This window comes from Periplaneta americana, chromosome 12 (assembly GCF_040183065.1).
Source record: "Periplaneta americana isolate PAMFEO1 chromosome 12, P.americana_PAMFEO1_priV1, whole genome shotgun sequence".
NCBI lineage: Eukaryota > Metazoa > Arthropoda > Insecta > Blattodea > Blattidae > Periplaneta > Periplaneta americana.
This window is the reverse complement of record NC_091128.1, coordinates 28,957,118-29,029,206: the sequence shown is the minus strand read 5'-3', so window position 1 is coordinate 29,029,206 and position 72,089 is coordinate 28,957,118.

Here is a 72,089-nt window from a genome sequence, read left to right as displayed (position 1 = left end):
GGGTCTTTGTGCATCATCTTGGCTTGTGCTGAAATCTGTGGGATTTTTTTTCAACTGTGTATCCATAGGAACAGAATAGTGTAACAGACCTGACTGACTTACTGGACTAGAGTAATTACGCAATCATATTTAAGGAAATATAAACTCAGACATAAACGAAGAAGTTTTGATAATACCAAATGTTTCTTTTTTTTCTCAATTACATTATTAAACAAAACTTTATCTGGACATAATCATGCTCCATTTTAAAAACTTAACTAGTATGGACACGGCATTTTAGCTGTCACTAGGAGAATTTTATTTTATACTCGTGAAATATTTCACATGAAGGAAATAATTCTTGTGACGTTTACTACATTAGCACTGAAACTACTCACTGTTAGGAATTTATAACTCTATCGTTACAAATGCAATAATGGGAAGGGTAAGAATTGATGGACATCATTTGTTACACAAATTCTGGAAATGACCCACATACATACATGCATACATACATACATGCATACATACATACATACATACATACATACATACATACATACATACATACATACTGTTCTGTTCAAGGCCAGGTCTTTCACTGCAAACCCAGCATTCTCCAATCTTCCCTAATTTCTATTTCTACCTTTCTCTTAGTCTACACGTACGACCCATGTATCTTAATGTCGTCTATCATCTGATATCTTCTTCTGTCCCGAACTTTTCTCCCATTCACCATTCCTTCCAGTGTGTCCTTCAGTAGGCAGTTTCTTCTCAGGCAGTGACTCAGTCAATTCCTTTTCCTCTTTCTGATCAGTTTCAGTTCATCATTCTTTCTTCACCCGCTCTTTCCGAAACAGCTTCATTTCTTATTCTGTCTGTCCATTTCACACGCTCCATTCTTCCCCATTTCCAAATTTCAAATGCTTCTATTCGCTTCTCTTTACTTCGTAGTAGTCCATATTTCAGCCCCACACAATGCCACACTCCACACAAAGCACTTCTCTAATGTCTTCCTTAGTTATTTTTTCAGAGGTCTGCAGAAAATGTTCCTTTTTCTATTAAAAGCTTCCTTTGCCATTGCCATCCTCCTTTTGACTTCCTGGCAGCAATTCATGTTACTACTCATAGTACACTCCAAATATCTAAAGTTGTCCAGTTGATCTACTACCTTTACCTTCTTTATTTTTCTTCCTACAATCATGGCCTCGTCTTGTGTGCATTTATCTTCATTCCGCACTGCTAAGTAGCATATCCCTTAGTATCATCTCCTCTTCTGCTAACAATGCCACATCATCAGCAAATCTGAAGCACTTTATTCTTCACCCTCCTAGTATCACTCTTCTCATGTTCTGAAAACAGTTCCTCACCAAATCCTCTAAGTAGATTTTGAACATATTAACTAATAAATTGTTGAAGGGAAACAAAATGCATATCATTTTATTTCTTTGGAAGTACTTCTGATTTTCGAAAAAAAAAAAAAAAAAAAAAGCACACACACACACCAACAATAATGGTCCATATCAAGAAAACTATGCGTATTTACTTTTGCGACGTAGGTTGATATTTTGGAACATTGTAATTGAGGACCGTTTTAACAAAACTCAACAAACGCTATTTTTTTTTTCGAATTGCGGGTTTTGACGGATTCTGGTCAATTGTAATGAGAGGAAAATGATGCAGTGCTCATAATATCACAAAACTCAACATTTTCCGTTGAAAAGAGTGCCTCAATGCAGAGAGTTTCACAAAACGCAACATCTCCAGTTCTTAAATTTTCACAAATTTCAACATATCCTCTAACTCAACATTTCACACTTATATCATGTTTTACAAGCTACAATATTTTACAAAAATATAATACATTTGCATTTTGACAACAGTGATACATTTCGAATCTCAAATATTATATAATATTTTGTTGTTTCCGGCGTTAATTCAGTATAAATCTGCCTGCGGTTGTAAGTGCATATATTCTATGAGTAATGATGATGTTTAAAACATGTTGTTTCTTTCTCTTGAGTATTATATAATATTCCAGGAAAATTTTTCATTTTCCTGCACGTATAAATACCATGTTGGATCATAAACATAGAATAAATCACATCGCGTTTTGATAAGAATATTATGAATATCCATGGGAAAATGTAATATTTTTAGATTAAAAGATTTTCTCAAACGTCGACCTGGTTGGCGAGTTGGTATAGCGCTGGCCTTCTATGCCCAAGGTCGCGGGTTCGATCCCGGGCCAGGTCGATGGCATTTAAGTGTGCTTAAATGCGGCAGCTCATGTCAGTAGATTTACTGGCATGTAAAAGAACTCCTGCGGGACAAAATTCCGGCACATCCGGCGACTCTGATATAACCTCTGCAGTTGCGAGCGTCGTTAAATAAAACATAACATTTAACATTTTTCTAAAACTCCAGTCATGGGCCTATTCAGGTATTTCGTCTTATTGGGTTCACAAGGTTCCAGCCAGAATATGTAGCATCAACACAACGCAGTGGACGTATTTCTGTGGCTGTTTGGGTATAGATTTCCAGGCTATGAGGAGGAACTCTGTGTAAAATTGAGGATAATTTGACTTCCCAGCAATATACCCACATCCTGGGAAATACAGTATGCTACCTAGCATGCGCACGTTGCAGAGTCATTTAGCGTTAGAGACAAATTCAGGGCTTACGTTTCTAGTAGAGAAGGAAGAGTTAAATTTTATCAGTAAGATATAGTACATTGTGTAGCCTACTTATGCCACTTCTGACACAGGGACGTATATTTAAATTATCAATAATTCTCCAAGAAAACTACATAAAAGGAGGCACACTTTTCTCTTTCTTATCTGGCTTCTTTATAAACACGTGGTATCAGTTTGCAGCCACAAGAAATTCAACATAAAAATCGTTTGATACCTACCTGTAAATTAGATAATGCACTGCTGTTGCCTCCCTCCGTCTGCTTGTTACAAATATAATACTCGAGAGGTCCATGAGCAATGATAAGGGAACTGACCATTTCCCTAGTACAGTTTCATCCTGTGCAGCTACAATAGTGCATTAGAATGTATAGGTAGGTATTAAATGACTCTTATACGGTTCCGTATTGAAAATATTTATGGCTACAAACTAGAACCACGTATGTATCAATATATGTAGCCAGTTAGTGAAGGAAAAGAATATTATGCCCTCTTTGTTGTAGCTTTTCTGGAAAGATACGTTTATTTTCCGAGCGAGCAAACCATGTCAACAATAGTAATATGCGTTACAAGAGCGGTATGTTGAAGTTTTCATGTTCGAGGAAAAGTTTGAAAAAGCGAAACGTAGTTGAGCTTTTTTAATTTCCGAGAATTTAAAGAAAACATACCGCTCGTGTATCGTACATTATTTTGTGCGAAGATCGTTTATTACATACCTGAAAGAGGAATTTCTAATTAGTTTGCAATGAAATCTCCATCTTGGTTTCTGTTCAATCATGGCAAATTTGCAAAACAAAAATATCTATCTTCAACATTGTTGCTTTAAAATGTTTTCTGTGTTTACTATACTCCAGCAGGCCGTGATATATGTCTGTCTTTTTTTTCCCCCAGTTTATAAATGCGAACTTAAAACAAACGGTAAGGTTATGTGGAGTTGTAGAGTTTACTTAATTTTTGCAAATATTTCAAAACAATAATTAACAGTGCAATTTAGGTGAAATTGCAGTGGTAAGTTTCCAATTTATAATTATTACTATATTGAACGTCTCTAAAAATAATATGTTAAAAGCCTAAAGGAGTAAAATCAATATGTCACTTAAGCGGTAAGAAGAGGGAAAATGTTGTGTGTGTTAGGTTGGGAATACTGAATGTGGAATTTTAGACTTTCCGCGGATTGGTTTTGTGCGGAAACCAAGCAAATACGCACGATCTCGCACAAAATAAATTACATGGTTCGTTATAAATTTTAGTTGTTTAAATATTCAAGCTATGGTCAAGCTATTCCACTTAAATTAGTGATAAGACACTTCATTTGAATTTGTAAAATAGTCTCAAGTAGGCTAATTAATTAGCCATACATTACTGTAATCGTCATTAAAGATTGAAATTTCATGGAAAAGATTCTCTTGATACCCTATTTATATGCCCCTGCTTTAAAAACACTCAGTTCAGCATTTTTATAAACACTGTTATTAAAAAAGTTCATTTGTAATATTTTTTAAAATGTACTCGCATATTAGCCTGTCTTGAAAACAAGATACTCTTCCCTATAATTTCACCAACTTCCTTCCACAACATTTCTTTTTATGGGCATCTCTATATTCTTTCCAACCCATATCATACAGGGCAGAATGACTGGAAACAAAATTAATTAAAATATCTTCATTTATTTTGAGAAGTTACTAAATACACGTTTTGAAGCCATAATGCTTTATCGTCATTCTTTTGTTTTCTAAATGAACGACGATCATCGCTCTCAGTTTGAAGCCAAATCAATCCAGAGCGATGAACACCGACGCACACGCTGCAGCCAGCGTAGTAAAGAAACCAGCTGCGTATATTATACGTAGAGCTAATCGAGCGATGTTAGCTCGGCGATGATCGCCGTAGCGGAACCATAGCTTAACACATTCAGTTTTATTTTTTCCTGAAATAATCTTAACTCAATTTTTCCCTTGTTTTGGTATTGCTAGAAGTTAAGGTCTCCGACCATTCATTATCGATTTATTAAATTTAAGATTACTTTCGAATACTGATTCATTATAAGCCATCTCTGATTTTCATATTTCCATGTTTATTTAAACTGTTAATAAGTTGCATAGTCTATTCTTACTTCGTAACTGCCGATCATGTAAGAGTATTTAAGTTAAAGTGTTATTTTACATTTATGGTAAGAAGTTACTTTGTTAGGTATCTAGCTTGTGTACTTTCATGTAACAAATGAACAAATAAAGAAACAAACAAGTAAGTAAGTAAGTAAGTAAGTAAATAAGTAAAGTATTTTAATTAGGTATACTGCACTTTCGAATGAATTCATCCACTTTCTCCGTGATTTATTCATGATTTGTCTGTTCATTCATTCATTCATTCATTCATTCATTCATTCATTCATTCATTCATTCATTCATTCATTCATTCATTCATTCATTCACATTTCGTCAGCTGTCATTCGTCCGTTTGCTTCTCGTTCATCCATTATTAATTAATTAATAATTCTTGAATTCATTAATTCGTTCCTACATTTTCACTTCCATCCGTCCGTCCGTCCGTCCGTCCGTCCCATCCATCCATCCATCCATCCATCCATCCATCCATCCATCCATCCATCCATCCATCCATCCGTCCATCCACCCTTTAATTTTTCATTCTGTCGTTTTTCTCTTTTCTGTTATTAATTAGTTAATTGTTTAATTACTTCAACCGACGTATGTGGTACCTAAAAGGTTACGTCCATTTTCGGTTTTCCCCTTCAAAATTTTCTAGAGCTCCTACAGTGGGTCAGCGTAACCCGGAGTGAGAAAAGTGGCCAACCAGGCTTGGAGCTCACATATTTAGTTTCTTGCAGCCTCGAACCTCTTGCAAGGACGCGTTTGCGTATCTTTTAAATTTGTCCTCCCAATTCTCCTCTTTCAATTCAATTGAATTCAAAACTTCAACCGTTCACCGAATAATTATATTAATGCGTTAATTTGTTGATATAGGTTTATTCACTTATTCAGATCCTCTATTCTTTTTGTGCCCCCTTTTCTGTTTTTTTTTCTCCTCTGAGATTAGTGACAGAAAGTTTTTTCAAGTAGGTACTTCCAGTTAGTTCCTCTACCGTCCGCATTCTACCTTTTCTTTGAATTCACTCTATTCCATCACGTCAGTGATTCTCGTCACGAGTTCAAGACTCCTTGACTTAGTCTAAGACTTCACTTCTAGTTTTTTTAGTTGGCTATTTAACGACGCTATATTAACAACTAGGTTACTTAGCATCGATGAGATTGGTGATAGTAAGATGATATTTGGCGAAATGAGGCCGAGGATTTTCCATAGATTACCTGGCATTCACCTTGCTGTTGGGAAAAACCTCGGAAAAAATGCAACCAGGTAATCAACCCTAACGGGGATCGAACCCGCGCCCGAGCGCAACTTCAGACCGCCAGGCATGCGCCTGGTGGCCTCTAGTTGTTTGTCTAGCAAGAATTGCAACATAGTTTACAGATGATTTCAACCAGGATGTCTGGTTAATAATTATTCAGATTTTAATAGGGGTGGTGATATTTATCAATGAATAGTATATTTTTGTGTTACAGGTATGTAGGACTAAACTCAGAGCTAATGTTTATAAAATTATCCCTATAAACAATGACGAGCCATAAGTTTTAGGAATAATACTTTTTTATAATTGGATCCATTTTAGCAGTGTCATAGTTTGATAGAATGTGATTGGTTATCTCGATATGCCCATATCGTATTTTGTCAATATTTCTACTAACCTCGTCCATTTATTTTTGTGTGGAATACATAAAACTGCTCCAGCATATCTCATACCATCGGTCAGCCAGAATTTAAATAACGTAAATATTTAATACAGTTGAAAATATTTTGAGGTGAATAGTATCGATTCTGTAGACGTCACGTTATCTGTCTGCCTATTGTGTTTGAACAGAAAATATATACATACAACAAATCCATATACAAATGTGAGACAAGTTTGAAATTTATATCCGTATACAGTTACTCACTTTAATATTCGGCTAGATCTTTTTTTCAGTTTTTTTTTGTCTTTATTATGGAGTAGAAATTGAACTAAGTCTAAAACAAAAATTGAGAACGATGTGCTGACACTTAATAGTAGACCCTAATTGTATCAAATATACAAATTTTCAGACCATTACAAAAGTGAATTGAAAATATTTTTCTACATCTTGATTACACAACTTTTAACACTGTATCACTTCGGAATATGTATGATAAGACTTTCCTGTGTTAAATTTCAACGTACCTCATTTACATGTTTCGACCTATTTATGGGTCATCTTCAGAACTGGTCGTTGTTGGTCTTGGCGCCACTTGTTCTGTTTCCTGTGAGGGTGTGTTCCTATGGTATAGTGTAGAGTCAAAAAATGTGTGTGTTTTGAAGTTGAGTTGTGTGTTGAGAATTTCGTTGGGGTGTGTTTTTGACGAACACACGAAAACAAAAACACACATAAAATTGCAACCTCATTCAAGAAATTAAATTACAACATCGCATACAGAACAAATAACACTCTACAAAAACATCTCAACACACAAACAACACAAAAAAACAAATACAACCACACAGACGTATACAAAGTCAAATGTAACACCTGCAACAACTTCTACATAGGACAGACAGGCAGATCGTTTCAAACACGTTACAAAGAACACATCACAGGCATAACAAAATTACAACACCTCCACATATGCAGAACACATCACAAATGCTAACCACACCTACAGAGACATCAACACAGACATGGAAATACTACACATCCAACCAAAAAGCCAGAAACTAAACACACTAGAACAATATGAAATATACAGACACACAAAAACACACCCCGACGAAATTCTCAACACACAACTCAACTTCAAAACACACACACACTCTTTGACTCTACACTATACCACAGGAACACACCCTCACAGGAAACAGAACAAGTGGCGCCAAGACCAACAACGACCAGTTCTGAAGATGACCCATAAATAGGTCGAAACATGTAAACAAGGTACGTTGAAATTTAACACAGGAAAGTCTTACCATACATATTCCGAAATATTTTTCTATTAACGGGCACAAGAGCGAGTCACTTTAATATTCGACCACTTCATTTGTTTATCTGAGCATGGGGTTGCTGCCTCAGTAGGCACCGTGTTTCTGTGCTTGCGGCCCTGCCTGCATGTGTTCTGAAACATCTCTCGCTACATTATAGGACGTAAAAGTAAGAATACAACATTTGAACAGATACAACTCGTAATTTTCCATCATGCAAAGGGGAAGTCTGAAAGAGAAATCAATGAAATATTAAATATACAAAGACGCATAATTGGGGAAAATAAAGAGACATAAGGAGGAAGATAGATTAGAGTCGATACCCCAAAAAGGACAACCAATAATACTGACTGATTTTGAAGAAAGAATAATAATTCGCAAAATAAAGACCAACCCGAGACTAAGTGGTCCAAAATTAACAGGTGAACTCTTTGAAAAGAGTACAATAAGTGTCCGTCCAGAAACTGTCCGAAGGATAATAAGAAAAGTTGAGTTCAATGGCAGAGTGACAAGAAAAAGCCTTTCATTAGTGAGGTGAACAGAAAAAAGAGGCTGTAGTTTGCTAGGGAATATGAAAATAAAGATGTTATTGGTGGAATGGTGTAATTTTTTCAGACGAAAGCAAGTCTAATGTTTTTAATTCAGTTGGCAAGATAAATATGAGCCGGAAGCCAAACGAAGAACTTGAAATGAAATATTTGAATACCACTGTGAAGGAGGCAGCATCATGATTTGAGGTTGCATCACTGCAGCAGGAGTTGAAAAGATGACACAAATCGAGGGGATAATAAAGAAGGAAGACTATCTTCGTATATTGAAGCAACACTTACACAGAAGTTCAGACAAATTGGGCATAAGGGACACATTTAAAGTTTACTAGAATAACGACCCTAAACACAAATCCTATCTTGTGTGGAAGTGACTACTATATAATTGTCTCAAAGTTATGACACTCCTCCCCAAAGCCCTGACCTGAACCCCATATAAAATATCTGTGCTGAGCTGAAATCACGAACACGAAAATACCTTCAAAATCAAAAGGTGATGTAGGAGAAAAAATAAAGAAGAAAATACCCACTAAAAACATTAAGAAATGTATTTCTAATATGCCACAACGCTTGAGAGAGGTTTTAAGAAGAAGATGATATGCTACAGATCACTAAATCTTATTTGTTTAGTTTCTAAAGAGTTTAGTTAAAAGTTGAAGTCGCCGAATATTAAAGTGCCTGTGGTAATTGTCAGTTTTTTGTTATGAATTTCTTTTTATGCTTTATAAAGAAGAATAAAGGTAAAGGTAAAAGGTATCCCCGTAACATGCCATGAAGGCACTTGGGGGGCATGGAGGTAGAGCACCATGCTTTCCATGACCTCGGCACTAGAATGAGGTGGTGTGGTCGGCACCACGCTCTGACCGCCTTTTACCCCCGGGAAGAACCCGGTACTCAATTTTATAGAAGGCTGAGTGAACCTCGGGGCCGTTATGAAAGTTTGGCAACGAGAAAAAATCCTGTCACCACCTGGGATCGAACCCCGGACCTTCCAGTCCGTAGCCAGCTGCTTTACCAACTGAGCTACCCGGCCGCTTATAAAGAAGAATAGACTGATCAATTTTTTTAGTAACATCTTGAAAGAGGAATTGTTGACTTCATATATTTTGTTGTTCATATTTGTCATTAAGATAATCAGAATAAACATTGATTTTGTTACAAACCTAAGTGGCCGAATATTAAAAAGAGTAACTGTATCTACACTTCCCGTTGTGCAAGTGAACATTTATCATCATCAATAGAAGCGTCGTCATCAAAGTCTTTATCATAAAGGAGAAGAGATTTAGATTTGATTTTTGTCATTGGTGATGAAATAGAAGAAACACGACGTAGCCTCTTGAAACTTCGATCTACTTGCGTCTTCAAGAAGAAGTCTCAATCTCCGAGTTTGTCACAAATTGATAAATACTTTATATTTCAGGGTAATAGTTGCTTAACCAGTTATATGGACAATCCAAGTGTAACGGATCTATCAGACAGGGACCCCTTCAGTTGTTGATCAATGTTATCCTGATAAAAATCACTAATCACTTATCTGAATCTCGTTTTTGTTATTCCTATTTGTTTTGTTTCGATTTCTACTAAATCCTAACATTCACAACATAGCATTGCCCGAATTTCTTAACATTTAAAGAAGTATTGCCTCTAAATATTTTAAAAATTATCCGATCGCTCCAAATATCAACTGAATTTTTTGTAGCTTTTATCCATATTATTTTCCATCCAGACAATATAAATGTTAATTGTGCAATATAGTTAAATTGTCTCTTCTTTTCCATTATTTTATTATTAACTTCCTTTTGCTATAAATTTTAAGCGCCCCAAAAATTACTGCCTTTGTCTTTTCGTGTAATATTCGCTAAAATTTTGGTTCAGTCTATACCATAAATCAGACTCTCATCGCATTCGAAACACAAAGAGAATGTAATTTATCTCTTCCTGAAAATCGGTACCTAGTCTGATTCCTTAGACTGAGACTAAACTGTATGCCAAGAGATAATCTGAGCTAGCAGTTTAAGTTCTCATACTAAGGAATTCAAGATCAGACGTATTCGTTTATAAAACTTGCCTGTAAGGCATCTGACTACCAGCATATAAGAAAGAAATATTGATTGTCGGATTATAGATTTTCAATACTTCGGTATTTTCCTCAACAGTCGGTAAAATCATTCAGTCGTACAGTTCTCTTTGAATCGAGTTGGTCTTGTCAATAGATCGACAGAGTATGGACAGTAAGAATTCAGGTTCAGTTCCAGGTGAAAGCGAGACTTTCCACTTCGGGATAACTTCTAAAACGTCTCATACAAAATTGAGTATCATTTTTTTCTCTGGATCAAACAGGGACGGGAGTGTGCTATTAATGACATCACTTTCTATGTCCGGAGAACACGGGAGGTCTAAATCTTTGCCACCTGTACACATTAATAACATGGAAAATAATATACCATAATCCGGTTCATATCTTTAGAATTCAGGTAGTCAGCTTTGTGTGTAGATCAGGTATGTTCATTCCCTGACTCCCGAATGTAAAGCGTGCTGTTCCTTGTTCGAAGCTCGACGGATGACTGCGGAAGGCAGTTCAAGTACTTAGTAAAGTACGAACAGTCAAAACCTTCTGTAAGCAAACTATCATTCCGTACAGTGTGGGAGGAAGACTGTTAATTGTTTTGCATTCGGTAAAGTCTTTACTATGTTGTAAAGTACTGTCAGGAATACTACTGAGCAACATAAAACGACATTATACGCTCTGCCATCCAGAACATGCCGAAGTGAAAGGGAACCTGTTTTCTGTAATATGTATTCATATACCAACGTTATTATTATTATTATTATTATTATTACTATTATTATTATTGTGGCGATTTTATTCCAACAGAAATAGCCTACATGTTATGATGAAATAAATTTTTCAGAGACACTACAATTTCAAGAATTGAAAGCACTTCATGAAAGGCCAAACATTGAAGAGAGTCGATCAATTCAGAGTCTATGTTTAGGAGCAAGTTAGGTAGTATGTTGGGAATTAGCTAAGGCGCTAAAACCCTTTACGGATGGTGAACTTGTAAAAAGAGATTATGGTGCCTGAACAAAATATAGTTAATTATATCTCTGTATACTGGAACAACTCAGATTTGAATTCACAGAATATAGATTTAGTGATTTTAGACGTATGGAAAGTGATATTAATCTTTTTGTTAATCCTTTAATAGTAAATTTAGTACAATTCGTGAGAATGCAGTTTCAGGACGAGTTAATTGAATTAAAAAGTAACGTAGAATTCAGAACTAAATGGAGAGAATATGACTTGACAAGCATAGAGGTATTAAAAAATTAACAAAACGAAATATCCCAAGATGAGCTTATTCCCTGCCACTATGTTAACTACCTTTACCTCGACATACGTGTGCGAAGAATTATTTTCGAGAATGAAGGTTGCTAAATCCAAACATAGATCCCGATTAACAGATGAGCATCTTTTGAGCCAGCTGCACATTGAGTAAATTCGTTGGTAATAGATTTCAGATTACTTGCAGAAAAGTATCCACATGTTGAATAGACCGCAATGTATGGTGCAATATGAAAATAACATTATCTGTGATATAATAATATCATAACTATATTAAATATAATAAATAATGTAATAACTGAATATTACAGTGTATATTCTTTCCTTTTTCAAATTCAGTTTATTATCCATATTTGTAAGAGTGTAAGAACTATGCTACGGGCGGTGCTGCAATGTAGTTGCGGAGCCCAGTCCGTACACAGTGTGTGTTATGCAGTGCAGCATCATCCGTGTAATCGGTGCTTTTACAATTCTGAGCATACCTGGTTTAGATAGACGCTGTTTAAAATTTATATACATTTAATTAAATCTTTATCAATAAAAATTTATGTAATTGTTTACTTATTATTCATTTATTCATGTACAGTATATCTATTTACTTATTTATTTACTAGCCATTTTTGACTTAAATCTGTTATATTTTAAAATACAGTTTTTTTATTACTTAGTGAAAAAATAGCTTATTATAAGTTGTAAGCCATCTGTTCCTAAATTATTTTCAAAATTGTAGTTCAAACTATGAGTGTAACTGTTATTATCAACCAATACTTCCTGGAATTATTCAATCAACTCCAGTTTAAGCTTGGTATTGTATTAGGCTGTCCCTCGCCGTGGCCTCGTTGTCTAAGAATGTATCCTGCTTAAGACTCGAGTTACGGAATGCGCGCTGGTTCAAGTCCTCATGGGAAAAGAAATTTCCTCACGAAATCTCGGCTAGTGTATGGGATCGGTGCCCACCCAGCATCGTGATACACTTGGGGAGTTACGAAGCTACGGTAGGTAGCGGAATGCAATTACGAAAGCCAGTTACAGATCGTTATACAGCAATTTACAAGTACAAAAGTTGTAAAATATACCAAAACTATACCAAACGTTTTATTTGGCACAAATAAGTTTATTCATCCACTTCCTTTGCATATACCGCATTCCACATAGACGCTCTGGATACGAATGCCGGTAATTTAATTGAAAAATGTATAGTCCATTTGTAGCGAACAAGGTCGCAATTGGACGTTTTCTCGGGGTTCTCCCGTTTCCCCATATTAGTCTCCTACATTAGTGTGTCCAATCCTCTTCCATCATGTCACAGCATTCTGCCTGGCGATGCTCGGAGAGGACTTGGTCTAGAGACGAGCGGGATTGCCTGCTTCGAAACCTGGATACTCTGCGAACCTTAATGTAATCAGCAATATAGAAACAGACATATACAACTAAAAACCCGAAATTAAAAACCGGAATAGTACGAAATATATAGACACATAGAAATGCACTCACAACATATCCTGAATATAGATAAACACAATATAATATTTGTTACTCAGTCAAATGACAAATCAATGTAAAATAATGACTTATTATATGGTCATTAAGTTTTATATACATGAGCTACAAATTGCAAACGTTTTCGCCCATTCAGACATCTTCAGGCACAATTATACAATATCTCAATATCAAACTATGTAGCTATTACATTGGTGGTAGATAAACTGTTTAAGATTAATGGTGTACAAAACATCTCCATAATTAAAATGTAATATTACAAGTCATAAATTAAAATAATGTTAAAAACCACGTAGTGTTGTAATTAAACTTCATAATATTCTGTGGAACTCTTGTTCAGTAGAGTCCAATGAGTGATGAATTATGTGTCGTTTGAACGTGGCAACTGTATAGATCACTATAAAACATCCTATGTTTGAAGTAGTTATGTAGACGTGAGACGACCTGCTGCTGTTGGAACTGTAGCTGCTCAACTAAAATTCAGAACACACACCCTATTTGACTCCATATTACCGATTACAAACGGACCTCCCAGCAAAACACTGAAAAACCATAAGAAGATTGCTGATACTAGATAATCTACAACTTAGTTTTTCATTTTAATACAAGAAAGTTGTCATTATAACCATACTTCTAAGTGATGTAAAATGCTAAAAGTGTGTAATGATTTATAATATAGGCTACTCGCAATTATAATACAAGCTGTTCTTCCCTCCTTTATCTTCATTTGTTTTCTGCTTTTGTACCAACTTATAAGCTAATATAGCATAACGGAAAGAATGTATTATTTATGCCACCCTAGCATTATAAACAGGTTGTTACTACAGCCAATATCGTGCGTAATAGGCTTATTATGGCACGCGTACCAATAACAGCTATGACGTATTCGCTATGACGTAATACCGGAACGCTTGGTTGGGGATGCATTGAACTGTCTGGCTATCTTGCTTACCGCTTCTACGAGCCACGTGACAAAAAATGAAATGCAGGACATAAAATAACGTATAATTTATTTCCAATCTTTAACAATTTCGTATCACTTTTGTAGGCTAATATCACATAAAACAGTTCTGTGGTTCAAAGAAACTATATTAACAAAATAAAAATACATTAATAACATACATTTTGACACCTAAGGTACAACTAGAGTTTGTAATACCTGCAAGGTCATTCATTTCTCTTTATTCTATCCCAATGCCAGGCGCAATTAATCGATACGATCAATACGATATCAACACCTATGTCAGTTATGGATGCCGAATTATTTCATAATTTATTTCCTACAATTTATATGCTAATGCTAAGATGCCATAGAATGTTTTATCCAAATCGTAAATAATCTTATTATGACACTTGTGAAAATTCACTCATGCCATAATCATCAAGATTATCCACTATTATTTATGGACCAAAACTAGAGTCACACTGCGGGCACGACGAAAGGCTATCGCAGAAAAGTTAGAAGACGAGTACAGGGACATCATTTTATTTTTACTAACATTTTTGATATTAACCTGGCTATACCTTTGAATTAATGGTTGAGACCCGGAAACTCCGTTTGCTACCCCCTCCACGACTGGAGTTCGGTGATACTGGCGTAAAATACAAACAAGTCACTTTACTAGGTTTGGGAGGGAAGAAAAGTAGTTCATCCATTTAGGCTACGTAAAGTAGGAAATATCGCAATTTTGAGTTTGATAATTTTCATTAGGTTTTATTTAATCAAAATACAGTACAGTGTTAACAATAAGTGTTTTACTCACGAACTGAGTTATCCATGCGAACGTAATCATTATGCAGTGTATATTATACCGTCTACACCACATTAGCGTACAATATAGAGAACGAAGTTAAATGGAAAAATAATCATAATATGGATATTTAAACACATTTTTGAAAATGATAGCCGTTCATTTCGATACAGGCTTCAGTTCTAATGTGCATATTAACGCACTATAGACTCTTGTTCGTAATTCCAATTACCAGGTTTGTATTTCGTATCAGTAACTCATGTTGAAATAATTCTGTACTTACTCTATGAAAGAGTACCTTACGTACTGTAAATTCAGTTTTCACTTCTGCCCGACCCGCACAGATAAAATTAGTCAGATATGCTATCTACTGTCCGTTCAAGTGGTTATGTCGCAGGGTCGTAGAAAGGGAGGAAATCACGTGACAATTAATTATTAACGAGGCCCTTTTATTTAAGTTATTTTAAACAGTTGTATAATATTACGTAGACGTACAATTAACTCCTAACAGAAATTAATGTTTTCAGAAAAAAGCTAAGAAAGCCCAGCCACTAGTCTTTACAGTGGAGCGAGCAGAAGCAGGTGGGGGAAATCGGGATGCGATGTAGGCAAACGGACAACAGTACCTGTGAGAATATATGATTCAATATTGGAAGTTTTCGTCACTGGAAAACGCGAACATATTTCTGAAACGTACTATACTCACTAACTCAGTACTGCTTACTATATGCGGCTTTGGGAATGTGTGGAGGACAGTTGAAACTTCGTTAGTAGAAGGGGTGGGAGTGAAGTACATTCGAAAACTCAGGTACAATAAAAGTTTAAGTAAAAATAAAATGATGTCCCTGTACAAGACAAGGAAAAAGATATCTTTGCCCACGCCTTGATTCGAACCACGAATTATTTGGTTGAAAACAAAATTCACTGTACACAGAACTACAGCATAATAACAAGTTACAGAGACTTTAATATTTAAATATTAATTTCAATTATAATTATGTACAAAATCATCAACTTAAATTTCCTGGTGTACTGTATACAGTACATGTCCATACCATTCGTAATAACACGGATGTCAGAAAACGCTTTCATAACAGATGGCGTCAGCAGCTATCTATAGCCTTGCGTGCCCTTAATGTGTAGCAAAGCAAATTGTACAATTGAATTGGTCACTTGAGAAACCTCCCCCCCCCCTACTATCCATTTGCACTGAAACTTGAGTTTGGTAACGACGTTACAGCTAGTGGGGACGCCTCAAATAAGTGATTCAATTACTCGCCCCTCCCCACCCAACAACTTTGGAAATACATTAACATCGGCGATGGATTCCACTCTTCGCACTGATACACTGGGCTCTGATGCCGACCACACATGCCGTGTTTACTGTGCAAATTACATCTGTAGTTTTACTGTTTGCTCGAAACACCACCAACACCACAAATCGATTCCATACATGACGTCAAATCTTCAAGTGGCTACATCGAATCCAACTATCCATCCATCCTTCCGCTTATATCGTCTGCTAATCCATCTGCTTATCTATTCATTCATTCCACCCATCCATCTACTTACAAGGTCATTAAGTCTTGCAACCTTTTAGTCATTCCATCGATCATCTACATCAGGCATGTCAATTGATGCCCACAGGAGCAAGCGCGCGCTTTAGAGCCCAGGAGAGCCTGAGCGCTTTACAGCGGAAAGGAAAGAGACAGACGAAAGAGGTGGTATATGCCGCTTGGTCGAGCTATATTCAGGGATGGCCAGCACTGATTCAATAGGAAGGGAAGAGAAATTATTAAAACCGTATCCATGTTAATTTTTAAATTTGCCTGAGAAGTATAAGTGCATTAAAGGCATGTAAGTTTTAATTTTAATGCTAATTTTTCACAAGTTTGATTTTTTTTATTCAAAAGAAATATTTTCTCAACCTTTCGTATAGAAAAGTGAAATTTTCAGATATAGGCCTATTTATTTAGTAGCCTTACAGAATGCTTTCGTAAATCTAATATACGTATATACGTATTACTGAAGATAGTGTACTGAAATTTTTGAAAATATTCGCATGGAAATTGTTTGTAAGGAAATGAATTAACAAAGCAACTACTGTTACATCATAAGCAAAAGATACGTGCCCATGTGTTGTAAAAATGTCAGCTCTATCTATAGCTTCAGCAGATTTCGAGAAAATAATTTATATTCTGTTGATAGGAAGTTGCTCACAAATATCACCTTAAAAGCATAATGCGATAAGAGTTTTGATATGTAATATTAGTTACACTTAAAACAGATACAGTACCTAGGTAACTTTGCTTTGTACTGTAATATTGTTTTGATTAGTTTATTAATTACTTTTCTAAGGCTAAAGATACCATCAATATAAATTCCAACTTATCATGTCATACTCAATCTCTTTCTTTGGAATATCACTTTCTTTATGAATGATGTGTTTCATCCACTTAATACAGTATAATATTATACTACTATAGAATTTAAATGAATATTCCTTCTTAACTCTCTATTATGTTATTAAGATTTAAAACACAAGTGCAATATTAAGAAATCAGTGTTAGTACTTTTGTTTTACAGACAATATAGATAATATTAAACAGAAAGAGCCATATAAAAATAACGACATAAAATTTCACGTTCCGTTTGAAGTTTGCGCACCACTGTTTTCTTAATCCAACAGGTTGCTTATTCATATACACAACCCTTCCTCTTTCCATTCTTAGCGCTTGATGCCCGCGCACGATGTCAAGGTCAGAAAAATGCGCTTGCTTTGACATCACTGATCTACATAGTCAGCCCCCCGCCCGCTCATTCATTCATTCATTCATTCATTCATTCATTCATTCATTCATTCATTCATTCATTCATTCATTCCACACATATATCTAACCTAACCATCTAAACTTACCTGGGACACGCATATCAAGAAAGAAAGTATTTTCCACTCTTCACTCATTAAAATGGTTGTACCACTATCCAGCTAAAATAAAGCAGACGCTTGTACAGACTCTTACTATACCTCATTTCGATTATTGTGACGCTTTATTCAGTGATCTCAGGATGGATTTATCCCAGAAACTGCAACGTGTTCATAATGCGTGTGTTCGTTTCATTTGTAATGTCCGCTACTACGATCTCATTTCGCCTTCTTTCGATAAATTATTATGGGTCAGGTTAAGGGAGAGGAGAAAGTTACATTCCCTTTCTCTCTTATACCGAATTTTGCACACCTCTACTCCCTCTTACTTATCTGTCCGATTCCACAGTCTTTCTCGGTATCACAACTTAAAAATACTCGGTCACAATATGATAGCATGCTAGAAATACCACTCCACACATCATCTCTTTATTCTTCATTTTTTCACTGTTGCTACTTCTCGTCATTGGAATTCTCTGCCGCCTGAAGTCAAGGGCTGCCGAACTTTAATTTCCTTTAAATGTAAATTAGAAAAATATCTTATGATGAGTTGCCAGACCTAACGCGTTGCAAATATTTAATGGCATGTGTTCCACTGTATTTATTTATATTTCTTTTTGTTTCTTATTTTTATTGTGTAATCATGTAAATCGTGTGTATTTATCACTTAACACCAATATGTATCCCACTGTGTTTTTTTTTTATTATTAATCTATTTTTTGTGCACATTTTATTCAATTGTCGGTTTCTGGTTTAATTATGTGAGTCCTACTTAATTGTAATCTCATAATAATATGTATACTTATGTGTTTATTTTTATTTTTACTGTGTACATTTTTTATTGAATTATCGGTTTCTGTTTTTATGTGATTCGTATTTGATTTTAACAACATTAATATATATTCCACTATGTTTATTTTTTATTTTATGAGCTAAATTTTTATGTACAGTAACTACCTCTTTTGATCTCATTATGTACCTAAATTGTATCAGTATGTAATTACTTAATTCCGATCCAGGTGTATGTTCAACTATGTAAGCAAGTTTTAATCCTGGTTGAGTGTAAGAGAAGGCCTTACGGCCTTAAATCTGCCAGGTTAAATAAAGCCATAATAATAATAATAATAATAATAATAATAATAACAATAATTATTATTATTATTATTATTATTATCTACTCACAAGGTCATTAGTCATTCCCTCTATCATCTACATAGAAAGCCTTTCGCCCGCTCATCCATACATTCATTTATACATCCACTCACCCAACTCTTCATTCATTCATTCATTCATTCATTCATTCATTCATTCATTCATTCATTCATTCATTCATTCATTCATTCATTCATTCATTCATTCACTCGTTTAACGAACAGCAGTCTAGCTCTTCATTTGTTCTTTGGTCCATCCAAACATCCATTGGTCCATTTAACCATCTATCTATCCATCCATTCATTTATTGCTCCGTCTATCCATATATCGATGCATCTATGAAATGGAATAGAATTTCGGAAGGGGACATTACGACCCAGCACTACGGACTTTAAGATCTTTCAGATGAGTTTTGTCGCGCCTATATTTTCTAAGCTACACTACCTATTCCAGTGATGTCAAAGCAAGCGCATTTTTCTGACCTTGACGTCGTGCTCGGGCATCAAGAACAAAGTATAGAAAGAGGAAGGGTTGTGTATATGAATAAGCAGCCTGTTGGATTAAGAAAACAGTAGTGCACAAACTTCAAGAGGAACGTGAAATTTTATATCGTTATTTTTATATGGCTTCTTTCTATTTGATATTATCTATATTGTCTGTAAAACCAAAGTACTAATACGAATTTCTTAATATTGCAGTTGTGTTTTAAATGTTAATAACATAATAAAGAGTTAAAAGGAATATTCACATAATTTCCAAAGTAGCACAACTATACTGTACTAAGTGAATAACACACATCATTCATAAAGAAAGTGATCCCCCCCCCCCCCCAAAAAAAAGAGATTGAATATGACATGATAAGTTTGAATTGATGTTGATGGTGCCTTTAGCCTTACAAAAGTGATCAATAAACTAATCAAAATAATATTACAGTACAAAGCAAAGTTATCTAGGTGCTTTATGTTTTAAGTGTAACTAATATTACATAACAAAACTTCTATCGCATTATGCTTTTAAGGTGATTTTGGTGAGCAACTTCCTATCATCAGAATATTAAATTATTTTCTCGAAATGTGCTGAAGCCAAAGAGCTGACTTTTTACAACACATGGCCACGTATCTTTTGTTTGTGATGTAACAGCAGTTGCTTTGTTAATTCATTTTCTTACAAACAATTTCCTTGCGAATATTTTCAAAATTTTCAATACACTATCTTCAGTAATACGTATTTAAGGTATATTAAATTTACGAAAACATTCTGTAATGTTTTTAAATAAATAGGCCTATATCTGAAAATTTCATTTTTCTGTAAAAAAAAGTTGAGAAAATAGTTCTTTTGAATAAAAAAATCAAATTTGTGAAAAATGAGCATTAAAATTAAAACTTACATTCTTATAATGCACTTATATTTCTCAGACAAATCTAAAAATTAACATGGATACTGTTTTAATAAGCGGAGTGCATAAAAATATCTTTTCCAAAGCCTCCTTAGTACTGTACCATGTTACAAAATATCCGTAGATGGAGCAACTAATGTTTGTGTCATTATGACAAGTTATCTTTAAATAACTTGAATAGTAATATGCGTTACAAGAGCGGTATGTTGACGTTTTCATGTTCGAGGAAAAGATTGAAAAAGCGAAACGTAGTTGAGCTTTTTTAATTTCCGAGAACATGAAAACAAACATACCGCTCGTGTATCGTACATTATTTTGTGCGAAGATCGTTTATTACATACCTGAAAGAGGAATTTCTAATTAGTTGCAATGAAATCTCCATCTTGTTTTCTGTTCAATGACGGCAACTTTGGAAAACAAATATATCTATCTTCAACATTGTTCCTATAAAATGTTTTATGTGTTTACTATACTGCAGCAGGCTGTGATATACATCTGTCTTTTTTCCCCCCAGTCTATGATAAGTCTGGAATCTTGTTGATTTTTTCACGGCTTCCTTAATGTTACTTGCATTACAAATGCAGTAACTTTTGTGGTGTTGTAGAGTTTACTTAATTTTTGCAAATATTTAAAAACAATAATTAACAGTGCAATTTAGGTGAAATTGCAGTGGTAAGTTTCCAATTTATAATTATTACTATATTGAACGTCTTTAAAAATAATATGTTAAAAGCCTAAAGCAGTAAAATGAATATGACGCTTAAGCGGTAAGAATAGGGAAATTGTTATGTGTGTTACGTTGGGAATATTGAATGTGGTACTTCACACTTACCGCGTATTGGTTTTGTGCGGAAAGCAAGCAAATACGCACGATCTCGCACAAAACGATTAGATATATCTCAAAACAGATTGCACCATTGTTTTTTGTTTCAGAAATTTTCACATGATTTTGAGTACCTACATGATCCCCTTTCCATTTAAAATTTCAAAGTTGCATCCAAACTGGCGGCTTTTGAGATAGCTGAGGGCTAGAATCGAATGTGTCACTGGTAGAGCATTTGGTCTTACAAATGCTGGTAACACCTTTAGTAATCGAAAATCAAGCATATGGAAGATATTGGTAAGGTTCCAGACTTTTGATTCACCTTGTATTATAGACATAATTATAATAGATAATTATAAGTATAGTATTTTAGTTAATTCTGTATTTGCAAGAATAGGAGGATGAGAAAGAGGTGGATGATGATGAAATGTTAACTTCGGTATATTAGTATTGGTATTATTTTTCATTCAAATAGCAGCTGCAGTCGATCATAATAACAGAAAACTTAATTTAACCTTTGCAGGGTATTCATGCACCTATGACACAAAGTTTCAAGAAGAGAAAATCCGCGTTCGTTGTGAGCTCTTGGTATCAATAATGCAAGTATTCGCAACTTGAATTGCACCAGTAAGCATTGTCTGTGGTGGAATTTGCTTGCACATCTCTCGCTCATATCCTCGAGGGTTCACGTTGCTCAAAGCCACTCATTCACTTCATTACACTGGAATTTCAGAAATATGAACTTTCCTAGATCCTATGTCACACTGATGCAATACCTCGGCATACTTGGGCCAAGATATACTGGCAGAATACAGCAGACAGCATGTGGAGGAAAGTACTGCTGCCTGCAGCTGGCTTTGCTTAGCTTTCAGGATTTTTCTGAGTTTGAAGAGATAGTCTCACCCCATGAATACGTATGGACAAGTAAATAACAACAACAACAACAACAACAATAATAATAATAATAATAATAATAATAATAATAATAATAATAATAATAATAATAAATAAAAATAAACCGCATTTAATAAAAAACATAAAGTAATAAAGTTCATATTGAATATAATAAGTAATAACCATAGTCGCCGACTACATAGGTGCTCCCGGGCTCTAGCACGCAACAGATATATTTAATGTGTGTTGAGCACTCATTCGATTTTTGAGCTGAAATTAATGCCAATGTGGTGAAAATATAATTTTCATGGATCATGTAATGTGTGTTTTACAAAAGATTATAATCTATCCATTTTATACGATGCAATTTTAAAAATTTGCATTAGCTATCGATCAAGTTCTCTTTCAGGGAAGTTTAACTATCCTACCGCCAAAGCGCCTGTTTTAAATTTGCATATTTAATGAGTCATTATCTCTAGAGTTACTGAAGATATCGTAATGAAATTTTTATAGGATAAAGATAAAATGTTCTAAGAAAGCTGACGCAGATTTATCAAGAAACATAAGTTGCAAAGAGCATTTAATTTTTAAAATAATGTCGACTTTGTTATTTTTCATGCAAATGTCCAATTTTCTCAGGAATTATAAATGATAGAATGATCAAATTTTAAAGAAGTGTTGGCAATAATACAATAATTAGATGTACGCAGACTAAAATATGTATGTCTAATAGTTTGAACAGAAAAAATATTTTAATTAACATAACAAAATAAAATCAACATTTAAAAAAAATCATCCATTATTTCACAACTAGAATTTCTTTTATAAACCTACATCCGTTTGGTTAGAAACCTTGTCCTTTTATCTTGTAAAAGTTTCAGCACAACTTCAGCAGGTCCTGAGATAATGGATATTTAAAGAAGCAAATTACAAAATAGGAGGAATAGGGTAGCTAATCTTCTCCTCTCAGTGTACGATAACATTCATTACTATTCTCAGCCGAAGTCGATATCGATTTGTATCAACATTTTATTACTCTCTTACAGATTATATTTTTTGTCGACTTGTATCATTATTTTATAACTCTCTTATAGATTATATTTTTATGTCGATTTGTATCGTTATTTTATTACTCTCTTACAGATTATATTTTTACGTCGACTTGTATCATTATTTTATAACTCTCTTGTAGATTATATTTTTATGTCGACTTGTATCATTATTTTATAACTCTCTTGTAGATTATATTTTTATGTCGATTTGTATAATTATTTTATAACTCTCTTGTAGATTATATTTCTATGTCGATTTGTATCATTATTTTATAACTCTCTTGTAGATTATATTTTTATGTCGATTTGTATCATTATTTTATAACTCTCTTATAGATTATATTTTTTGTCGATTTGTATCATTATTTTATAACTCTCTTGTAGATTATATTTTTATGTCGACTTGTATCATTATTTTATAACTCTCTTGTAGATTATATTTTTATGTCGACTTGTATCATTATTTTATAACTCTCTTGTAGATTATATTTTTGTCGATTTGTATCATTATTTTATAACTCTCTTGTAGATTATATTTTTATGTCGACTTGTATCATTATTTTATAACTCTCTTGTAGATTATATTTTTATGTCGACTTGTATCATTATTTTATAACTCTCTTGTAGATTATATTTTTATGTCGATTTGTATCATTATTTTATAACTCTCTTGTAGATTATATTTTTTGTCGATTTGTATCATTATTTTATAACTCTCTTGTAGATTTTTTTATGTCGATTTGTATCATTATTTTATTACTCTCTTACAGATTATATTTTTATGTCAACTTGTATCATTATTTTACTACTCTTTTACAGATTATATTGTTACGTTGACTTGTATCATTATTTTATTACTATGTCATAGATTATATTTTTATGTCGATTTCTATCATTATTTTATTACTCTCTTATATATTATTTTTTGTCGACTTGTATCATTATTTTATTACTCTGTTACAGATTATATTTTTACGTCGATTTGTATCATTATTTTATTACTCTCTTATATATTCTACTTTTTGTCGACTTGTATCATTATTTTATTACTCTCTTACAGATTATATTTTTACGTCGATTTGTATCATTATTTTATTACTCTTTTACAGTTATATTGTTACGTTGACTTGTATAATTATTTTATTACTCTCCTATAGATTATATTTTTACGTCGATTCGTATCATTATTTTATTACTCTCTTATATATTATATTTTTGTCGACTTGTATCATTATTTTATTACTCTTTTACAGTTATATTGTTACGTTGACGTGTATCATTATTTTATCACTCTCCTATAGATTATATTTTTATGTCGATTTGTATCATTATTTTAGTACTCTCTTATATATTATATTTTTGTCGACTTATATAATTATTAGGGCAAGGCATTTAATGACCTATAAATTTGTAAAAAATGCAAAATAAAAAATGCATTTATGATCTAAAAAATACAAAAAATGACCTAAAAACGAAAAAAAAAAATGACCAATAAAAATTAAAGCATTGCCAATGAAAATACTTTTAATTACGTTAAGTACTCACTTGATTACTGAACTACATAAAATTAAAAAAAAATACATGTTACAGTACCTTATATTGCAGAAAATTCATTTCAAGTGCACTTTTACAACAATTTTGAATTGCAGTTAACAATCAAAACTTGGCGGAGATTTTCAAACAAAAATGATTGTCTATTGACTGCTAGTACCGACTTATAAACGGAAAAGCTTCTCTCTACTTCAATGGAAACAATTGGAGCAAACTGAAAGCAAGCAATATCTCCTGGATTTAACTCACAGTCAGGAAGAGAAAAATTTTCACCAGACAAAGCTCTGCCAATTGAACACAATGTTGTGTACCCCCTGTTCTTGCTTAGACAGTTTTTCATTTTCATTGACACTGCATCACCACATGCACGGCTCAAATCATTCACCACTTTATCCACTATTTGTAGCTGTTCCACTAATGTCACTTGGGATTTTTCCAGTGCAATTATGACATCAGGAAGGAATCCAAAATTAGTATTTATGTAAGAAAGTTTACCAGCAATTTCTTTATCAGCTAACAGTTCTTGCACCTTTTTTTATTGACACTGACTCACCATTATTAAAAGAATCAACCACTTTCTTCACAACATCGAAATTCTTGCAATAATAACTGCAAGCTTGGAGCCATGTTCCCCATCTAGTCAAAACAGGTGAAAATGGCAATTGGATTTCTGGAGCTTCTGTTTTGAATGCTGAAATTCGAGAGGGGGCTTTCAAGAATACTTTCTTCACGCATCCAATTAATTTATCCACTTCAGGAAAATTTGCACATACTTCTTCCGTGACCCGGTGTAATGCATGCGCTAAACACGTCACATGTACCATTTTTGGGTACAGTGCACTTAAAGAAGCAGCTGCTTTCATCATGTAGGATGCTGCATCTGTTATAAAAAGCAATACATTGGAATTTCGAATCCCATCAGGCCAAAGTATTCTCAATGCATGGTCATATACTAAGCTGATCGTTGAGTAGTTGACTTTGTCCAGCTGCTCACAATGTAGTAGAAATTGTTCTCCAGGACTGTGTGCTTCTAAAACTCCAACAATAACATTAGCTACATAACGGCCCATAGAGTCTGTTGTCTCGTCAATGGATATGAATACATTTCTTTCTCCAATCATTTCTCTTATTTTTTTTTTCAAAGTTTTGTCATAGCATCGAGCTATGTATGTTCCTCTCAATGTTCTGGGAACTGGAATTAATTTTCCGGTGTCCTCTTCTAAGAAAGTTCGCAGCTTAGGATGATTCAGTTTGTGAAGTGGAATATCAGCCAATAGAAAAGTTTCACATAGTTTCTCACAAAATGGCGAAAACGTTGAACACGTATCCCCCAGAAGCATTTGCTGTAAGTTTACACTGGATTTATTTTCAAGTCTCTGCAGACCACGTTTATGTTTCTCCCGTGACATGTGTTGTTCTGTCGTAAACTTTTTTTCAGCAGCCACTCTCACATCACAGATCTTGCGGAATAAAATATGACCGTCCGCTGAAAAAATATTTTCTCCAAATTTTGAAACAAATGCCTTTAATTTAACACTAGCAGGTTCCTTTACTTTAGGCATTTTGCTCTTGACCTGTTCACACAAACGACTAGAAACAACTGACCACCTCAATTAACAGCATAACAATGCCAGTTTACCTGGAGAAAGGAATCTCTGTGGGAGTGTGGGTAAATTCCTAGAAATGGGCAAGTTCATTATGCCATGAAAAATAGGGGTACAAGCTAGCATACGCTCTAAGAATTTGAATAAAATTCCTAGAAGTGGGCAAGTTCATTATGCACATACCTTGAAAAATAGGGGTAGAAGCTAGCAAACATCTACTTAACCCTAGAGAGCTCGCGCCTGTAAACTTTACGTCATGGCTCGAGCACGGTCGATTTGGAAATGAAGCGGAATCTATATTTTTTGCTAATATCTGTTAGCACAAAAGTTACAAAAACATTATTTAACTGTATTTTATTCATTAACATCACTGTTATTATGTATTAAAAAGAAGATGAACATGCCAATATCCAAGTAACCTTGAGTGTTCTTTATACTGTGAAAAATATATAAATCACATTATATGTTAAATATTTTCATCAACGTCATGGCCTGGTATAGGAGTAACACAAAAATATGAAGGTATTTCCACTTGTCCTACTCATTATAGTCATTATCGGTGTGAAATAGGCCTAAATTCAACAAACACGGAAGAAAATAATATTAGAAGATGAACTCAGTCACATGACCTCACACGTACTACATATCTTCATCAATATCACCATCGGCACTTTCTTCAGGATTAGCACAAAAAGTGCAAGTTGACTCTGTATGTTCTTTGCAGATGAAGTGGCGGCATACATTACACCTCGTCTTAGACTTACGATTTTTCTTCCAATCTCAGAGATGGCACCATCCTGGACCCTCATCTTCTCCAGATGGAGGTGGATTTCTTTCTTCGGCAGTTCCAGTAATTTCTCTGATGTTTCTCTTCAGTTGACGCAGCAGATTTTCTAGTTGCAGACTTTCAAGTAGATAATTTCTAGACAACTCCTCGCTGAGTGTTTGTAGGAATTTTCTTCGAAACATGTCAAATTGACGAATATTGTGTTTCAGTATAATGCAACTATTGATGCCTGCTATGTTCAGTAGTGTAAAGTACAAAGTTAGAGGCCAGCGGTTACTGGTTCTTGCAACTGAATACCTAGCCTTGTACTCGTCCACCATGTCCACCCCTCCTTTCGTTGAATTATAAAATGTCAACATGTAAGGTTTTCTAGATTCTTCAGAGTCTGGATCAATTTCATCGGTATGATGCATGGTGGATAACAGCAACACCACCTTCTTCTTTTTAGGACAGTAGGACAGAAGGGTCTTGTCCTTGGTGAACCCGAAAACACTGCTATTTTCCATTGAAGGACTTTGCAAAAATAAACGGGGCACCTCCCTCTTATTTTTTCTCAGCGTTCCAACCAATGTTAACTTATGAGTTGTTAGAAGTTCATCAGCAAGCGGCACTTAAGTGAACCAGTTGTCAGTGGTGACGTTTCTCCTGGATCCACTGATTGGCTGCACCATCCTGTTCACAACACTTTGAGCAGAGTTATAAACTTGGTAGCGCCCTTCAGGCTGCTTACCAGCTTAGACTTCCATATTCAGTGTATAAAAGGTTTTTGCACATGCCAGAGAGAATACCTTTAGTCCATATCTTGCTGGTTTTGTTTTTATGAATTGTTTGAAACTGCACCTTCCCCTAAAAGATTTCAACATCTCGTTGATAGTGACGTATTCGCTAACAGTAAAATTCTCGGAGCATTTTATTTGCTCAAAGAGAGATCGAATAGGAGCAAGCTTATCAACACTTCTGCGCTCTTGTCGAGTATTTGAATCATCAAATCTTAAAACTGTCACCAGGAACTTGAATCGTATCCGGTTCATACAAGTTCTGAAATAAGGAACACCTGTCCCATCAGCAGACCAAAGGTCGAACATGTTCAGATGAGATGCTCTCAAAACTCCGGCCATATAAAGAAGTCCTATAAAAGCTTCCATTTCAGTTCTCGTTGTATTGTGTGCACCTCTTGGGCGGCTGTAATTTGGACGCACTTTTTCAATTTTTTCATTTGTATGTCTAACAATTTCATCAATGATAGTGTCAGTAAAAAATAACTTCCAACACTGGAATGGAGTCGATGCTCTCCTTGCTACCTGTTTTACACCAGGTATAAACCTTACTATATTACGTTCGCCAATACGTCTGTTACGTGGTGGACAGTGCATTTCCCATGTTGTTACTCCATCTTTCCCTGTATAAATTGGACCTGGAACAAGGTCTACTTCCTCATCTGCTGATTGAGCAGAGTCTGTGTTATGATCGATTTCTTCAACCATATCTTCTTCTTCAACGTCCGATTCAATGCTATCAATTGGTCTGATAATTTCTTCTTCACGGAACAATTGTCTTCTGACTGCACCAGCTTCCCTTCTTGTTCCTTCTTCCCGGGCCATTTCCTTTTCTACACTATCAATAAGGTTCCTTATCCTTTCTCCCTCTTCATCCATATTTATACACGGCAATGTATGGGTATCAGAAGTGAAAATAAAGTATTACACTGACAAAAACGCACGTATATGTGAAAAGTTATAAATACAAGAAAAAACTACATTATACTTATACACCAAGTGAAACAATACGAAGTTGCGTAATGACTCGCACACGGTTGAAACGACCAGGTCTGTACAACAACAGTTTGAAATCAAATTGACCAATAGCAAAGTGCATGACAACAATCACATCTTATTCTGGAAGAGTCGAATGAAAGATGCTGAAGGGGTGAGCGGCAGAACTCAAGTGACCTTGAAGCAGAAGCTAAACGTTTATCACACCCGGTCAAAAAGACCGTGCGCGAGCTCCCAAGGGTTAATTCCAAGAAATTGTATTGACAAGGAAAATACTGAATTATAATAAAAATCTCAAATCAAATACAAATAATGTCACAGCCTTCCTGAAAAGTGTAAAAAATGCTCAAAATGACCTAAAAATTGCTAAAAAATGACATGTCCGTAAAAAAGTAAAAAAAAATGCAAAAAAATGCCCTAACGAATTGCTTTTATTTAACCTGGTTTTTAATGTCATACATTTCCATATATCCTAGCAATGTTTAAACCTTCATAAGAAAAAGATGAAAAATCATTAATTGCCTTGCCCTAATAATTATTTTATTACTCTCTTTTTACAGATTATATTTTTATGTCGACGTGTATCATTATTTTATTACTCTCTTACAGATTATATTTTTATGTCGATTTGTATCATTATTTGATTACTCTCTTATATAATATATTTTTTGTCGACTTGTATCATTATTTTATTATTCTCTTACAGATTATATTTTTATGTCGATTTGTATCATTATTTTTTTACTCTCTTATATATTATATTTTTATGTCGACTTCTGAGCGGTTGTGTTCACTCTCTGCTCCGTGCTTTATACCACTGTCATTCCATGGTTGGCTCTACAAGTGCTTAGTCTGCTCTCTGTAAGCGATGTAAGTCTAAAGTTGTTAGTGGAGTTAAGTGCAGTGTTTGTAGTAACGTTTTCCATAGCAGCTGTGCAAAATTAATTAATAACATTATTTCGATTGATGAAAATACTGTGAAGTGTTGTGTTAATGACAGTGATCTGTGTAAGAGTGATAGTCACGAAGGTATGCTACACGATGCTCTTACTGAAATTGCAGATGAAAATAATAAGGTTGACATTAAATTAATCCAATACATTCTGAATCAGAAGGACTTAATAATTAGTGAATTACGGGAAAGAATTGAAATACTTACGAAACATGTGAATCTATTAAACATTCATTATCAGACTACTTCTAATGTAAACAATAATGGTTATGAACAGTGCGACACTGCGGAAAGACACGATCCTAGATTATTGACGTCGCAAGAATCATCTGACGAGCAATTAAAACCTTCTATCGGAAATGTAAGTGGAACAATTAGTAAGGATGATAATAAAGTGAATTTTGGTGTGCTCCCTCCTGAACATTCCGTAAAGAAGCTAGAAGAAAAGAATCCAGCTCAAGAATCGTCAAGTGGAGTAGGTTCGGAACAACAAACGTGGTCCGAGGTTGTTCGTAAATAGACGAAAAGAATTACCGTTATTGGTAAAAAAGCTAATAATGATACTTCAGTTTCCAAATTGCATGGTGTTCCAAAGTACGTTCCACTTCACATGTATCGTTTAGCTCCTGAGACCAAAACTGATGAAGTGATTGAATTTATTAAGCCCAGTTTCCCTGAAGTCAAAGTAGAAAAACTGACGTCAAGACATCCGGAACTATATTCTTCCTTTAAGGTCGATATATATATATATATATATATATATATATATATATGCAGAAAACATAGATTATGCCCTAGATTCAATGATTTGGTCTGAAAACTCTTGTGCAAGACGTTTTTTATATTCAGAGACAAAACAAAACAGAGATCGGAACCAGAACGAATAAATAATTATTCTGTAATAAATGATAATACTTTAAATAGACGAGTGGTTAGTGATCCAGATTTGGCTAATAACAATAGTATTGAACACAAATCTAATGTTTTTAAAATATTTTTTATGAATGTGCAATGTTTGTGTAATAAGATGGAGATTTTGAACGCTTATTTATATCTCTTAAATTTTAGTGTAATTTGTCTTTGTGAACACTGGCTGCTTCAGGATGAAATTGAGTTTACTGTTTTAGATGGCTTCACTGTTGCAAATTCATTCTCAAGAACTGAATTAAAAAATGGAGGCACTATTATATATGTCAGAAATGAATTATCATACAAAGCTCTTAGTTTATCTGATTATTGTGAGGAATTACACTTTGAAGCCTATGGTGTTTATATTGAACGTATCGAATTAATAATTGTTAATATCTATAGATCACCTAGTGGATCACTTGATATATTTTATGAGAAGTTAGGCAATCTTTTAAATTATTTAACTAAGATTAACTGTAAGTTTTTAATTTTCAGTGATTTTAATATAAATTTTATGAATAACTCAAAGGAAAGTAAATACCTATGTAATTTATTTAAAATGTATGATGGTTATAGAACTGTTTTTGAACCAACGAGAGATGAGTCATGTTTAGATAATATGATTACTAGTCTACAACCGCATCTGTATAATGTCAAGGTCACCGATCCTGGATTCTCCGATCACAAAGCAATTGTTTGCGAAGTTATTGAGTATAATAGGAATTTAAACTTGGATCAGAATACAACTGTACCTGTTAGGAAAATTACTAATGTTAATCTGTATGCTTTTTTAAATGAATTATCCATTACCACTTGGTATAAAACTATTGGCAATCATTCTCAACCACAAGATAATTTGTTTGAGATTTTTTTGCGGAGTTTATGGAACTCTTTAATAATTTTTTCCCATTGAAATTGATTAGATTTACAGGAAACCATGAACATAAAGTTTATTGGTATAATAATGAAGTACAGAAATAAAAAAAAGTTATGTGTCTCCATATATTGGCTAATAGCACTAAAGATCCCATTATATTTCAAACGTATAAAAAGTGTAATAAATAATATAAATATGCCATTAGGAATGCTAAGTTGGATGCTAATGTCAGACTTATTGAAGCTTCTGATAATAAATGTAGAACAGCATGGTCCTTAATTAAATCGAAAGCCACTCAACGTAAAAAGAATAAGGTGGTTGTTACGTGTGATGAATTTAGTGAGTATCTGTCCAATCTTCCTGAGAATATAAATGCTCAGCTGGAACTATCTGATACTTCAGCGAGTGGATTATTATCGAACTTCAATAAGCCCAATTCGGTTTTCAAATGGAAATTTATTTCTACAGATGATGTTCTAAAAATTGTTTCGTCCATAAAAAACACAAGTAGTAAAGATTATTATGATATTTCTAATAAGTTTAACAAACAAATCATTCAATGTATCGTAGGTCCACTGACTGCATGTATTAATGGTTGTCTTAACACTGGCGTATTTCCTGATGCTTTAAAGATCTCCAAGGTGATTCCCATTTTTAAGAAGGGCAACGAAACGGAACCCAGTAGTTATAGGCCAATTTCGCTTATTCCTGTTTTTGCTCAAATATTTGAAACTGTAATAAAGAATCAAATTTGTGAATACTTTGAATCTAATAACATGTTTTCTAAATCTCAATATGGATTCAGATCTAATTCTAATACGACCAAAGCTGTTATTAGTTTTATCAGTTATATTTTAGAAGGTCTTGAGGACCATAAATTCAGTTCTGCTACATTTTGTGATTTAAGTAAGGCTTCTGACTGTGTTTCGCCATGATGTTATATTAGAAAAATTACAATATTATGGTATTAGAGGTAATGAATTAAAATTATTTGTGTCTTATTTTAGTAACCGTCAGCAGTGTGTCTTCATTGATGGCAATAAATCTAAGCTCATGAATGTAAAATATGGTGTGCCTCAAGGATCAATGTTGGGTCCTATCCTATTTTTAATAATGGTTAATGATTTGATGTGCAATGTCTCTGCTTATTATATGGTATTCGCTGATGACGCCACTTTCTTGACAAGTCATAGTGATATAGTGATAATTGAAAACTCTTAGTAATTTCGTTTTTAATAAAGCCAGGAAATGATTTAGTTCTAATAAATTTCTTTTAAATGAAAGTAAAACTGCATCTTTGTTGTTTAGTAGTACAGTCATGGAAAATAATAATTTTAAACTTCTTGGTATTACGGTGGACAGCACACTTACTTGGGCAGATCATGTTGAGTCTGTTTGTAAAAAATTGTCAAGAGTAATATTTCTTCTGCGAAATTTGAAAATGTATGTTCCGAAGAATTACATTACAGTTGTTTATTTTTCTTATTTTCATAGTATAGTTTCTTATGGACTACTTTTATGGGGTAATAGTTCTCATACTAATAAGGTACTTATGTTACAAAAAAAAGCTATTAGAATTATAACTAATTCATCAATGAAGGCACACTGCAGACCGTTATTTGTAAATGAAAAAATTATGACCGTAACATCACTGTATATTTATCAAGCCCTAAATTTCGTCAAAGAAAATTCACATATGTTGACACATAGGAATGATGTTCATATATACAACACCAGAAACCGTGACCTTTTTGACATACCTAAGTGTAGGCTGACTAAAACAATGAATAATTATTTTATTATGTCGTTAAAAATAGCAAATAAATTTGCGAGATATCTTTTTAATCTGGAAAGGAAGTATTTTAACAGACTTGTCCCTGGTTGGTTAATCAACAAACTATTTTATGAAATTAATGAGTTTTTTAATGTCAACGTTGTTGAGAGTTTTTTAATTAATTTTATTGTTTTGTTGTTTACTTTTATTGACTTTGCCAATTGCACAATGTTGTGTGCTCTGACTGTACAATACTGAATATACTGTATCATTATTTTGTTACTCTCTTATAGATTATATTTTTACGTCGATTTGTATCATTATTTTATTACTCTCTTATATATTATATTTTTTGTCGACTTGTATCATTATTTTATTACTCTCTTACAGATTATATTTTTATGTCGACTTCTATAATTATTTTAATACTCTCTTACAGATTATATTTTTATGTCGACTTCTATAATTATTTTAATACTCTCTTATAGGTTACTCTGACTAGAAACTAATTCGAAACTAGTTGTAATCCTTTCCGCTGGGGACCAAAGAGCTATAAAGTAGTTTGTTACAGCAGGGGTTTCTTCTTGGCATAAAGCAATCAAACGATTTAAAGCGCACTAATGAAGCTCCTTTCATAGGTTATATGTTGAAATGAAGTTAATGTTGCAGCTGCTATATCGAGTATTAAGCTAAAAGAAATGCAGGAAGGAAGTATTTACTTTTATTGATTTATATCAGTGACAAAGTATAGGCTAAGCACCCATTTAAAAAAAATTAAATATCGGCCACCATGATAATAATTGTGATTATATTAAGCAAGAATATTTACTGTAATTATTATAGTAATTAGAATACATTAAGTTAAGAATATAATGCAAAAGGAGTTAGGAAATAAACAGCTATTAGTACACAAATCCAGTGAATGTGGAAAAAAGAAAAGTTTCTGAAACCAACGATCACTGAAACTACTACAACTGTAAAAGGTGATACATTATTTCAAATCATTGACAGAAAAAATTAAATTTGATATAGGTTATACTGGGAAAATCGAACTTAATAAATAAGTCAGAATATTGAAGCCACAGATTGTGGTACATCATTGAATGAAAAACAGATGCTTCAATGAAAGGAAACCAAGAAAGAGTTCGTGACAAAATTAATATTATGTTGATTACGAAGAGTTCGCGGGAAAAACGATGAATGTCACATTTCTGTTAAGGATTACATAATGATCTAATTGAGTCTATAACTGCAAGATGTAGTGCTGTTTCTACAGAAAATAAAGGAAAGAATTATTGATGTAGATTCATTTTCCGGGCTGAGAGGCCGTGGTCTATTAGTTGGTTTTATACCAGACGTTTCGTCTGCAACTGCGGCAGACATCTTCAGTGGAGTGGTATCCGAGGTCGCAAGACTCTTCTAGGCGTACCTGAGGCAACTGAACCTGTGTCTGGTTGTGCGGGCGTATTTATAGTGCGGCTCGCGGGAAAATGAATCTACATCTATAGACTCCGGCCGTGAAAGCCTACACTGCAAGAAAGAATTATTGTATTCGCGGTGATAATTCTCCTTTTTACCATTTTTCATAAGAACAACATTAAATTTCGCAGTGAGCCATTGAATTAGATAATGACATCAACCTTAAGAAAACTGTGACATTCATCGTTTTTCCCGCGAACTCTTCATATGATATCATCATCATCATAATCATCACCACCATCATAACAAGAATTGGGCGTTTTGTTCTGTCCATCCTATTACTACGCACATTTACCATTAATTGCCTAACTGTAAAAAATAATTTTTTCTTGATTATTTAACGACGCTGTATCAGCTACTCGGGTATTTTGTGTCGATGAAATTGGTGATAGCGAGTGATATTTGGCGAACTGAGGCGGAAGAATACCTGACACTCGTCTTACGGTTGGGAAAACTTCGAAAAAACCCTAACCAGGTATTGTCTTCCTCCGACGAGTTTAGCGCTGGGGCCTGAGGTATTCTTGCCATCGGTGCGGGAGGGTTGCAGGTAGATTCTTTTGTTGCTACAGCCAAGCCGAGCCGAGCGGAGTGGGAAGTATTAATCGTCCAAAAATATGCAGTCTTCAGTTTGTACAGGGACATCACTTTATTTTTACTAACATTTTTAACATTAACCTGGCTATACTCGGAAACCTGTTACCCCCCTCCCATTACAGGAGTTTGGAGATGCTAGTGCAATATGTAAACAAATCATTTTATAGCCATAGGAGGAGAGAAAAGTAGTGCATCCATTTATGTTACAGGGAAATATAGTATTACGATTTTCAGTTTGTCATTACTTTACAGTATTTTATCAAAAAACAGTAGAATAGTAACAATTTTTTTTTAACAAACTCAAGTCTTCAGGCGGTTATATACATTATATAATGCCTACTTTAGTCAGCATATTACTAACCTAATTTATTCCTGAGAATTTTGTGAGCACTTCCGTAAGAAACCCCAATTTCTACAGCTAACTTCTTGACCGACTTATTACGACCTCACTCCATCCTTTCTCTAGCATATTCTACAGCATCTTCTGTCACCTTTGTTGGCCATCTTACACTTTTCTTCCATTCTGCCAGATTAATGACATTTCTACGAAAATATTCCGTAATGATATAATCAGGAAATTGTGGGGGGGGGGGAACAAGAAAAACTGTTGTTCACATTCGGTTACATTGTACTTCCAGTTTCCATCATCGTCCTTTATATCTAAAATAGTAAAACAAAACTCTTGTTTAAATAATGTTGTTAAGTGCCGCACCATATTATAGGGTACCGTACTTTCGGTAACTCTAATCTTCACTTGTGCTCAGTCCACACAGATAAATTCAGTTACGCTACACACCATACTTGTGTGAAAATAAACTTCAATAATATAAGCTCTTTCTTCTATAGAAAACGCAACATATTTCTGAAACACACTGTACTTTGTACTGTTTTCTTCACTGCTAGCAACAGCGGCCATAAGTTTGTGTGACTGACGTTAGCAAGGACGTTAGTGAAAGGGGTGGGAGTCGAGTAGTACATTCAGAAACGCAGGTACAATAAAAATTGAAGTAAAAATAAAATGATGTCCCTGTAGTAGTGTGACTGTGTGCACGTGTTAGGTACTCTATATACGAGTGAAATGTTTTCAGTATGATTGTACTTCCTTCCAGATTGCCGCTGTCACTGTTTCCTCCCACTCCAGTACCGGGCTGGACTAGTCGGAACCGCATTCCTCTCAGCACTAAACTCCTCAGAGGATGACAGTAACAGGCCGAAGCGGGAATCGAACCCCCCCCCCACGTGAGAGGAACTCCGGATCAGCAGGCACATGCGCTACCGCCTGAGCTACAATACTACGTAAAGATTGTTTTTTTTTGGTCCTACAGAATTATCTGTTATGCTTATCATTGGAGAAAAATTCGCTACAGCCCCTGGGATCGAACCCGGGTCCCCAGTTCTACGCACCGGGCGCTCTAACCACTAAGCTACCCCGAGCTCACTGCACAGCAGCCGTACCCAGTTCTACGCACTGAGGACCAGAGTTCGATCCCCTGCGCCAGAGCAATTTTTCTTCCATTAATAACTAATGGTATTCATAACAGATAATTCTGTATGATCAAGAAACTAATTTTTAAGTGATCATTCGACCAACAGTGCATATACTGTGGCGTCCTGGCCTCCAAGTCACTCAAATGAGTGCGCTGCTTGTATGATGACAGTTGACTTAATATATGTCGAACATGGATCCATTAATAACCAATGAACTACAATAATAATAAATTATGCAATTTTGTTATAAAATATTGCCTATAAACGTTCTTGGTTATTTTTTTATCAAGTTATTGTGGCCAAAAAGTTTAAACTTTTCAAAAATAATACTGTTATAAATTATTTACAATCATATATTGGTGGCATCTAGGCAGTATATCAAGATCTATTATAATGAAGTGAAATATTGTGACAGCGACGTGAGATTCGAACTCACGACCAGCGTCCCGCAAGAAAGCAGATCGCACAGGCTCCACGGAACATTGAGTGACGTCGCGCGGTGGAGAGAAGAGAGAGGGTGTATTACGTCAACGCGACGAGTTTGCGCGCGCATCTGGTGCTGGTAGAGAGGAGAGGGCTCTGGATTTCTCTGGAATGCCATCTCTAGAGACGCGTGGAACCTTCGAGGCTACGTCGCTGTGGTTATAAATTACGGACGCGAAGGAACGACAGCAGTTTTGCAGTTTTTCAGTTGATTAGTCAGCCAGTCAGTGAGAGAGCCAGAGCAAGCAAGCCAGTCTTGTGTACCGGAGTTCGACTCGAGTGTGCGTCCGCATCTGCGTCAGCATCCGAAGGCCTGAGTTCGAGTGCAGTGGACCGCAGTTGGAGGGACCTGAGTTCGAGTGCAGTGGACCACAGTTGGAGGGACCCGAGTTCGAGTACAGTGAACTGTCTCTGAAGGTCTGTGGTTCGAGATACTGTGAACTCGAGTGACTGAGATAGAAGAACTGTGAACTGAGAACTGATAGTTCTGATTTGTAAATAGTGATTTGTAAATATTAGTTAAGATTAACAGTTCATTGTTGTTCGTACTAGTCCAAGTAAATTGTCATTGTCGTCGGTGGAGTTTTATAACGAATACTGTGTTGAGTGAAAATCCAATTGTTGACGAGAGCGTTTAAGGCGAATTGTAGAAAGGAATTATTGTTTTGACGAATAAATTACATTGTTGTAACTAATAAAATTCACAATATGTTTATATTTTCTTCACTTTCACCTACAATTCGCAATGATCTCAAATAGCTACTACATTACTCCCACATGAAAAACTCGCTGATCGTCCTGACATTGTTAGCCTACTTGCAATTTCGCATTGAAACTCAAGAATTGAAGACGGATAGGTTCAAGGAAAAGCATTCAGAGGGAGTATGTTTCACTATTATGGAAGCAAATAACTTTCAAAATGTCTGGTAGTCTTCATTGAAAAATAAATCTGAATAATTTTTATTTGAACTTTTTATGGACTTAGTTTGCAGTATTTGTTGCACAAGCCACTAGTTAGTATATAAATTTCATTATTGAAACAAATTATCTTAATTAATTTATTTCGGGTCACCAATGACCCCAGTGGTACCCGATATAACAAAATAGTTTTGGTACTAGAAGGGTTAATTAATTAATACATTTAATAAAAAACCAAATAATCCGAAATATTTCGCCGTTTTCGCTCAGAACAGCCCTAGCCGACAAACACAGTTCTGCGTTCAGAAACTCTACGGCTCATTTGAGTAGTGAGCCACTGTTGTTATTTTTACTGCATTGTGTTATCACCTGTTGGTGATGTTCGTTGGCTCTTCAGTAGGGGAGACTGTTGTACCTTTAAATACTTTTCACATTTTACTTTTTTTAATTTTGGGAAAAGATATTTTTTATATTAAAAATACTTTAAATAATTATTGAAGATTCCTTTACAACTTCGTGTATATATTTTCATGTTCTACACATCTATTAAGGATGGAAAAAATAAAATGTAATATGTTCAAAGGTACAACAGGTTCATGTACCTTAGAACATACCCTCTTGTAAGTTGGAATACATGTAATATAGGTGGGAATATAGTTGTAAGAACTGACAATCATATTTAAAATGTATTTGCAATCATATACCAGAGAAGGCTGCTCTGATTGAGATTTTACTTCCTGGAGGAGCAATAACTGCTTCAACAGCTTTCTTCAAGGCATCCGGATCAATTGGGGACCTCTTAATTCCAAATTTAGTTCGTGACATGATCTTAAAATAAAATAAAAACAAAAACCAATAGTATTATGTACCTTGGAACATGTTCCGTGGTACAAGATGTTCTGTGTTCAAAGGTACAAGAGGGTGCACGTTTAAACAAATGTGGCTACCAAAACTATAGATTGGAATAAATCATGGAAATTAAAATATGTTATTACTCACCAGATAATACGGAACACATTGTACTTAATGGATGGTAACAAATACAATCTGGTTTTATGTTAGATAACATATACCAATGAACGAAATATTTACTTTTGGTACTAAAAAAGATTCTTTCGTTCACAGAACTCACACTTTGCAATAAATCAAACCAAAACTACGACCAGAGCTACTTAGCGGCTTTCCCTACAATCTACTACAGTTTGAGTCCTCTAGGTAGTAGCAAAAAATAGAAAACAAAAAATGTTCAAAGGTACACTATGCTAAAGGTACAACAGTCTCCCCTACCATTAAGAGATATCATTTGATTAATAAACACTTAATTATTCAATATTTTGTATCATTTACAGACTCTGCTAAAAACTAAGTTGCTAACACGACACTAATGGATGAATGGTGAATTAACGATGGAAATACTGTAGAAAACCATACTCGCATGTGATTTTTCTGCTTTCCTGCAGGACCTGCTTAGAATCAAATTCTTTATTTTCTTTGATGAGACGCTAAGACATTTTTATTGATGAACTACGATATAAGTCTGTGTGTTAAATAATCAGATTTAAAGATCGTTCTTTCTTTTTTAGACTCATACTGAGATGTGAGGCCAATGGTAGCTACCACAGAGTATTACTGTGATAATATATGGGTCATCAGATGTCTGATCATGCGACGAAATCGGATTTCGTAGGTGTTTTATGTCTTCGCTATATACACACAAGTTTTATAGACATTTGTTGAAATTACTTTACGTTGAATGTCGGCTATAAAACTTTCTGTTTCACAAAATTCTTCCTCTTGTAACTTTTATTGACCATTCTCTGTCAAAATACCGCATTTTGAGCTGGTTGTGATATTTACAATTGCAGGAATAATACCATTCATTCTTATGACTGCATTCCTTCCCACATTGAGCTCTTCGGGCTTTAAAGACGACAGAGCCAAATTCTAACATATTTATCCTTCACCGAATATACTTTGAAGACACTGTACACGTGTACATCATATCTAAGTGCCAATATTTATTCCGGACAAAGGTAAACACATTCTCTTCTGTAACAATTTCTCTACAATATGAAATGATTTTTAATTGCCGATGAATAGGTTTTTCGTTTTAATAGTACAGTATTTGTTAGGGAAAAGGATACGAACAGCAAATTAAATGTATACTAAGAAGTGTGTAATGGGATAAGGGGATAAACGAGGTGAAGAAACTGAAATATGGTGATTTTTATCGTGAATAACTAATAATAGGAATAAATAAATAAAACAATTAAGGGAAGATTAGATACCTTACACTGCCAATGCGCCAATATCAAATTTGCTTATTTAACAATCCATTATGTCAGAAACTATTCTACTGGAGATAACATACTGACATTTTTACACGATAAAGATAAAAAGTTTTCTAAGAAAACTGACTCTAATTTATCAATAAATATAAGTTATGAAAATAATTTGAAATTTTAAAATAATATTGATTTTTAATTTTTTTCTTTTAATGCAAATTCCCCATTTTCGCAAGAACGATAAACCACAGAAGGATGACATTTTAAACACGCACTAACAACAATACAAAAATTAATTTGAAATAAATTAAAAGATATAGCCTAAGTCTATTACTTCGATCACGGAAAAAATATTTTATATAAAAATTAACAAAATAAAAGAAACATTATTTTTAAAACTAAAACCATTTTTACAACTTGTGTTTCTTTCAGTAGTTTCTGAAATAATGTCATTAAATGTAAATTTAACATTGGCAGTATCGGGCAGTTAATCTCCCACGAAATATTTATGGTTAGATCGCTTTAAATGGGAGAGAAAATGAATTGTGAACAAATTTACGGGGCGCGAAGCAACAGACAGGCATATGGGAAAACTGGAAGAAACAGAGAAGATCGTTCTTAGATAATGATACCTAAAAAACTATTCTGTCGGAAATCAGTGTTTCCAAAGAAACAAATTCATATAAAATATTTATACCTTCATTCTTCCTCGCTCTATTGTATTTTCCTTTTTTTATCTTAAGTTTTCCATAATTTCAATGACTCTGCTATCAAATCTTAGTGACAGAACCTATCAGAATGCGAACTACAGACCTTCCGTTTGAAAATCATAACGTGCACTATTCACATATCTGTTAGGTTGATGCATAAGTTCGTACGTAGCGTTTTTCTTCATCACAACACTGCGTTGTTAGGAGATTGTTTATCGTTTCTCATTTCTCATGCTATTTGTAGTGTTGTGCTTGTAAATCCGCCTTGAAATATTCTAGGTGTAGACTTCTGAGTTTACGTATTAACAGGTCAATGTCTATAGAATCGAAGGCTTTGCTGAAGTCGAGTAAAGTTATTAATCTTATTGTCAATTTAATTTCGTCCCGGGCCTCTCGCAGGTCTTCTGTACTGTGTTATGTCGAGCCCTGAAACCTGATTGATAAGAGTCGAGAAGTTTGTATAGCATGTTAGGATAGTTTCGGTTAGTTTACGTTAAAGTTAGGTTAAGTTAGGTTAGTTGAGTTGAATTACGCTAGTTAGGTTAGATTAGTTGGGTTACCTACGTTAACTTAAATACTGGGTGTTCATTTCAAAGTGTGTTATGACGTCACTGTTGATGAGTCAGCGATTTGAAGCGAGTTTCAGCTTTCGTGTCAGAGAAGTTGCCTATTAATCAAGGCGTTCAATCTGAACTTGAGAATGTGTACGGTATAACTTGAACGTCGTAGCAACAGATGGCGGTCTGTACGGTCTGTGTGCTACCATAACCTCTTTCGAACTGTGTTTCGCGCGGCCAAGCCGTACGCAGGGTATTTGTTATCATCAGTTGCGTACGGCAACATTCCACAACACAAATCAAATGCTCCGTGTCCATGTTGAGCGTCTAAATTAATGTCAACAAATACGTAAGTAATCGTCTTAGCGCTCTCCACATATCCCGACAGTAAAAAAAAAACTCACCGCAGTACATGTTTCGAAACAGTTCACATTCCTGCCACTACCGGTGCGGCGTTACCGTACGTATCGGTAAGTACTCTTCTGAATGAACACCGCACTTGCCAGGAAGTGCGGAAGTGTAGGAAGATTGAATTCTCTAGGCTCATCGACTAGCCACATGACGGCATACAGCGAGCCATGACACACTTTGAACTGAACACACAGTATATATGTTATTTTTAACGACGCTCGCAACTGCCGAGGTTATAATATCAGCATCGTCGGTGTGCCGGAATTTTGTCCCGCAGGAGTTCTTTTATATGCCAGTAAATCTACTGAGATGAGCCTGTCGCATTTAAGCACACTGGGCCGGGAACGAACCCGCAACTTTCCGTATGACCCCCGTATCTCACAAAAGCATAAGCATAGCGCCATATAGTATAGTGTCCGGTGTGCACTGGCTTTTAGTCAACAGTGTGACAAACATAATAAATTATTAATAAATATTTAAGTTACACATAATTAAGGAATAACAATTTTCACACTACATTACTTTGTTTATAAGTCACAGGACGAAACATATTTCCACAAATAATGCGAATTGTGTCTAATTAATTTCAAGTAAATCAAGTTAACGTCCAATTTCATGATAGTCATATCCTGGAGTATTGCATTGGTTCCTACAGAACGTTTTCACGGAAAATTTAGTCTAGTGGACAGAGCGCCTGCTTCCGAATCAATCGGTCGCGTGTTTGACCTCGCTGTTATGCATTCATTTTTTTTCTATATTTGTTAAATTAATTTACTTCTTTATTTGTTAACAGTCTTTACCGCGCTACTTATTTACGCTAAATTATTTTCCCTGAACTTGTTCTAACTACTAAGGGACGACATACAACGAAAAGAAACAAATTATATTACATCAACTTGTCGTTCTCTTGTGAATCAGATCGCTCGTCCTCTGCTCATGTGCACTGCCTCTTTTCTGGGACTATGCGACAAAACTTTTTCTAAGACAGTATCTGCTATATTATTTGCATGCACGCCAACAATGAAGCAAAGCGGTTACAAAATAATAGTAAATGAAGAAAAAATATTATTATTATTATTAATTATGTAATAACCACTTTCATCTATTAAAATAAAAACTCAGTTGTATGTTACCTAGTTGACTAGTTTCAGTTTTGTCTCAGCCTTTCTTATGATATTCCAACCTATTATCAATTTCTTCTAAAATTTTGAGTATCACGATCTTCGTGACGCGGTATCATTCGTGAATTTTTGTGTCATTCAGATTTTCAAAATGATCGTTTCTTAAATGGTTAACATTATCTCCATCTGATTCTCAATTTTCGAGCAGTTCCAGATGTAACAATTCTACGTCGAAACGTTACGCCATTTTGTATTGCAACTAGTGAATCATTAAAAAAATTAAAGACGGAAGTTTCTATCACTAAATTTAATTATAACTTTACTGGTTCGTTAGGCTAAAGATGCTTGATGAGCTATAAAATGATTTAATGAAGCAGTAAATAAATTAATGAATCATTAAAACCTTAGTGAAGCTTGGTGAAACCGGCTCTAAGACTTTAATTTAAAATTTTTGCATTAACTTTGTAGGCCTATATTGAATTTAAAATGCTAATCCCACTATAGTTCTCACAGTTATTTCGGTCTCCTTTCTTTAGAGAAAGATATAACTTCTGCTGTGTGCATGCCTCTGGAATTTTACAATTTCTCCAACACTGATTCAATAAATATAGTAACCTTAAGTGTAGGAAAATTCCTCCATACTTCAGTAACGCCATATTAATTCCATCAGGGCCAGCGGCTTTTCTGTTTTTAGTTTCTTTCAAAGCTTCTTGTACAGGGACATCATTTTATTTTTACTAAAATTTTTAATATTAACTTGCCTATACCTTTGGATCAACGCGGTTTGCTACCTCCTTCCACGACTAGAGTTCGATGATATTAGCGTAATATACAAATAAATTACTTTACTAGGTATAGGAGGGAAGAAAAGTTGTTCATCCATTTGCGTAAACTAGGAAATATTGCGCTTTTGAGTTTGATGATTTTCATTAGTTTTTGTTTAATCAAAATACAGTACAGTATTAACAATGAATGTTTTTATTCACGACCTGAGCTGTCCATGTGGACGTATTCATTATGCAGTGTATATTATACTGTCTACAGCAAATTAGCGTACAATATAGAGAATGAAGTTAAATTGAAAAATAATCATCATGTGGATATTTAAACACATTTTTTAAAATGGTGGCCGTTCATTTCGATACAGGCTTCAGTTCTAATGTGCATATTATCGCACTATAGACTATTGTACCTAATCCCAATTACCAGTTTCGCTCTTCGTACTAGTAACTCATGTTGAAATAATTCTGTACCTACTCTATAAAAGAGTACCTTACGTACTGTAAATTCAATCTTCATTTCTGCCCGATCCGAAAATATAAAATTATTCAGACATACTATCTACTATCCGTCCAAGTGGTTTTGTCGTAGGGTCGTAGAAAGGAAGGAAATTACGTGACAGTTAATTATTTAACGAGGCCCTTTCATTTAAGTTATTTTATACAGTTGTATGGGTATAATATTACGTAGACGTCCAATTTCTAACAGAAATTAATGTTCTCAGAAAAAAGCTAAGACAGCCCAGCCAGTAGCTGGCGAATAAAAGTTGGTGGGGGAAACCGGGATACGACGTAGGCAAATAGACGACAGTAGATTACCTGTGCGAAAATGATTCAATATTGAAAGCTCTTTCGTCACTGGAAGACGCGAACATATTTTTGGAACGTACTGTTTACTATGAACGTAAGACTACTATGACTGTATAAGCGGTCTTGGATCTGTGTGGAGGACGGTTGAACTTCATTAGTAGAAGGGGTGAGAGTGAAGTACATTCAAAAACTCAGGTACAATAAAAATTGAAGTAAAATTAAAATAATGTCCCTGTAGTTCTTGTATTGTAATTTGATCACCCTCCATAACTGTGTCGGCTTCATTTTCTTTTAAGTTCATTATTTTCTTTTCCCTGGAACAACAAATCTTTATAAAATTGCATCCATGTATCTTCTTTTATTACATTTATTCTTGCTACACCTTTCTCTGATTTGTTTAGTTATTTTACGACTTTATATGAGAATGTTTGGCTCCCACGTACAACATTTTCAATTTCTGATATAAATTTATTCCATGATTGTTAGTGGACATTTCTGACAGTTATTTTTGTCTTATGTTTTTTTTCCTTATATTTCTCTTTCAATAACTCCGTTTTCTGTTGCAACCATTGTAAATAGGCGTCTTGTTCGTTTATTGCCTGTTCTATTTCTTTATTCCAAATCCTCAATCCTTTCTTACTCCTTATTTTTTTCTTTTTGCCCAGCACTTCATTTGCTGTTATTTTCTGTACAACTAGGCCTACTTATATTTTGTTACTAGCTGTACCCGTGCGCTCCGCTGCACTTGTTAGAAATAAATATAAAGTAATTACATAATTAAAATAGGATATCTGGTCCAGGGAACATTCGTGTTTGATAGAAGGATAAATCGTTTAATATGTCACTTAATTTAAATTGTATTTAAATAATTAAAATGCGATCATTTTGTTCCAGAGACACTCATTTACTGCAATGATAATACATATTCCCATCATAGAATACAAATAGTGTTAAATGAATAATATTCTCTCTTTGATGTGTGCAAGGCCACCTTAAATAGACTGAGTCATTTGTTCTGATTTCATTACAGCCTATTAATCTGAGAAGGCGCTGCGACGCTGGTAAAACGTAGTTATTTTAAAACTCTTGCATCTGTTTAAATATCAGACCTATGAACATTTTACATAGAATAAAACTTACCGGAAATCAATTTTAAAGAAACTTTTGTTATGTAAAATTTGTCACAAAAATCAGTAATAAGGTAGATATTTCGATTTATTTAATTCAAGCTCCTTATAACCCCCCTTTTAAATAAGGTATTTTGAATGCCATATAGCCTAAAACCTAAGTTACAACGAACTTAATTTAGATTCCAATTTTCATATAAATCGGTTCAGCCATTATCGCGTGAAAAGGTATCAAACATCCAGACAGACAGACAGACAGACAGACAGACAAAAATAAAAAAAAGCGATTGTCGGTTTCAGGATGATTAATTATACATGTTAACACCAATTATTTTTGGAAAATCGAGAATTATAAGAAAAATTTTGGCTACAGATTTATTATTAGTATAGATTCATTATCTACAGTATTATCAGTAGGTATGTTAAGAAGGTGTTGTTCTAATCTTTGCTGATGTACATTTTTGATAGTTTCCTGATTTAGGAGATACATTTTAAATACCTTTTCTTGTCACCTTAAATTAAATTTTAATTACGATCAACCTATTTTGTATCGCTATACTCGTATCATTACTAACCTCGTCTTCGCTGAATACGTCTTTGATCTAATATTTTCCTTTTACGGTTGTTATTATGATGTTGGTGATGATGTTGACGATGATAATCTCATTACAAATGTTGATATAGGCATTTCATTGCTGTTACAGATCGAAGCAGTGGAGAATCGTAGTGACTTAAATAACAACTGCTCATCACGCCATCTGTCGATCGTGTATAATTCCAACAGAATGGAGGAGATGGAAATGGCTTCCAAATGTAAGTACATGCCGGTACACGACATTTTTAACATCGATCTGAATTGATTCTTTATGTATGTAATAATAAATAATATAAATGCGAGCAATTTTGTAATTCAACGTAATACTCCTCTTGTCCATAGAGGATAGATTTTAATGAAGAAGCATGAGATAGGAAAGTAGTCGTAACTTCCCTGATTTATAACAGAAAAATGACGTTTCCTTTTCCAGTCGATTTTATTAATTTTTTATTTGGTTTCAGTGTGTTACAATGTTGTGCGACAGTATTGACCTCCGGTAATGTAGCTATCACTCACTTATCAAATACTTACTTACTTACTGGCTTTTAAGAAACCCGGAGGTTCATTGCCACCCTCACATAAGCTCGCCATTGGTTCCTATCCTGAGCAAGATTAATTCATTCTCTATCATCATATCCCACCACCCTCAAATCCATTTTATTATTGTCTTCCCATCTACGTCTCGGCCTCCCTAAAGGTCTTTTTCCCTCCGGCCTCCCAACTAACACTCTATATACATTTCTGTATTCGCCCATACGTGCTACATGCCCTGCCCATCTCAAACGTCTGGATTTAATGTTCCTAATTATGTCAGGTGAAGAATACAATGCGTGCAGTTATGTGTTGTGTAACTTTCTCCATTCTCCTGTAACTTCATCCCTTTTAGCCCCAAATATTTTCCTAAGCACCTTATTCTCAAACACCCTTAACCTATGTTCCTCTCTTAAAGTGAGAGTCCAAGTTTCACAACCATAAAGAACAACCGGTAATACTATAACTGTTTTATAAATTCTAACTTTCAAATTTTTTGACAACAGACTGGATGATAAAAGCTTCTCAACCAAATAATAACAGCCATTTCCCATATTTATTCTGTGTTTAATTTCCTCCCGAGTATCATTTATATTCGTTACTGTTGCTCCAAGATCTTTGAACTTCTCCACCTCTTCAAAAGATAAATTTCCAAATTGTATATTTCCATTTCTTACAATATTCTCGTCACGAGACATAATCATATACTTAGTCTTTTCGGGATTTACTTCCAAACCTATCTCTTTACTTGCTTCCAGTAAAATTCCCGTGTTTTCCATAATCGTTTGTGGATTTTCTCCTAACATATTAACGTCATTCGCATAGACAATCAGCTGATGTAACCCGTCCAATTCCAAACCCTGTCTGTTATCCTAGACTTTCCTAATGGGGTACTTATCAAATACAATTTTCAAATATACCTAGGTAAGCCTTCTTGTATTATATGCGCATATACATTTTAAAAATTATTTTTCTTATCTGTTAACTTATTTATTTCCCTCATTCGTTTTTTTCTTACTTTCCAAAAGTAAGTTCTTAAGGATTTTATTATCTGTTCATTTGCAATTCTTGACATTTTGGCTAAAACAAAATCATTACTGAAATTTAGCTATTCCTTTTTCATAAAACTGCAATCACTCCAACCTGTCTTGACACATATTAACAATAGGTCTATATGCTTTATAGGGTGAGGTCGTTTCGGCTCCCAATAACCTGTTTTGACTTATGGTTGTTGATTGGGGCTGGTCGTTTTGGCTTCCGCTGTAACATTCCGCTTCGCATTTAACAGGCTTAGGACTAAAATATTGGCATGGTTAAAAATTTTGTTAACGCAAGGACGTTTCGTCTAAGTTATAAACATAATGCTAACAAAAAGTACGTTTCATTTATATTAAAATAGTGATTTGAGAATTTGTAGCTCACTTTTCTCATATACTGCAGTACAGTGATCTTCCCTTGTTGGCAGTAATTCATGTCTGCCTCAATAATTGTATCAACTCTGTTTTGTTTCTTTGATTTTATTCTGTCATTATTGCTTCGAAATTTTATGTATGTGTCTTCTTGAATTTTTTTCAATACTTCCATGAAATGATATATATTAGGATAGGCAGCATTAAATTCCTGGTTGTGTTTCGATGAAACGATTCGCAGCAGTAGTGGAGTTCTTCAGAGTTACCACAGAATATAGCACTGTTGTGTACGTTAGCGTACTTAAGGTCAATCTTAACTAGGGATGGGTAAAAATAGCTGGAACAGTTTATTTGAAACTGTTTCACAATTGAAAGTGTTTCGATGCGAAACAGTTTCGTGATATAACCTGTTCCAACTGTTCCAATGACTGTTACACTGCTCCAGTGATCACTTCAACGTCCCACATGGTTCCAAGAGATAAACAGTTCAATTTCTAAACAGTTTCCCTTTTCTTTGTTGTCTGTAAAGCCCACTTGTAGCGCTATCATTGACCTCCATGTAACAGTAGCCTATGTAGGATCGCGCAATGTAATTGTACGAATCATATTCCCTAATAAATCTGATATTAATTATTAACTGTCCATTGATGGAGAATATGTTCATTGTGTCCTAACATAGTGTTAATTATTAATATATCGCGAAAAATATCATCGGCTAATGTCTTATCGTTATTAAAGTCTCCTAGGGTTATATACATATCTCGGATCAATATTGACAGCAAATAATGACCTAAGGAATGAGGTACAAAGAAGAATAAATCTGGCTAACAGGGCATATTATTCACTTTCACCAATTGTTAAAAATAAAATAATATCTAGAGAAATCAAAATCAAGATTTACAAAACCCTAATAACATATTATAACATATGGTACAGAAACATGGGTTCTGAATAAAAATACATGCAAACAACTAGCAGTATTTGAGAGGAAAATCTTAAGAAGGATATTCGGAGCAATTGAAACAGTGGATGGATGGAGAGCCAGATATAATAATGAGATATACGAACTGTACAAGGAATCGGATTTGGAGGCGCATATAAGATGTCAAAGACTGAGATGGTTGGGACACGTCACAAGGATGGAAACAACAAGGAAAGTGAAGATTGTCTTCAATAACAACCCAGATGGAACCAGATTAAGAGGAAGACCGAGAACAAGATGGTGGAACTGTGTACGAGTGGATGTGAATAGATTAGGAATAAGGAATTGGAGGGAGTTGGCGATGGATAGAGAAGGATGGAAGAGAGCCATAGAGGAGGTTAAGGCCCACCTGGGCTGTAATACCAAATAAGAAGAAGAAGAAGGGTTATATGCATTATTTTTACCAAAATCGATTCATTTTGAATTGTAGTTATTTACTGTACCCTTAACAGTAACCTACGGAAAATGACTTTCGTTGTCATAATACATTGAACAGCTGATTTAAAGACGATTCAAGGGCTTTGAAACATGTTCCTGAAGCAGATGAGAATTGAAACATTTGTAACACTTGAACAGTTGACACTGATGTTGTAAACATATTCTTATGAAACTGTTTCTTTGAAACTGTTATTTTGCAACAGCTTCGTTCATGAAATAGTTACAGTCGAAACTGTTTCTTAAAAAGAACAGTTTATCCCATCTCTAATCTTAACGTGTAAAATGGCTAACCTCTCTCTCTCACGCCTCTCGTTTCCAGTTAGTGGGCGTAGAAGTATGACATCATGCGCTGAGCAGGAACGGAAGTGCTACGTTAAGTCTGTTGTCACCTTGTAACCTACTCTATTAATCCGTTGTGTCAACATCTCTCTAATCATGAACAGGTAACAATCACGTCACACATATTACAACACTCGCTACTTGTCTAGGAAGAGTAATCTACTCTGTCGATCCGATGTACCATTATCTCCCTGACACTGAAAGTAGGTACAAGGAATAGTACGTCACACATATTACAATAATCATCTAAGACTGGTACCTTACTTTCTTTGATCCGTTATACAAAGACAGTTTTCACATTTAGGCGATGCGCTGCTGAAATTTCTAAAATCCATAATATTTGCGCTAGGGAGTCGAAATTTTTACTGAATATGCATACAAATATCATAATCACACATTGTAAATTTCAATTTTTCGTCATAAACACTTTAAAAAGTTTATTTTGTTTGGATTTAGAATGTTCTTAGTGAAAATCCCATTAAAAATATATATATATATATATATATATATATATATTTTTTTTTTTTCAAATCTATTTTTCTTAAAGGTTACACTGCATATTGTGCAATGGAACATTAGTAATACACTACTCTAATTTGTCCATTTGTAAAAAATATATATAATTTCTTCAATGTTCAAATAATAAAAAATAATACTGCTTTACGTATAATTCTCTAACTGCATACAAAACTAAGCCGAATACAGCCAGAAAATGGGTTATTTCACAAAATATAATATATTAATGAATAAGAATGCCAAGTTTTATCACTCTGGCTTTAACCACCGAGAAATAAAGTGAATGCTTGTCGTTGAAAACGTAGGAAATTTCTTTTTTGAGATTGTTAAATTTAAAGTTTTGATTACACATAACTCATGCATTAACACAACTACTACTAAATTATATAAAATATAATTATAATTAAGATATTGAGATAAAATTTTCATGAAACTGTATATTTTTAGCGCGAAAGTAAAAAATAATACAATATATGAAAATTCAACTTACTTAATTACTTACTTACTGGCTTTTAAGGAACCCGGAGGTTCATTGCCGCCCTCACATAAGCCCGCCATTGGTTCCTATCCTCAGCAAGATTAATCCAGTCTCTATCATCATATCCTACCTCCCTCAAATCCATTTTAATATTATCTTCCCATCTACGTCTCAGCCTCCCTAAAGGTCTTCTGGATGCGCCCTTACGTGCTACATACCCTGCCCATCTCAAACGTCTGGATTTAATGTTCCTAATTATGTCAGGTGAAGAATACAATGCGTGCAGTTCTGTGTTGTGTAACTTTCTCCATTCTCCTGTAACTTCATCCCTCTTAGCCCCAAATATTTTCCTAAGCATCTTATTCTCAAACACCCTTAACCTATGTTCCTCTCTCAAAGTGAGAGTCCAAGTTTCACAACCATAAAGAACAACCGGTAATGTAACTGTTTTATAAATTCTTTCAGATTTTTGACTGCAGACTGGATGATAAAAGCTTCTCAACCAAATAATAACAGGGATTTCCCATATTTATTCTGTGTTTAATTTCCTCCCGAGTATCGTTTATATTTGTTACTGTTGCTCCAAGATATTTGAAATTCACCTCCTTAAAAGATAAATTTCCAATTTTTATATTTCCATTTCTCGTCACGAGACATAATCATATACTTTGTATCAAAATTCGACTATTTTCAATAAAGCAATATCGCCTTAAATAGCCAACTGGTAACCAAAGCTTGTCAGATATATTGGAAACGTATCTGGAACGAATAATATCCTATGTTAGGTCCGCAATGCCAAGATAACACTGAAAACTTCGCGTAAAAGTGTCTATGCTATCAGATAGAAACCTTTCGTCGGTCATCTATTAGTTTTAATTCTATTCGTTGGAAAAATTATAGAAATTTATGAGTTTTTGTGAGCGTAACTATTGAATTGTAACTGTTAAATTCATATATTTCAATCTTACATTATTTTTATTAAGAATTTTAAATTTAGAGACACGTAGAAGAGTGGAACTTGTACTCCTAGGATGCGCTCGGATGTGGGTTCGAGTCCCGTTTGGGCAGATCAGCTTCTTAGATTTTTCACATTATTTCTCGAAGCGTAAGATAAAAGTGAGGTAACTTCACGGTGAATCCTAGGAATCATGTAAAAATACCATCTCATTGTCACCTAATTCTATGGCTGATACTGTAGATGACCACTCAGGTGATACAGCACCGCTAATAAAAGAGAATAAATCAGAGAGGCTGACTAGTATTGAAATCTTCACTTCAAATCGGATAGAATCTAACGATAAAATGCTGTTAAAGATGTAAATGCATAAACAGAGAAGTGGAAGGGAAGTGTTATTGTTTCCTGAAAGCGTTTTTGATCATTTCCAAACAATTAATTAGTAGAGAGCTTATAGTCAATCGGAAAGATTGACAAAAAAAGTGAGAACCAATGACCGATAGATGGTGACGTATCCGATACAATTCCAATAGTTATTTCCAAAGATTAACAGCAGGGGAATTTCGATCAAGCTAATAACATACGGGGAGGACCACTTTCTATCCCGCTGACAGCCAATACCAAATCAATCAACGTGACAGAATCGAAAAATTTTTATTCAGGCAACCGTATGGACTTCATTGCTGTTAGCTCCATAAATAAAAAAAGGAAATAATGAGCAATATCAGATCTGCGATTACAGCTGCGTGGCAGGCTGCATCATAATTTTGAAGAGGGGTAGGGGAATCGTTTTATTTCCAAGCTATAGCAATTTGCTCTAAAAGACTAAATATTCGTCTTCTGTTTTATTGTAAAAGCAAAACCAATCATCGGCTCTTACAGTATGCACCTTAAGGCACTTCTTGACACTGATATGATGTACACGGTATTTAATGCGTAGAATTAAAACCACACTAAATTCTTAACTTTGCAGGGTAAAGGTTTATTTTTGAACTCTTGCTAAAGATTTTGTATTATATATATTGTATCTCTCTGTATGTGGCACCGATAAAAACTGGCTATTTCAATTTACTGGCTGGCATTTTATATTGAATAAATATTTCAATAGCTTCCGGCATCCAACAGCTCAGCATGAAAAGAGACTTAAGCTTCATCATGACAAGACTCTATTACATTTTAAATAAGAATAATATTAGTAGAGGGGGCACTTTTGTCTTCAGTTTTACCTGACTTTTCATCTCTGTCGCCTTATCTAATAGGGGTCTAATTGGACCATTCTTTTTTTATGAAACAGTAACTGGTCAAGCGTACCTGAACATGTTACACACATCCTTCTTACCCGCCATTCGTACACTCTATGGAAATGAGGAATTTTACTTCCAACAGGATGGTGCACCACCACATTACCACCGAGATGTACGTGCGTACCTTGATGATAATCTTCCAGGGCACTGGATAGGACGAAGGGATCCGATTGAGTTTCCACCACGTTCTCCGGATCTAACTCCGTTGGACTTTTACCTATGGGGGTTTCTTAAGAATTGTGTATACCGTAGAAAACCAGCTACACTGGCAGCATTTCGGGAACGAATTGTAACGGAATGTGCTGCAATCGCTTAGGACATTTTCGCAAACATGTTCGAACAGTAGCTCAACGTGCTCAGAAGTGTGTCGACGCCTATGGTGGGCATTTTGAGCAACTGCTGTAACTGTAAAAGTTTAAGATAATTAGTGCTCATCATTTTCTGTTTGTGTGAATTCAACTTTATGTTAACATACTTTTTCGTCATTTTGAGCAATTGTTGTAACTGTAAAAGTCTAAGATGATTAATGCTCATCATTTTCTGTTTGTGTGAATTTAGCTTTGTTATGTTAACATAGCTTTTTCTTTGCTTGAAGTGTGTATACATTTTTTGTAGTTACTATAATCACTATTATCACCATAATCTGTATCTTTATTAACATCTATAAGCCACTATAATTCGAAGCTTGGTTCTGTTGGTGGTGAAGTTTAAATAATTAAATTAGCATCACCGTCATCTCTATCATCATTAACACCATTATTAGCATCACCAGCATCTCTATCATCATTAACGTCATTATTTGCATCACCATCACCTCTATCCTCATTACCATCAATATTAGCATCACCATCAGCTCTATCATCATTAAAAATATTTCTAGCGTGACCATCGTCGCTATCATAATTATCACCATTATTATCACCATAATCTCTATCATAATTCACATCATTATATTAGCATCACCATCGTCCCTATCATTATTAACATCATTATTAGCATTATCATCACTTTAATAGCATTATAATCTTAATCATAATCATAACCATAAACATAATCATCATCGCCCCTACCATCACTACTATTACCACGACCACTATCAATACTATCATCACGATTACAATATTACTAACATCATCACGATCCCTATTATTGTAATACTGTCATTAACACCATTATTATTATCATCATTAACATCAATTGGCCTGCTGTTAATATCTTCATCAGTCTTCATCAGTCGTGTCAGTGAAGTGTGCTGTGTAAGTGAAACGTGTTCCTGTCAGTGAAGCTGTATAGGTTATAGTGGCAGTGCAAAGTATTTGAACAGTGAAATGTTTTTGAAGTGTTAGTGAAATCAGGATAGAATCAGTGAAATGTGTCGTAGTTCCAGTGCAGTGAGTGAGTTGACAGCGAAATGAGTGTAATGTTGAAAGGTACTTGTGCAGATATGAACATATACTCGTGGGTTTTAGTTCGATCTTAGTTTTAAGATACAAATTAGAATATTTCAAATGTTATTTTAAGTGATCGTTTCATTTAATTTAGTATATTCCCTGTTGTTGTTGTTATTATTATTATTATTATTATTATTAGTAGTAGTAGTAGCATTAATTATTAGTATTATCATTAATTGTATTTTTAATTAATAAGTTTATTATTGTCATTATTGAGTGTAATTAGTTACCACTGCCACCGGGTATATACTCATTGCAGTGTGAATAAATACATACATACATAATCATTATGATGGACAGTTTAGGTTCAAGTGCTATGTCTCAAAATACTTTTGATTTGACTATCGTCATTTAGGTCTTCCACTATCTCTTTTACAATGACCTAGCCCTAGTCCTACATTTTTACTCTCATGATCACTATTACATCATCTTCAATATCACCACTTCCAACATTATCACCATCACGATCAACAATATCACCCTCATAATCAATATCATCGCCATTACCACCATTATCATCATCATGCGATTTTTCAAGAATTGGGATACTTGACTCATTTTGTCAATTCTCTTCTCCGACTTGTGAGATATTTAATCTAATCCTCACTTGATACGGTCATCATATTGAAGATCAGCGTCTGAAGAAAGAGAACCGAAACACAAAATGAAATTCATATATAGAATGGAAATGATTGCCAACTTTCCCTACCAGGTACTCAAATTGATCACTGATCAACTAAATTTCTTAGCCATATGCGCTATCATTCTGAATCACAGAATAGGTCAGGTCGCATTGATATTATATTAGCGCCTATTTTGAAACTGTAACTTATTTCTGGGTACGCCGCGATGGCGTACGCGCTGCCCATCTAAGTGGTCCGTGGTTTGATTCCTGGCGTAGGCAATGGGATAAATTTACTGTATATTTCCGTCTACGGCAGCCGTGGCGAGAAAGTAATTCGCGAGACATTGTGGCTCGCAATGATAGCTGTGCATTTCGCTTGCTTCTAACCTCCGCCAACCCCCACCCTCTCACTCAGTGGAGTAAAACTTTGTTCCATTTGTATTTGTCTCTGACCTGCGAGTGACATATGTCTCTCTCGAAACCATGTACGAAAGTTCCAAGTAGGATGGGAGGACGCATTTTTTTGCTGTCAATATGATGAGAATATTAAATGTATGATTTGTTCACAAGTATTACGAGGAAAACGGTTGTATAACATAAAACGGCATTATACTACATATTACTGATGAAACATTAAAAGGTTAAGTGTTGTTGTTGTTATCATCATCATCATCATCATCATCATCATCATCATCATCTCTGTACGTCGACCCTTTTTCAGCAGATGTACGAATAATGCGGTTAGCTCTCCAATTTGAACTCACTGATTTACTATGTGATGTCAAATGAAAGCTAGATGTAAGGACTTGACAAATGTTGAACTTTCAAATCTTTGCCAAAAATAAATATCCAAAGCTTCGTTCTTTCGCTTGCTCTGTTGAAGCCATGTTCACTACAACTTACGTTTGTAAAAAATTATTTTCAACAATTAAAATAGTAAAAAACAAATTTAGATCACGACTGAGAGACAAATACTTTCGCCACCGCTGGTCTACGGGACTGAACGGTTATCCATTGCTTGTGATTGTCCTGTGATGTCTCTGCAGTGGCTCTGCGTCGTGTCAATGCCACTTCCAGGGAGGCTCGCAAGTATAGAAGTCTAGTATTTATTCAGACACAGTACCCTCCCTCCCTTATATCGCATTGGTATAGAAGCTGGTACTACAGGGGAGGTAAAACGGATAAAGAAAAAAATAATAAAGAACATATTCATAGATAAAATGAAAAAGTGATAATGAAGACTTTTTGGAATAAGAATTATAAAGGAAACAGGAGAGATAACTACTCCAGCGTAGCTTTGCCTCGTACAATATTCTCAAATTAACTGCCGGGGATTGAATCCCGGATTTCTTTCGTGAGTAGCAGTCAGCTGACAGACTGGACTGCTGCTGGCATTAAAATGGGGAGCAAGAAATCTCGCGAGAGGAGATTTACAAAACCCCAACTTCACTATTTGTAATATAATACAACGACAAGAAGTAAAGAAGTTCTGAGTAAGAGAATATAATTAATTTTGCCTTGAGCTCCTCTTCGTTTAGTAAACAAGAGCTACACTAATTAATGTGGCTCATGTCACCTCCAGAAGCGTTTCATTCTTCTGCCACAGTTAATGGCCTTGGCCTATATTAAAGTACGAACCATATATAAAAAACGCATACAATATACTCATATCCACAACAACCAAGTGCCTTCAAGTTTGCACCATTATAATTATAAATCGTATATACCGTTGTTGAGAAGGTACGAGTAGACAATAATTACTGCTACCACGTGGTGCACACGAAATCTTACGAGCTCAGTCGTCAGTGGCGTAACATGAGTAGTCACGTTGAATTGGTATCAGTGTTAAATAATAGTACATTACGCAACGAGCCTATAATGGTAGTAATTAAGACGCGAGTATGTTTATGAAACGAGCGCAAGCGAGTTTCATAATTTTTATACGAGCGTCTTAATTACCATTATAGGCAAGTTACATACGACTTTTCATGCTCGACCATATTTCTAACTTGAAATTATTCATAAATATTCATGTTATTGTTATCTGAGTCAGGAGCGGAACTGACCTTATGCAATAGCCTACCTCGTAAATTGTGAGATGTGCGCAGACGCGAAAGTATTGATTTTTTTCCGAGAAATAAATGTCGACGACCTTGATATAATTTAGAGAGTAAAATAAACATTAATCTTGATATAAACTTGAAATTGAATTATACATTGAAAAACGAGATGACAAATTGAATTTATTTGAACATTATTTACAATTAACGCTAATTATTATAGTAACAGAACTGACTTTATTTCAAATGTAGGTTATTTATTGTGCAATTGGTGAAATCGATACTTGCGCTTTCATATTGCTACAATGGTGTTTTCTGATTGAACTTTAATGAATAGGTGTACTTTAATGAGGTCCATTAAAGGGCTGCTACCAGGTGTATAATTACTACATTTCGGCATGGTCGAGCATAAAATTGTTATCAATAGAAAGGTGGTAATTTCGTGATTTCTCACGAAAGTCATTGAGCAGTAATAGAATAACTGATGCATTAGCTTAGAAAGCATGATGGAATATTCAGATTGTCAATTTCTATAAATGAATACAATATAATATTTTATTACTCAGTCAATGACAAATCAATGTAAAATAATGACTTATTTTATAGTCATTAAGTTTATATACATGAATTACAAAATTGCGAACGTTTTCGCCTATTCAGGCATCCTCAGGCAGAGTTATACAATATCTCAATGTCACGTCATACCAGTTACAGTCCTAATAGCAGCAGGTCGTCTCACCACTACGTAAGTACCTCCATAATTTAGCCCTCCAATTAATTTTTCAAAAAATTTTACTAGAATTGATATTAATTATTATTTCATTACAGATAATTTACATTAAACACAGGATGTTATAGTAATCCATACAGTTGCTAACTATGCAGTTGTCACATTTTAAATCGACGTGAGTACTTTTAATTATCCAATTCGATTACAATTTACATTTGATTTCCGATTTCTATTATATTTTTATACATTTCAGATATTCACCACTCATTGGACTGAACAAGAGTTCCACATATTATGAAGTTTAATTACTAAATGGTTTTAACATTTAACAATAAGTTTACTACCTGTAATATTACATTTTATTAATGGAGATGGCTTGTACATCATTAATTCAAATAGTACTCACCACCAATAGCTACGTATGTGACCTTGAGATATTGTAGAACTCTGCCTGAGGATGCCTGAATAGGCGAAAACGTTCGCAATTTTGTAATTCATGTATATAAACTTAATGACTATAAAATAAGTCATTATTTTACATTGATTTGTCATTGACTGAGTAATAAAATATTATATTGTATTCATGATGCATTAGGTAAAGATTTTTGAAACAAGGGGAATGGAAGGAGCATATGGGAATAGAAGGCTGACAAGAGGAAGACAAAAATAACAAAGAGAATACAGGAGAACAAGGAAAATAGCAGGAGAACAAAGAGAATAGAAAGAGAACAAGAGGAACAGAATTAGAATAGAACTACAAAGAGAACAAGGGGAATAGAAGGAAGAAAAGACGAATAAAACGAGAATAAGAGGAAGACAACGAGAAAGAGAGAAATGCAAGGTGAACAAAGGAGGAGGTTGTATTTTTATGTAACTTAATTTCCAAGTTACCCACGATGTCTAGTGGGACGAAACACATAGTGGTACCTGAAAAGTTTAGAAAAAAAAATCGCAGTACAGAGACAGAGACAGAGACAGAGAGAGAGAGGGAGGGAGAGAGAGAGACAGCATGTCGAAAATCATTTGTATGTCTGACTGCCACAAAAACGCACTGTTCATAAACATTTAGAAATTTGTCCCTTTAAAATATCAGTTATATATTTAAACAGAAATTAAAATAGCCTTTTGCAGTGTGACCAATAATAATTTAGACTATACCTTCGAATATGATTTTATTCACAATATTTTGCGACTGAAATGGATGTCCGCCGTTCTAGATCAGTAGAAGTGTGCACGTCTTGTCATCGGATGGCCTAAGTTTGATTTCTGGCGTGGTGAATGACGAATCTTCATAACATGGGACTCTGTGTGTCCTTTGTCTTGTGATTGCCTTGTGCTGTTTCTTCGGTGGTCCTGCATCGTTCTGACCTCACGTCCAGGAAGGCCTGCATTGTGTACGTCTAGTGTTACGAGAACTTCGAGAGTCAGCCAGTGCATATAAAATGGTGTAGAGCCTTTAAAAAATAGTTGTCTGTAATTAATTATACACGAATTCAATATTGAAAGATGTAAGTGGGCTATAATGACTAGTTCAATCATACATTCATTCACCAAAGGGATATAAAAAATATGTTGAATTCCAACCAATCAGAAGCGTATAGGACAAAGCAAAAATTATCGTAGAGAAGGTGTTACAAATATAAAATAGAGGTACAAATATGAAATAGTGTGATGATATAGTCTACGGCCTGAGACAATTTGTATTCTAGCGGAAGTCTTCCAGATTACTACGCACTAATACTCTCTTATGTTACTTGTAGCTGAACTGTTGAAACATTCATCATTAGACTATTGCGTTTTCGAGGAAAATGAAAATTTTTGCGGTAAGTTCTTTCCTTGAATATACTTTGTTATTCTTCAATATTAAAAATATTAATGACATATATTCTTAAAAAGGAATAATCTACGTTTATAGCAATGTATGTTTAATTAATTTACTTTTTTTCTAATTATGATATGGTTTGAGGTTATGACTTACAGCATCAGTGTGTCACAAATATGAAATACTAATATTATTAGTATACCATCTTATACCCTGGTTTTCTGTTTTGTTACCAGTGTTGGTACCTATAGGAGGAGAGAATACTTCACATTCCAACAAATTTAGAAAACAGTGGAATGAAAAGGGAATTCAAGAAGCCATAAAACAAGTTCGAGAAAAGACTTGAGAGACGATTTATCTGGACTCAATATTATGGTTGGGAAAACATCTTCTATTGAAGATGCTGAATGCTTGTTCTGTGCTTTTTTTAGTAGAGCTCATTTTGAGTTTGGAATTTTGTTAAACTTGTAACTTGTTAATGGTATTCCATATTTGTACCTACATTTTTATGAAGGAAATATGTTAAATTCTGAGGAAATTAATGTTTTCAAAGATTGTGTAACAACTTACGTACTTCTAATTCCGCTGTACCTTTCACAGGGACATTCAGCAATAAACAGGACGATACATTACGTTCAGTGTTCAAAACATGCCTAGGTTCCGAAACGAAAAAAACAAAATGATATTCCATATTAGTAACACTTCCTCTAATTATCGTTCCTTACTGGCAGTTGATTTCTCGGTGGAATCAGTAATACTGAACATTACAGTCGTAACAGGCATCAAATTGCAGTGACATAATAAAAATGGCTGACCGATTGGCATAAGATGTATAAAATAATTAGAAGCCTAAAGCCTTGTGAGTTTTAAATTATTTGTTGTTTCTTTCGAATGGTTTTAAATACGTTGGTGTTTATATAAGAATGATCTTCCTGCAGTTGTGTTTCAATAGGTTTTTTTATAAACTCATAATGTGAACGTATTGTTGTTATGTAATAGAAATGAATTGAATTGAATTCAAATAGAAATGAAATAGACTTTATTCATTTTTTTACTTGGTATATAAGATAGGTCAGTTACAGCTAACGTCTCAATGTCAGCTGCAGTTGGTAAGCTGAAATCGTTCAGATGAATCAATATGAGATGAAAGCCCGATAGCACTGTCTTGTATTATAATTATCGCGATATATTAATCGAATTTTTAACGAATTTTCGTCATCTAAATGTATTTTACATCATTATTAATGCCATAACACGTTTCGATAGTGCCATTAAAACTTTTTGATAAAGAAAAAATAATGAGCTAGGTTACTGAATCTTTTTATATCTGGCATGTACTATGTCAAGGGGAACAAACAAATCCGAAATTGGACGATGATCCAGTTAAATTGAAATAAAATGGATGTGAAGAAGAATTGTGAGACTGTTATTGCACTTAATATATACTTTAACCGATTTATTTCTGATTGATATATCTGGATTATTAACGTTGTTAAGCAGTGACATGAGCTGCTGCCAGAAAGCCAAAAAGAGGACAGCAATGGCAAATAAGCTCTTAATAGAAAAAAGACCTTTAGATAAAGAACTAAGGAAGAGACTTGTTTGGAGTAGGTGAAGAGAAGCGACTAGAAGCATTTGAAATGTGGATCTGGAGAAAAATGGAGCGTGTGAAATGGACAGAATAAGAAATGAAGCTTTGTTGGAAAGAGTGAGTGAAGAAAGACTAATGCTGAAACTGATCAGGAAAAGAAAAATAAATTGGCTGGAGCGCTTACTGAGAAAAAACTGTCTACTGAAGGATGCACTGAAAGGAATGGTAAACGGGAAAAAAGTTCGTGATAGAAGAAGCTATCAGATGATAGACGACATTAAGATCTATGGATCATATGCGGAGTCTAAGAGGAAGTAAAAAAATAGGAAAGATTGGAGAATACTAGGTTTGTAGTTAAATACTTGGCCTTGAACAGAAAGCTATGAATATATGAATGAATGCATAGTTCAGATTCGTGAAATAGTGTAAACAAATACCACTTTTTAGATACATTCAGAAGAATCGGCTCGTGTCACATAAATAACATTACCTGTGAGAATCTCTTATTAAAAGTTTGTTAATTACTAACTACGTAGTCTTGCAAAACAATAAATAATTCTTTTATGAGGATTAGTTATACGCGAGAAGATAGGCTATATCGTAGAAAAGAACAGACAGATTGACTCCAAATAGTCCTTTCTGAATTCTCAGTCATTACTTATGGTGAGAAGGTAATACGGATACTGATAGTACGCGCCGACTTCGGGGAGACAAGGCACTTTCTGCCCCCGCAATGTATAAAGCCAGGGGCGTCGCTCCCTCCAATAAAATTAGTAGAGGGGTCTTGCCCCTCCAAATAATTCGAAGAAAGATTCCTCATGTTAAAAAAATAATTAATTTGTTTCAAAGATGAACTAGAACATAAAACAAAAATAATTATTCCAAATCCATAGAGAGAGTCAGCCGACGCAATTAATATGTTACCCACAATCAGAGTAATGCACGATAGCCCACAGCTCAGCACTGCCAGTCTGCATGCGTCAGCAGTCCAGCCCATCCAAGACCAACTTTACTATACTTTGCATATTTCCACTCGGTAATGAGTTTTGAAATAATACTCTGGAGAAATTGCACAGATAGTAACAGTATATTCCTATTACAAAAAAGAATAATTAGAATAATAGTAGTCCACACCTGTGGAGTAACGGCTAGCGCGTCTGGCCGCGAAACCAGGTGGACCGGGTTCGACTCCCGGTCGGGGCAAGTTACCTGGTTGAGGTTTTTTCCGGGGTTTTTCCTCAACCCAATATGAGCAAATGCTGGGTAACTTTTGGACCCCGGACTCATTTCACCGACATTATCACCTTTATCTCATTCAGACGCTAAATAATCTAAGCTGTTGATAAAGCGTCGTAAAATAACCTACTAAAAAACAGAATAATAGTAGGTGCCAAATCTAGGGAATCGTGTAGGAATAATTAAAAAAACTACAAATAATGCCCATGGCTTGTCAATATATATTTTCATTAATAATCTTTCTCGTATGTAATCGTGAAAACTTTGTAACTTATTCAACAGTTCATAGCATAAATATACGTAAAGAAATGACTTTCATACTCCATCAGCAAGTCTATCGTGCTATCAAAAAGGAATGCGTTATATGGCAGTAAAAATTTTTAATAGCCTCCCTATCGATATAAAAAATGAAACTCAAAACATAAGATTATTTAGGGCTAAACTAAAGAAGTACCTAATTTCTCACGCCTTCTATTCTGTAGGTGAATTCATGACATTCAATAACACTTCAGGAAATTGGTACTAAAACTTTTTCTTGTACTTACTAGTAGACTATATTGTAAATCTCGTCTGTATACGAGTATATTTCATCTAGACTGTGACTATATATTAAGACTTTATAATAGTATTAAGTTTTTTGACTTGTTCCATATTCTAGCTGTGAAGCAGTGTATGACTACCATGGAATGTTAATAAATACAATACAATACAATACAATACAATACAAAACACTGCCTGACGCGGCCGCTTCCTAACTCATCGCACTGGGCTTCGAAGCCCACCGTAGCCCACCGCACTGCTAAGCTCTGCATTGACATCAACCCACCAGTTGGTTGCATTCTACTGCTTTTCCGCTTGCGCTTCATGTGTGACATGAGCATACAGTTCCCCGTATACCGGACAACATACAAATCTCTCCAGAGAGACTGTATTTTAGAATGTATTTTTTCGCGGCTGGTGTTTGTGATGAAGGTTTTCCGGTCTACCATTCTACCAGTAGACCACGGAATCTCAGCCCAGAAAACATTTATCACAGAGACTGTATTTTCTTTGCGATGCACCATTAATTGGATTCATCTTGAAAAACAAAAATCAAAAACTAAAACAAAGACGTTTGTAACAGTAGCTAATTGTTGATCGAACATCACACGCAAGCACAAGCCCGCACAAACTCAATTCATAAGTAAATGTAGAAAATGTGACTTGGGTTCGATGCCGGGCCTGAAATACAACCCTTTTTGTACTAGTAGGTCTGCTTGAGTAGCCTTTCTACTTGTCAGAGTTGTGTTTGTGTTACATTATTACAAATCGCTATTTTACATTGAATTGAATTTTATTGTAAAAGTGATTTTGCAGCTTACGTACTAATCTCTAAATGTAAGACTTATCTTTCTAAAGGGGCTAAGTGACAGTTTTTCAAATTTAATTTTATTAAATCAAAGAAAGGTACATCCATATGAGATTATCATACTATATGTCTCTGTCGTAGCTCAACTATAAACTGAGTCATTCGTGCACTAAAAGACGGTGTTGGAGGTATCTCAACATGCATTTGGCAGTGTGTTTTGATCAATATCTGAGAAATTTGTTTTTCGCTCTTAGCGCCTTTGAAAATATAATAAGTCTTCAATTGTGATGGTGAGAAATAAGTGTAATTTTTCATAAAAAATTGTACTTTTTGAAATTTCCCAATTACCGTTTTTGTCTACACTTCATATTGCAGGTTGTCGAGGATTAAGATTTGATCCTCCGCATGGGAAGTTAATGCACTCTAATAAAAAAAAGAATGTACAACATATTTGGATAACAATAACAAATATAAATGACACTCGAGAGAAATTAAAAGCAGAATAAACATGGGAAATATCTGTTATTATTCGGTTGAGAAGCTTTTGTCATCTAGTCTGCTTTCAAAAAAATTGAAAATTAAAATTTTTAAAACAGTTATATTTATTCTGTATGGGTGTGAAACTTTGACTCTCACTTTGAAAGAGCAACAGAGGTTAAGGGTGTTTGAGAATAAGGTGCTTAGCAAAATATTTAGGGCTAAGAGGGATAAAGTTACAAAAGAATGGAGAAAGTTACACAATGCAGAACTTCACACATTGTATTCTTCATCTGACATAATTAGAAACAACATATATTATTTTAATGTACCGAAGTACATATGATATTTCCATGCAGGTATTCTGCGTCATCAGGTATATATGATATGCGTAAATCACTTCGTGATTTAAGACGGCGCTTATTCCGTCGGATCCCGGCCAACTAGTCACTCATAACGAGTGCACCTCAGCACATGTGTGGACTTCGGTCCTACGTTCATAGACATCTATGACGTAGTGCAGAGGGCGGCCACTAGAGGGAACCCAAGAGTTGGAGCTTAATCTGAGACGATTCTGTCCGACGCCGGGGTGGTATCCGGTGCGGCTTAGTTGATAAAGCATCAGCACGTAGAGCTGAAAACCCGGGTTCAAATCCCGGCGCCGGAGAGAATTTTTCTCCGTTCCATTACTCTTACATCGTATAATTAGAAACATTAAATGCAGATATTTAAGATGGGTAGAGCATGTAGCACGTATGGGCGAGTCCAGAAATGCAGATAGAGTTTAGATGAAAGACCTAATGGAAAAAGACCTTTGGGAAGGCCGAGACATAGATGAGAGGATAATATTAAAATGGATTTAGGGAGGTGGGATATGATGATAGGGAATGGATTAATCTTGCTTAGGATAGGGACCGATGGCGGGCTTATGTGAGGGCGGCAATGAACCTCCGGGTTCCGTGTAAATAAATATATATTGATTCTTGAAAAAAAGAAAAGAGCAATAAGTGAAATCACATTTCACCACATCGTTCTGTTGAGAAAACGCCACTGACTGCCTCTGATTTAAATTAACTCCCCCTGTCGCTGGCCCCTCCCATCCGGCTTTCTTGTCATCTCTCGTTGCAGTAATTAAAGTTTCTGTCTCAAGAATGTGTGCGCTGTCTGCCTGTCTGCCTGTCTGCCTGTTTGCCTGCCTGCCTGCCGGTATCCTGCGGCGTCGGCGTCGTCGCTCTGTGTGGTGCTACATGTCACAGCCACCATATTGCAAGCAGTTTGTTTATTGCTCTTTTGTTAGGGTTGCCCAACAGACTAGTCTCTGTTCACAAAAATTATTATGGTTTCTTCCCTGTTGCACTTTTAGACTAATTATATAATTCGGCAATGGAGAGAGAGAAAGAGAAAGAAAACACTTTACCAAGATCTAAAGTACCGTATTTTGACAACCATATCTCTTTTAAATGCCAATGATTTTAAATAATAATATAATACAAGGACATTCGATAAGTAATGCTGTAAATCAGTGCTCCTAGCGGTGGCCATTGAAATCTTGCACTACGTAATAGAGCAGCGATTCTTTCATAAATGTGCAATATTGAAAGTCTCAAAGTAGCCACATTTTGTAAATACCAGAGGTCTGCATCGGACGTTTTCGCTCGAGCGCCAAGTAGTTCATAGGATAATCCGATGGTAGCGCACATGCATGATGGGTAAAATTGTCACGAGCGATAAATCCTCGAACGGTATAAGCAGAGCGTGTTAGACATTCGTTCTTGTTACAGTGATGAACTGTGCAATAACATCATAGATGTTTATCATTTCAAAACTTTGCAGTGTTTAACTAACCTCTCCATAGTACAACTACAAAACTTTCTTTAAAATGTAATATAAATGTTTAAATGTCCCCCCCCCCCACACAGGAGTGATTTTGTTTTTGCCATATCTGATAGATGTTATTGGATGTAAATGTAATTATTATAAACGGAGAACACAATCACGATAATGCAAGAACTGTATCAAGTTTTCTAGTAATAATAATAATAATAATAATAATAATAATAATAATAATAATAATTAATCTCTTATAATTAGTGTATCAATCTTTAAGACTGTAACAATTGTGCAGCATGATTATTCGTTTTATGATATTTTCTGTGACGTTATCTCTGTACTAATATTGTTATTAATTTACTGCTATATAATAATATTTTGTAAAACGTTTCTATATTGTCGCAGTATATAGGCGGAACACTATGTATGGACCTATCATATTACATATGTGGTAAATAAAATAGTGAATAAATATTAATTAGGAATAATAACTGTATAACGAAGTTTTTCATACAATTTTTTTTATGACTTCATGTTACTGTTTTGGTACGTTCCATTAGACGTTTGTTATAAACGCAGAAAATAAAGCCTTATTTTTACCGTGTGAGCAAAACATATGTGTAGGCTATCTTATCTGTCGCCTTCCATACACGATAAGACATGTCGGTGAGATGGCCTTGTACTGTGCTTCTATTTATTACGAGCGTATCACGACCGATCTTATCTCGCTCGAGCGTGCGACATTCGACCGAGTTCAAGCGAGAGATTTAACTCCAATGCAGCACTCTGGTAAATACAGTGGCTGTTTCTGATTTGTAGTAAACAATAAAGTCCAAAAGACGAACAAAATGCTTAATAAAAACCCAAGATGCAAAAGAAAAATATGCAACTCGGTGCTTTTGGGCATTACAAGAATGCCTGTGGGAGAAAAGTCCTACCATACTGAACTATTGCAAGTTGGGTGGAAGCGAGAGTTGGCATTCGAAGAGTTTTAGATTGATCAGTGAGAGAGATACCCAAGAATTTGGCAACGTATTGTTGACATCACAGGAAACTATGTATATTTGAAGTATGTAATGTCAAAAGTAACCTAAACAAATTTGAATGTTGGCATTATTTTTCGAATGCCATAGTATTAGAAATCCTTAGTGCATGAGATAGTTATTTTACTTCAATTTCTGAAAAATTTATTAGACTATAAAACGTTTTGAATATAACAATAAGATCAGCACTTTCACTACAATTTTATCAATTTCACTATGCTGCCATCTAGCGACTGCAAAAGAAGTGACGTTATAATCCTTGGAATTGCATGGAGTAATAATTTGCGGCATTACCTACATCTAGCGGTCGTTATTAAAACATTCATTTTCGACAGTGGAGATCCTAGTGAAATTCTACCAAGAGACGTGACAGAGTCTGCATCGTAATCGAATTTAGTGCTCTTGATAGAGAATATTAGTAGTTCTCTCTCTCTCTCTCCCCTCCCCCTTAAGTTTGTGTAGGCTTACTTAAACAACTCTATTATACGTGCAAGATGAGTCAAATAACTTAATTTTGTGATGATAAGGATTTTATTATTGCAATCCAGAGAATGAAAGTTGGAACTCTGATATAAAGTCAGAGGTGGACTGAACTCAATGAGCTGTGGTGGAAGCAGTTAGTCTAGGAGGTGGAAACCCGACATCAAGTGACATGGTCTTCCGGGTTGGGCGTAGGGCTAGCGACCCTACACATAAAGAGCAGCTTCTACTACGATAGCAGGACAATGCGATGTGAACTAAAATATAACATTCATGGGTTGTATCCCATGGAGTAAGAGAATGAAAGTCCATCTTCATATTTGAATGCATATTAAAATACTTAGTTTAAGTATCTTTGCAATAATATTTCCAAAAAACATTAACTGTAATCAGTGCAGTGATTTGATATGTAACATAACATTAGAGGTTGTTGTTGTTTTTCTTCTTCTTATTCTTTTTTTTCTCCGCTTCAAGGATTAGGCAATTTGCCCGTTCTGGCTTCACAGTTGTCTCCAGCGTTTCCTGGATCTCTTCTTCCCCTCGGCATATAGTTTAAGGCTACTTTGGGAAGTCTATTTTCTAACATTCTTAATAAGTGTTCAGTCCAAATTCATCTATTGTCTATTACTTTATTACCTACTGATTCAATGTTCAATTTTTCTCTTATTTCATCAATCCTTATTCTAGCCGATCTTGTATAGCCTTTAATACTTCTGAGGAATCTCATTTCTGCCGATTGAATTTTACTTATTTGTCTTTGATGTGATACTCAGGTTTTGCTGCCATAAAGCAATGTGGGTAATGGCAACACCTTATAAAATTTCATTTTAATCTCCTTCTTAATTTTATTTCTAAAACTTCGTTGCATAGTCCCACATATTTCTTGAAATTTCCCAACTTTATATTCAATGTCTCTGTCACATTTAAAACTTATTTCACAGCCAAGGTACCCAAAACCAGACATTTGTTTCAAAATTTAATTTTCTATTACAATCTTAGATCTAACCGCATCTTTAGTTTTCTTAATTGAAATTTTAAAATTATAGGATTTGCATAAATTACTTAAAAGGTACATGAACTTTGGTAAATTATTTTCATTTTTCTTGGATTATTATTTTATCATCCGCAAACAGAAGAGCATTTATATAAATTCCGTTGATAATTGAATTCCTAGATCTACTAAAATATTCCATTTCTTAAAAATGTTGACTATATATCAATGGGTGATCGGCAGAACATCTTAAGCGCCAATTTATCAAAAATGCGTTCTTGTACATAATGAAGAGGGAAAAACATGACGCACAGCCTGGCAAAACAGCGTAAGCGAGTCTTGAATATCGAATGAGAAAACAAGGAGTACGTTTTATCTTGACTGTTTAAGAATTATTTTAGTGACCAACAAAGACATGCCCAGTTCCCAAATAATCATTGTATCTTTTGTTACCAAGTGGCTCATAAGATAGAAATTTCGGCTCTTATGATGAAATTTATGGTTGCTAAGATATTAAATTTATTTCGTGTCCTATTCCTAATAATAAACGATAAGATAAACAACTTTTTTTTCTGTTTACTTCATAGTAATTCATTACAGAAATTAGTATTCATTTTGAATATAGTTCAATTTTACGTACAAACACAATGGTATTCATAACAGGGATAGAAACTATATAATAATGAGTATAATCTCTTATGCACCTTTTCTCTTAACTAATTTAATGCAGGTGTTCTTGTCGTAATCACTGAATGTCTACTGTTGTTATATACCGCGCACAAATAAAATCAGCACTGTAGTTTGCTTACTATGCAATTGAGGAGCTTTTTTTTTTTTTTTTTTCAAAACTTAACATGTCCAGTATACGAAAATACACTTCAGAGGCCAAGAACTTACTTTTCTGCAATGAACGAAATATGTTCTATGGCGAAATATTGAATTTTTTTTTCAGTCGATTCATGTAAATGTTTACAGAAGAAAAATTTTCGTTCATCACAAAGACACATATTTGTAGCATTTTCTAAAAATGGACATGTTAAGTTTTGACAAAAAGCGCCTCAACTGGAATCAGTACAGTTTGTGACTACAATCAGTAAAGAATTAACTTTTCTAAGTAGCGTAAAATTCCTCGTTTCTTTATAATGACAGAACAAGAAAACAAAACAGCAGACGATCAAAGTCATTTGAATATGTAATAATCTTCAAAGATGTGGAAATTAAAGTTTGTCAGAAATTTTTTCTGGCCACACTAAACATTTTCCAGATGACCCTTCGCTACACCAGAGATCAGTCAAATGATTTGAAAGTAGCGAAAGATGACATTAATCGAAAAACAAAACCAAACAACCCAATGTTGAAATTGTCATGCAGTTTATTATAAGATTACCAGTTGTTCCTTCCCATTATTGTAGGAAACAATCATCCAGGAAGTTCCTGCCAAATGATCTAAGAAATGTTGCACACTTGTATAAGATTTATATGAACCATTGCAAAACTTTAGGTCTATCTCCCCTTTAATAAACCTGTCAGTCTTAAAGTCTTTCGTGGAATCTTCGATACAAAATTTGACCTACGTTTTCACATACAATTGCAATTTGTTTAAATTTCCGTTTAAAGTTCGAAACAAAATAATGTGAACTAACCAGTGCTATAATATAAACAATGTACAATACTTTACTTGAAATTATTCTTGATGAGTCAATTTATTATTGCATCTGAAGTGATAATTTTGTGACGATTCAAATTATTTCCTTATAATCATTAGTTTGGTTCTGTGGTCATAAAATAAAGATGCACAGACTTATCATCATCGTCCTTGCAGGTATTAGGCCTAGTGGCCTGTTACGGTCTCCGTCCATCTTTTCAGGGGCGTTCCAAAGATCGTCTTCCATGTGGTATATAGCGGAGAACTGTCTTGGGATTCTGGAACGGTCCATCCTATTGACATGGTTAAGCCATTTTTGTCTATATAGTGGTTGAGATGTTCATAAATAGGTGTAATTTTCAATTCTTTTGTAATAATTAGTTCATTCCTTTTGTGGTCAAGCAATCTGTAACCGGCAGTCCTCCTTAGAAATCTCATTTCCGCAGTTGTTAGGCGTTGAGCATCTGAGTTTCGGACAGTCCAGGCCTCACTACCATACATGAGGACAGGTCTTGCTAGAACTTTATAAGCTTTTAACCTGGTATGTTTTTGGGTTTTCATGGTTGATAAAACCTGGTTGATGGTTCTTAAGGCTCCATTAAAATGTTGAATATTTTCAGATATATCAGTAATAGGTAAATATGTCAAAATATAACATGAATATTTAAATGAGTTTACCTGTGCACAGACTTATAATCCTTTAACCCACAAAGCCCACATTCCAGTAATATAATTAACACACATTAAACAATAGAGGACCTGTTTACACCACTCCTGGGGAACAACAGTCACCTCTATGAAGTCCAGAAGTACTACCTGCGTGCATCAGCTCGAGGAACAGCTCTTGTATAGTTGAAATTACCTTAATATCTGAAATTATTTTAGCCACCAATATCAGTCTATTAAAACAACTTAACTCATAATAAGATAATTACAGCGAGAAATACTCTGCCCAACAAAATATCTTAAGAACTATATTAACGAAACCGAGCATAATTCATGTGTGATACATGGCACATTCATTTTCTATTCTTTCGGACATATTTAAGTCCAAATTTCATTATTACTACTCTTCGTCTCCTGTAAAATTTGTAATTTGGCGG